This window comes from Chelon labrosus (genome assembly GCF_963514085.1).
Source record: "Chelon labrosus genome assembly, chromosome: 18".
NCBI classification, from domain to species: Eukaryota; Metazoa; Chordata; class Actinopteri; order Mugiliformes; family Mugilidae; genus Chelon; species Chelon labrosus.
The window spans coordinates 1,715,430-1,777,745 of record NC_140351.1 but is presented as its reverse complement, the minus strand read 5'-3'; the positions used below and the strand labels follow the sequence as shown (position 1 = coordinate 1,777,745).

At 43.4% G+C, this 62,316-nt stretch overlaps 1 protein-coding gene across 1 annotated transcript; it reads right to left on the bottom strand.

Moving 5' to 3' along the window:
* Positions 1-14,154: 14,154 nt before the first annotated feature.
* tgfbr1b (transforming growth factor, beta receptor 1 b) lies at positions 14,155-60,277 on the bottom strand. Its single transcript, XM_084565701.1, has 9 exons — positions 60,129-60,277; positions 37,782-38,030; positions 34,468-34,731; positions 30,876-31,106; positions 28,776-28,943; positions 28,521-28,677; positions 25,706-25,830; positions 25,435-25,565; positions 14,155-20,634 (listed from the first exon to the last, which is right to left on the bottom strand). Exons 1-9 carry the CDS (start codon positions 60,190-60,192, stop codon positions 20,509-20,511), a joined length of 1,515 nt encoding a protein of 504 aa, XP_084421827.1. The 5' UTR covers positions 60,193-60,277; the 3' UTR covers positions 14,155-20,508.
* Positions 60,278-62,316: the final 2,039 nt, after the last annotated feature.

The window sequence follows — 62,316 nt, the reverse complement described above, 5'->3', positions numbered from 1 at the left end:
CCTCGGAGACAGGCGACAGATACGTGTAAATGCTGCCATAAGGCCATGGATCTGTGGGACGTCCCGTCAGCTGCAGCAGCCTCTAAGCAGGGGATGGGGCACCACCGTACTGTAAATAAAAGTCTTAAACATTTAGCAGAAGGGAAAGTAGATGGAAAAAAAACTCTAGTTCCATGGAACCTATTATTCAGTGCATCCTTTTATTGATAAAACAAGAAAATCTCTACCCCCGCCCCCTCCATCTCCCCCGCCCCCCAGAGGAGACAGGCCGAGTGTTTGCAGCAGAAAAAAAAAGCACAAACTTAACAAGGAGTCTGTCTTTTCTTGATCACGGTACTGACAGGCGGCTGCATTCGTCTGGTGATTCTTGACTGTTTCTTGTCTTTGTTCCAAAGTAGGCCAATTAAAATCCAACCCAACTCTGGGGAAGGAGGGGAGGGGGGGGGCAAGGCATCAGCTGAGGAGAAATCCACCACAACAAGCAGAGAAGCTGCTTCTGAGCTGTCTTTTATTTTTATCCAATTATATTATTTCTTTAAAGCACAGTTGTGTTTTCAACATGAGTCAATAGACATTTTAAATTTACGCAGCAGTCTGCAGGAAACACGTAGCACTGCATGAGCCCCTTTTAGTTTAGAGAAGGGATGTCAAATATTATAGATCCAAAATGAAGTTTAATGTACAGAAGGTCAGTTCTACATGTGTTTGTTGCTTCAGCACCGTGGTCGTCTCAACATGCAGCAGTGAAGTCAGTTTCTGATTGGTCTTTGTTTCTTATAAACCATGTGTCCGTCCCTGCAGAGCCTGCAGACGGAGCAGGGACATTACTCTGGTGTTACGTTTCAAAATCAATGAGCCTCCATTTGTTTTGACTCCTCGTGCCAGGATCATCCTCACACAACAGATCACGGTCAAAATCACTCGAGATACGTCCACCGTGCCGACAGGAACCAACGGCACCGGTTAGTTTATGTGTAATCAGGGTTTTCTTAATGAAAGAGGAGCTGGAGTCATTCAGGGCTACTGGACAATGAAGGTGGATCCATTTCATTCAATGTTCAGTTTAATGGGCTGATACTGTATCTGTGTGTGACGTCCAGTTCCTGAGGTCTGGATTAGATTTGATTCAATATAAGTTCATTTAGAGATATTTCACTTTTTAGACAGTTTTCTTTATTTTATGTCTGCTGTGAAAAAGGTTTTAGAAAATAGAAAATTGTTCAAGTATCTTGTTTATTTGTAGAAACAGAAAAACAACAACGGAGCTGCTGTGGTTTGAGTCTGCACCTCAATATTTCTTAAACAACCATCACCACATTGTATTTGTTGTTGTTATAGTGGAAACATGAAGCTTAACTAAATAAGACAAAGACTAAAAGACGCTGGACTCACTAGAGGCAGAGGTGTCAGGGTTTCTTTGACCAATTGACGAATCCAGAGATATCTGACTGCTTTGTGAATTGCTCTATTCCTCTCTGGCCCCTGAGGGAAATGAGATCTATTCTCATTTGTTCTTCTCTTCCAATAGTTTCTCATTTCCATAACAATGTGCAGCTCGTTGCAGAGCGAAGGCCAGAACTGCTCCGCTCAGCTTTTTTCTCGTAGCTGTGAGTGGAGACTCTGACGATGCCTCATGCAGGTAGTCTCAAAGACTTTTCTCCTACAGCTCGACGTGATGTCGGTGAGACTTTGTGTTTTCACATCCAGCAGAATGTAGCTCAGGAAACAAAAAAAGATGCAGTGCAGACTTTTTCATTACCTCGCTTCGTTGGCGGCTAATTCATCAGCCTCCGAGGACAAAAACACACCAAGCCAACGTTTACACACACGAACCTGCGCATAGTCTTTCCTTTCTTCTTAAAGATGCACGTGTTCATTCATCCAGAAACAGAACCTTGTGTCTCCTGACTCCCAGGTGTCTGAGAGCATGAAACAAACTCAACAGAATGGAGTTCTTAGATGCTGATGAATTTAAATCCATTTTATTTGATTCATGCTCCACTAAGTTCTCTGGCCAGTTAAACACATTTTCATGCATTCATTCGTGGGTCTGTGTTGCAGTGACTAGAGAGGAAGAAGGTTCTGGGAGTGGAGTTTGCATGTTCTCCTGTGTCTGAGTGGGTTCCCTCAGCATGTCTGGTTCACTATATAATCACTGTAGGTGGGAGTGAGTGTGAATAGACGCTGGGGGAACCGGTCCAGGATGTAGCTCTGCTGTTATGGCCCAGGTAAGTAGAGAGTAAAGGGATATAACGTGAGAAAGAACCAGGTTATAGCTCCTGATTTGTGTTTGTTTGGTCTCGTTTTGGGTGTACAGGGTTAGAGGGGGAGACACCAGGTCCTACCGTCCTCTGTGGCTTCTCTTCTTTTAGTTATTTCGAGGGTTGCTTCATTTCAGATCATTCCACAGCCATGGGTCCCCTAAACGAGGACAGCCTGTCACCTTTTGTTTTCAGCCGAGCCCCTGGGACAGACCTCTGACCTCTGACCTCTGAGCATCTCACGGGACGTGTTAGCGATACAACCCGGGGCCATGAGGAGCTGATCAAACTCCAAACTTTATTTTGTTTGTGCCAGACCTCTTATCTGAGGATTAACTTTCTAACGACCAGCAGCAGCGTGATTGATCCCTTTAACTCTGATCTATCGGCGCTCCAGCCTCCGCCCCCTCAATAACTCTCAAACCTCCTCTTATATACGGCGCAGACACCGGAGACCGACAGCTCAGCCCGTCCAGAGCTCGGGGAGCTTTGGATGTTGTCTAGAGGATTACGCTCCAATAACCTTTCTGTCAGATGTGTGATCCAGGAAGCTTTGTTTCATACAGATGAGAACACTCAGTTTATGGCGGCGACCTTTGGCAGCGTTGAGCCACGAGGGTTAGAAAAGCTCCAGCTGACATTTACTGTTGTCATGGAGACGACATCACAGAGTAGACCAATAGATCCAGATGTGATAAAGAGATAACGCTGAAGTACAGTAAACTCTCCCCCAGCTCACCTGGCTCTGACACATCTATGTTACTGTCATGGTACTAACTCCTGAGACAAGACAAAATGAAAGTCTGAGTATTTCTGTAATTTTAGCGTAAACTGAGTCTGTTGGATCAATCAGAAAAACTAAAGCTCCCTCTGCTCCTGTCAGATTACCATCACCTGTGATACCACACATTTTAAATAAAAACGGAAGCAGCAGTAAGTCCCAGTGTCCACCACTGAGGACACAAGTGTTCTTCTCTATGCTATAGACTGGTTCCTCACAGGGAGACGTTGAGTCTTATGTCCTGAGGGACAAACGTCCTCCTCAACCTGTCCATGGAGCAGGACAGAGACAGCAGCCTGTCCCTGAACCAGCTCCTCTGACTATGGTGTCCTGTAGAGGGTGGTGGACATTGTTCATGATGGACCAGAGTTTGTTCAAGGTCCTTCCATCTACCTCTGATGTCAGGGACTCCAGCTCTGTCCCTACCACAGAGTCCTCCTTGTGGATCAGCTTGTCCAGCCGTGAGGTGTCCTTCTTCTTAGTGCTGTCTCCCCAGGACACCACAGCGTAGAAGAGGACACTGTTCAGCGATAGTCTGGTAGAACATGTCCAGCAGCTTCCTGCAGATATTAAACCACCTTAGCCTCCTGAGGAAACAGAGACGGCTCTGACCTTTGTTGTAGACTGAGTCTATGTTAGCCCACCAGTCCAGTTTGTGATCCAGATGTAGACCCAGGTACTTATAGGTCTGAACCACCTCTACGCACTCCCTGTTGATGGTTACAGGCTGCAGGTGGAGCCTGGACCTCCTGAGATCCACCACCACCTCCTTGGTTTTGATCAGAAGATAGTTCTCTGAGCACCATGAGACCAAGTTGTTCACCAGATTCTTGTCCTCCTGCTCCTGTCCATCCCTGAAACACCCCACCATTACAGAATCATCTGATCTGATCCTTCCTTTAACACCAGCTACCTTCTTTTAATCAGATTTATTTCTACATCTAATCAGTGAATTGAAACAGACTGAATCAGAGCTTTAATTGTATTGACTGAGCTATATGTCAATTTAAAACTTAGATAATTAGAACCAGAAGTAATCAACCGCTCCAAAGACTGATTCATCATTATGTTTGTTCCAGTATCACCTCCTCCTCCTCCTCCTCCTCCTCCTCCTCCTCCTCCTCTTTCTCCTCCTATATCAGGGTTTATGTACAAGAACAAAATGTCCTCAAATAAAATGTATATCAGACTAATGTAATGGTTATATGACCTCTGTTGGTGACCACATGGAAACGCAGCAACGTGAAGAGAGACCTCAGAGTGATAGATAGATAGATAGATAGATGGATAGATGGATAGATAGATAGATAGATAGATAGATAGATAGATAGATGGATAGATAGATAGATGGATAGATAGATAGATGGATAGATAGATGTTTTATTAATTTAATCCCCAACTAGGAAATTTCACAGTTGCAGTAGCAATGTACAGACACTCAACACCATACATAATATAAATAAAAAAAATTAAAAAATTAAATAAACAATAAAAAATAAGAAATAGAAAATAGAAAAACAAACATATAACAAAAAAAATCTATATACATAAAATAAGTAATAAATATTTAAATATATATATATATATTTCAATGAAATGAAATGAGTTTAATAAAAGTATTATTATTATTATTATTATTATTACTACTTCTAGTAGTAGTATTAGTGGTATAGTTCTTCCTCTTCTTCTTCTTCTTCTTCTTCTTCTTCAGGTCCTGACTTTGAGCTGAACCTCCTGAGCCTCAGTCCTGAAGACCAGATCTTGACCAGGGGGAATATTGTAGTATTTGGTTTTAAATATAAATTTACTGATAATGTTAAGTGATGTGAATGACAATAGCACCACCCAGTGGACACTTCATGTAACTACAATAAACCTGTCTTCTAATCAGCCTCATTAACAAAGTAGTTCAAGTCAAAACAATAAAGATTCATGTTTAATCTCCACATTTTATCCTTTGAGAACCTTTGACAGGTTCTATTTGTTCTGAGGAAACAGAACCAACAACAGGCTGAGACTGAAATGATATTAAATATATTAAATACTTAAATACACCTCAGACTTGTTTAATAACTGATTATTGTCTCATTGATAGTCTCGAGGCCTTAAGCTGCTTTTAGTTTAGTTTTTGGGTCTTTGAGTTATTGCTCCTTGAAGCAGCAGTAATATCTGAGGGTCACCAGAGGATGAGGATGAGGAGAGATAACAGACTGGATATCTGCTCTGTTTCTCTCCTGGTCAGCTATTAAATAATTAAAAACTTTACTGGAGAATAAAAAGATTCACTATATAATAAAACACCAGTCAAAGTTTAATAGGTCACAGACGGTTCTTTAATGTTCACGTTGCTTCGTTTTAAAACAGATGAATCCTTCTTTAGTGTGTTTACTAAACTCCACCTTTTTAATTGAACCTCTTTAACTTTAAGGATCTGTAGTTAAAGTTTAATTTCATCTCTGTGGTTCTGTTCATATAAACACAGCTGTTAACTCCTGTTTATTTAATTATCTGATGATCTAATTCAAATAACTTTAGCTTTAACGCTGCACTGATGATCAGCAGCAGAGGACCACGGCAGCATCTCCTCCTGCAGCAGTGACGGGCTCATCACACCTGGACAGGTGTCGTCTGGTCCAGATGAGTCCTCAGCAGAAACAGACGCTCTGTCCTGGTGGGACGAGATGGAGACAGGAAAGTTTTGACACTTTACCTCCAGTCAGTCACATGTCACCTCCGTCTAGCTGTTACCTCCAGCAGAATAATGCACCGGGAAACAAAAACTATTCTTGGAGCGACTTCATAAATGTGACAACATCTAAACTCAGCAGAAGAGAAATCTGCAGAAATGATGAAATTAATGATCAGGAAACAGAATCTTATTTTTAGGGAATTTTATCCAACAAAACCTGTCAGAATGTGCAGCAGGGAGGAAGAATCCAAATACATGAACATCATTGCTGTCATAGCTATGGGGTGGGGGTGCCTGGTCTGGTCTAGGTGGGTGCTACATGTCTAAATAACATCCACACCAATGAATGCCAGGTCCAGAAGTTTCCCAGCAGAACATTGAACTGTCACAAGATGGTTTAAATGTTATTCACTTCTCCTGTCAGTGGTCATAATGTTATGCCTGATCGATGCATATTGGGCATTTCCACTTTAAAGGTACTCACAGAGCTTTAATGTGCTTCATATTCACCCACTGACACACAGGAGGTGATTCGTTCCTTCAGGAACCAGAGCGACTACGAGCGGTGGAGACACGACGCAAGACTGAACAACCTATTAGAAGAAAAAAAAAGACTTGTGTTCACCTTTAATAAAGGTGATGAAGTGAAGCGTTAGTCAAAGGTCTGGATGCTGACTCTGCTAAAGTTCACACCACAATATTAAATCTTATTTTCTTCTATTCCAGGGTTCAGGAGTCTAAGAGGAGACAGGACTGAATGTTTGGGTAAAGTGCTGCTGAGTATTTTCAGTCCTCATTAACGTGATGGATTACACAACAGCAAGTTTCTGTCAATGCATTCCCATAGAAGTGTGAAAACGATTTGAAAGAAATAAAACAGGCAGCAGCTCTCTGACGTCACACTGACTCCATTAGTGAAGAAATAATCCCTCATTCTAAGATGATCATTAACGCATCAGCTGCACCAACACAACATAAACAGCCTGTTCAGTTTCCAGGGAGGAGACTCAGCTCTGCAGCTTTCCTGACAGATGCTGCACTCTGAGCGTTCAGGCCAACGTCCATACATCACTGTCAATCTGCTGAGAGCCTGTCGCACTATTCTTAGCCTCCACGCTCACAGGCCGAGCAGAAACACACACAGCACCACTCCCTGAACTCACAGCCGACACACTGAACCCCCCCCCCCCCACCCCTCATCCTGGTTAGCGTTGCAGTGCAGCGGAGGTGAAATATCATTTTACTAAAGTACGGTGAGGTGGAAGTCGTGCTCCTGGAGGATGAGTTTGGTGTCAGAGCTTTAATAAAACCTCTGGTGAGTGATTTACTGACGCTGCTGCAGCCTGGAGGAGAGAACGCATCGTCACGCGCTGCAAAGAAGAAGAAAGCCAGCGGCATGACACAGAAGATTCATGAAGAAGCCGCTGCAGCACAAAAAAAATCTGTCTGGTACAGAATATATGTGCAGCTCCATGTTGAACACGCCCCCCCGCCCAACTACTGCAGTCATCAGCTCAATGGGTCCTGGGCAGAACATGGTGCTGCAGAGTGCGGGGGTGCAGCAGCAGCAGCAGCAGCACTTTAACGATTCGCTGCATCGATCTCCTCATTTCGCTTTTGACCTTTTATTCCCAGCGTTTACTCTGAGTCGGTGACACACAATGGGACACACACAGAGAGACACTGTGATTTGTGTTGAGCTCTAATCTGATGCATGAACATGATCACGACGTGTAGAAATAACTGAAGACGCTGCAGGGATGAGAAGGTGATCAAACAAAACAAGAGTCCAACAAAAGAAAAGATGCAAAACAGAAATTAAGACAAACTGGAAAAAGACCACGACAAAAACCTGGAGACACAACCAGAGGAGACAGAGACAGGATTGTTGGACCTCCTGTATCTCTGATTCCAGCACACATTCTCCGTATCATTGTTTCTAGAATCTTCTCCAATGTCTCCAGATTTATTTCCATCCAGTGTTTCATTCATTTCTCACTAAGATCTTGTATTGATGATGGGAGAGTCTGACCACTGCACAAAGCCTTCTCCAGCACATCCCAAAGATTCTCAATGGGGTTCAGGTCTGGACTCTGTGGTGGCCAATCCATGTGTGAACATGATGTCTCATGCTCCCTGAACCACTCTTTCACAATCTGAGCCCCATGAATCCTGACATTGTCATCTTGGAATATGATCCATTGATGGAATAACCTGGTCATTCAGTATATTCAGGTAGTCAGCTGACCTCATTCTTTGGACACATAATGTTGCTGAACCTAGACCTGAGCAACTGCAGCAACCCCAGATCATAGCACTGCCCCCACAGGCTTGTACAGTAGACACTAGGCATGATGGGTGCATCACTTCATCTGCCTCTCTTCTTACCCTGATGCTTCTCCACTATCCTTCCAGTTTTTAATAATGCCTTGGACAGTTCTTAACCCAGTTTTAGTAGTTTCTACAATCTCCTTAGATGTTTTCTCTGCTTGATGCATGCCAATGATTTGACCCTTCTCAAACAGACGACCACAGGATGTGTCTTTAGACATGGTTGTTGAAGAAATGAGAAGCTGCTCATTGTGTTACAGCAGCAGACAGTTTAAAGGACAGTGTCTCCTGACAAGTCTCTTGAAGACGTCTCATCCAACAGAAAGACATCTCAGACTGGACAGAGAGGACCAGCCAAGAACGACCAGAGCAACGTAGACGATGGCGTTGAGTTCAGAGAGGACAGGACAGACTGGTCCTCATGTCCCGGCTCTTCAGGAAACAGTTCAGGTGTGCAGCTGCACTTGAAGGACTGAGGAGACTCCTTTAAAGACACCTACGTCCACATTTTATGTCCAGAGAGGACAGGTGGTTTGTAACAGAAGACAAAACTGAGATATAATCTGACATCTATCTACAGCAAAGTCTGAACATCTGTCAAAAAAAAAAGTTTCACCAACGATCTGTCGCCTCTTGACATGAACGGTTCATTAGAGAATCACTCAGACTTGATTAAAAAACTTTCCTCCACTTTCAGGACAAAGGACAAGGACGTCCACGTTTTAACCAGAGAAGAGACGGATGGTTGGACATCCTTATTTCAGCCTCAGCTCCTCCACCAGACTGAGAAACTGAAGACTTGGATGAAACGTCTTCAAGGAACTCTACGAGTCCAGACGTCTTTTTTGTTTGTCTAAACTCTGAGTCCAGTACAGAGAGATGTAAGAATTCAATTTACAGGAAGCGAATGTCATTCCTGCAGAGTCTCTAAAGTCCTTCAACAAACACAATAATAAGTTGTGAGCTCAGACTCGACTGTAAACACTTTTGTTAAACTCCTGCTGACTCTGGAGGACGTTCGCCGGCAAACGAGGAGCGCCGGAGAAAAACAAACTGATGAAAAGGAAAAATAGATTGACAGAAAACCTTCAGGGATCGTGTCCATTCACGGGAAATATGCAATCACTGCGAAATAAGAAATAAAAAGATTCCACATGTTGTCATGAATGTTGGTGAAGGAGCCAGGTTTATTCAGAGGAGGAGGAGGAGGAAGAGGAGGAGGAGAAGGAGGAGGAGGTGGAGGTGGAGGGGGGTTGATCACTCACAGCGTGTCCTCCATTCGTTATTCAATCCTTTCAAATCTGTTAATGAAGACACGGCTCCATGGAAACAGCTCCGTCCATGGATGGAGGACAGACGGAGACGAGTAGATGGAGAATTATTATTATTAAAACTAAAAAAGAAAAGAAATGTAAAAAAGGACAACAAGTCAGAAACTAACTAAAAAAATGGGTAGTCCAGGAAGTAGTCTCCGCGGTGACCACTGGTCCAGGTCTCTCTGGTCCAGGAAGTAGTCTCCATGGTGACCACTGGTCCAGGTCTCTCTGGTCCGGGAAGTAGTCTCCATGGTGACCACTGGTCCAGGTCTCTCTGGTCCAGGAAGTAGTCTCCGGGGGGACCACTGGTCCAGGTCTCTCTGGTCCAGGAAGTAGAAAAGATTTGAAATCACTGACTGATGAAAACTTCTTCTTCTTCTTCTGGTTTCTGGTTTAAGTTTAGACCAGTATAAACACAGAGACCACTTGCAGCACTAACACAGACCCAGACAAATCCAGTTTCCTCTCTGACTATATTCACATGGGTTTAACTGTGGCTTGTGTCTGACACACGATATAAAATATGAATGCAGTGATGCTACATCTATGAATTATTGAGCAGTGAGAACAACATCCTGTCACACTTCACGTCAGAATGAAGTTTAGAACTGGGATTGTTGGTGTGATTGTGTTCAGACAAGTTTCTTTTAGAGTTTTTTTATTTTACTTGAAAATATTCAAACGGCACAATCTGTCACAAAGATTCAATTAGTTTTTTTTTTGTGAAATGCTCAGCAAGAAAAAAACAGCAGTTTAGAGCAAACAATGAAATTCCAAACAACAACAGTGAATAAATAAAAGAAACACAAAACATACAAAGAATAAAATATCTATAAAAAACAAGGTGCCAGAAAGCCAAGGACTGATGGAACAATCATTACAAGAAACAAGAAAAAGAGCTGCAGAGAGAAAACTAGAAACAAGACTAAACTAAGAGAACAAGAGGAAAGATGACGAGGAGTTTATATCAACGAGACACAGGTGAGACTAATGAGGGCGGAGCTTACAGAGAGAAACCAACCAATCAACCAATCAGTGGAGGGGAAACACAGGAAGTAAAACATCAAGGAAGAAACAGGAAACACATAGAAAACCAAACAAAATGACAGAAAAATGTCGATACCGCCACAAACGTCTAAGATGAGAGTGTTGGACGATGACTAAAAGTTACAGAGTGAAACTGAGGAAGAGTTTTGTTTGGCTCTGCAGGAAAACTGATGTTTGTCCAGCTGTGGTCTGATGACATCACTTCATGATTATCAGTTTAACTGGTTGGAAAATGTGGAAAGAGGAAATAAACCGCTGGTCTGATGAGGCATCTGATAAACACCAGGCATGGAGGAGGCAGCATCACGCTACGCTGACACAAGTCCAGGTCTGTGAGACTCATGAGGTGATGTCCATCGACCGTCTGTCCTGTTTTTATATATCACTTGTTCAGCTGATATTTTCTGTGAGACTGAGATCAGTTAGAAGAACAAACATCTGAAGGCGACAGTTTAGTGCGTTTGATGAATCACAACGCTGGGATTTAAATTGTAATCTGACCCGAGGTTCAGACACTGATGGAAGATAAAAGACAGAACAATAGAAATAGAGACGAAGAGGATAAAAATAAAGCAGGAGTAAAAATAGACGATGTGGTTAAAACTGGAAACAGAGTTTTTAAGCCTTCAGAGAGCTGCTCAGATTCATCGTTCAGGTTTAGCTTGTGTATTACTTTCTCCTCCTGACCTGCTGAGATCCTCAGCTTCCTCTGGACTGATAGTGGCTGGAGGAGTCTGCTGGTCCAGACCTGCTGGTCCAGACCTGCTGGTCCAGACCTGCTTCAGATGAATCTGTGGTTCTCCATAAAAAGCATCGACGCTGTTTCACCACACTGAACTTTCCTCTTATTGATTGGTACCAGAGTTGACTTTGTGTGTGTGGTGAAGCTTGTAACCCAGAGTTTCTCCCGGCTGCTCTTAATGAGTCTCGTCCCTGACGGATCAGAATGAATCTCAGCACCACACCACTGAGTCGGGTCAGCATCACAACAACCTGCAGTCAATTCCAATCACAAACCACTAATTTGGTTCAGGTCAGAGTGAAAGGAATCGATGCTAACGCGTTGTTCTCTCACCACCTCTCCACCTCCTTTATATCCTGTTACTGTTCTCACAGGCATGGGCGAGGTAGTGGGGGGAAAAGGGGACCTGACTACCCAGGGCCCAAGTAGGGAGAGGGCCCATGAAAATCCTGATCATTTATTTATTTTTTTGAATAAACTGGTGTCATAATGTATTTCAAATATATTGATAACATCAACTGAGAGAATGAACTTTGTGTCACAGCCCTCTCAACATAGTGGACATTCTGGGGGCCCCCTCTTGGAGACGCAAAATGGTTTAGTCCGCCCATAGACAGCGGCCGGCAACAGGTACATCAGTGAGCGCAGACTGAATGACCTGGAGGCCAGATGTCATCATGCCGCCCAAAAAACAAATTGTGGTACCAGAAAAAGAAAGAGTGGAAAGAAAATAAATGGGGCAGAATGAGGGGAAGCAACTGTTAACTGCTTTCTTTCTGAAAGGTGAACCGAGTTTACTTGTTGTTTAACTGCATCCAGTTAACGTTAATGTTGTAATGTAAATTACATCCTGACATCTCGTGTAAGACTTTAGCAAGGCTTTATTTCTTTTTCTGCAAGCTGAAGAACAATTGTATTGAAAAACTAGATATTTGATTTGATTCTCTGTATACAGTTGTTGGCTCCTGTTCAAGAATAAATGTTTTTAAATCAAAATGTGTCATGGATCAAAACAACAAAGGTTCAAAAAAGGCAACTGGACTTGTAGAGTTTTCTGAGAAGACGTTTCATCACTCATCCGAGTAGCTTCTTCTTTACTTTTTTTTTTTTTTTTAAAGTAACGCAATAGTTACTTTCCCGGGTAACTACTAGTGGAGTAATTCAGTTACTAACTCAGTTACTTTTTGGGAGAAGTAACTAATAACTATAATTAATTACTTTTTAAAAGTAATGTGCCCAACACTGTCGATGACACATTTTGTACATTAGTACACAAACCAGATGTAGCCTAACGTTTACAGGTGTTTGAGCACAAGTAGGCCAAATGCATCAGTTCAGGTGGTGAATGAAAGAACCAGTCATCAATATAATCTGATCTGATTTTAGCTTAAAACCCGATTTATGCTTGTTTATTTATAAATAAAAGCCCCCAATTTATTTTATTTATTTATTTTTTTGCTCGCTTACTGGAATGGATAGTGGCCCACTGACATTAAGAGTGTATAGGGCCCAGAATTTGATGCTACGCCCCTGCTCACAGGTGAACCAACATAATGATGATAAAAGCTGTATTTCTGTTTGCAGCACGTTGTAGTATTCTTGTGTTTTCTGACTATATTTTTTCGTGTCATGATGTTGGTGGGTTTCCTCACATCAACTGCTTGCTTCAGGTCCTTCCACAACATTTCTATTGGATTAAGGTCAGGACTTTGACTTGGCCGTTCCTAAACTTCTTCTTCCTCTTATCCTCTCTCTTCTGTTTCTACCCTGCCAGCCTCAGGCAGTTAGGTTCCTCCATATGAGCTTAAGGTTCTGCTCCAGGTTTCTTCCTGTTAAAAGGGAGGTTTTCCTGCCACCGTCGCCTCCAGGCTGCTCTGGAGGTTTCAGGCTGGGTTTTGTAAAGCGTCTTGAGATGATTTGTATTGTTATTGATGCTATAGAAATAATTATCTTCTTTTTCTGGGGGGGCTGGAGTCTATCCCAGCTGTCATTGGTCTAGAGGGGGGGTCCACCCTGGACAGGTCTCCAGTCTATCCCAGCTGTCATTGGTCTAGAGGGGGGGTCCACCCTGGACAGGTCTCCAGTCTATCCCAGCTGTCATTGGTCTAGAGGGGGGTCCACCCTGGACAGGTCTCCAGTCTATCCCAGCTGTCATTGGTCTAGAGGGGGGTCCACCCTGGACAGGTCTCCAGTCTATCACAGCTGTCATTGGTCTAGAGGGGGGATCCACCCTGGACAGGTCTCCAGTCTATCCCAGCTGTCATTGGTCTAGAGGGGGGGGTCCACCCTGGACAGGTCTCCAGTCTATCACAGCTGTCATTGGTCTAGAGGGGGGGTCCACCCTGGACAGGTCTCCAGTCTATCCCAGGGCTAACACAGAGAGACACTCACACCTACGGCCAATTTAGAATCACCAATGAACCTAACCAGCATGTCTTTGGACGGTGGGAGGAAGCTGGAGAACCTGGAGAGAACCCACGCAGACACAGGGAGAACATGCAAACTACACACAGAAAGGAACCAGTCGACCTGGATTAGAACCCAGAACCTTCTGGCTGGGAGGCATCAGTGATGACCACCACACCACTGAGCTGCCTTGAATTAAAAATTGAATTATAATTATAGTTAATGTCAAGAACAAGATGAATGTTTAGGAACGGCCAAGTCAAAGTCCTGACCTTAATCCAATAGAAATGTTGTGGAAGGACCTGAAGCAAGCAGTTGATGTGAGGAAACCCACCAACATCTCAGAACTGAAGTGGTTCTGTTCTGAGGAATGGGCTAAGATTCCTCCAAGCTGCTGTAGACCACTGATCAGCAGTTACCAGAAACATTTAGTTGCTGGTAACTGCTGCACAAATGATTCATTTTCTTGAATAAAAAAAAAAAAAGTAAAATATTTTTGGATTCTGTTTGTGTAGTTTCAGGATCCCTGATAATAATAATAATAATAATAATAAGAAGAAATGAAGCCGACACAGATGTTGTAGTGAAACGTCTGTTTCTTTATTCACACCATTTTCTACTCCAGCTATGTTAGAAGTTAACATAAGTGTCAATCCTCTACTTCCTATGTTGATCTCTCATTCATCTGTACACACTATATAAAAAAAGTCAAGATTATAATATGTTTAGAAATCCAAGAGGGTTGTGAGGGAGGGAGGAGGGTCCGACTGTCGCCGAGGGGGTTTTTGCTTTTCAGTCCCTCCCCTCACTTCCAGCCTCCTCCACCACCTCCACTTTGACTCCTTTTTTTAAAGTTTTATTTATTTTTATTTAAACAAAAGAACATGTTGAACAAGGCATTTGTAACCAGAGCTCAGGTTTTTTTGGGGGGTGGGGGGTCTTGGACATTTGTAAAGCGCTTTTCACTGTACGGCTCACGCAGAACACAACCGACGGGTCATATACAGAGCATGGTAGAAGAGGAATAGTTATACTGCTTGGGCACAACACAAACACAATACAATGCCATCTGACAAAAAGGTACCGTTGAAAACAAGGAACAAATTATTGTCTTCAACTGTTTTTTTTCTTCTAAGCATTTCATAGAAATCAAAGAGAAAGATAAATTGCAAACTTGGAGTAAACAAAGCAAGAATAGATATTTACAGTGAGGTAAAACACATTGGTCTTTAAAAGGAGGTATTTTCTTTTCGATTAAGTGACCTTTTTAATATGTTAATTACTGTATGCTTCTTCTTTTTTATTTTTAAGATACTTCTCAGCTTTTGGATGACATCTATAAAGCAGGTAAATGCAGACGTCATCAACGTAGACACACAATCACATGCAGTCTTGTCATTCGAGGTGAAAAGTAAAAGAAGTCTTGTCAAACTTAGGCACCAAATAAAACACGGTAAAGCTTTTGTGCTACTCTCGTCGCCACAGGGGCCTCACTGCAGCATCGGACCCGAGAGGAGGACGCCCCGACCCGACCCGACGGAGACCCGACCCGACGGAGACCTCTGAGACGACGGAGGGCCGAGGGGAGAGGAGGCAACGTGACCTTTGACCTGACGCAGCCCTCGTCACAGTGTGTGGATCGTGCTAGCATAGATGGGTCAGTCAACCTGTGTGATCTGTGTGGGACTGAGTCGGCAGACACGAATCGAGCTTTGCATATCAAGACAGAACAGAGAGAGAGAGAGAGAGAGAGAGACGGTCCCGTGAGGTGGATATCTGCACAGATTTGCTTCCACGACCTTTTCTCTCTCTCTTTTTTTTTTTTGGAGATCTCAGGTTGTGCTGGGACTGACGGTCGATACATTCACAGCTGTGGGACTTTGTCAGTGCGTGGTTAGTGGTGGAGCTGCAGGCGCAGGTCGTGTTGCCGTCCCGTCCTTCAGACCCTCCAGCTCTCAGACCAGAACCTTCAATGCATGAAGAGCGGCTGCACGTCTGACTCCACCTACCGAACGCTGCTGCTTCCGTCTGTACACCTTCACGGCTATCAAGCGGCGGACTCAGGCTCTGACGTTGCACGGCTGATGCGTATCGTCAGCGGACCTCTTCCCCCGTTTACTCTGAGCTACAGAGAGAAAGGCCAAGGTAGGATGGTGAGAAAAGAGGTACGGCTGGTTTTATCTTTGTAGATTTTTAAAGAAATGTTTCACGGCCTCAGACATTGAGAGGTTAGAAGACTTTAGCTTCTACTTCTTTACGTTCCAAATGACTGTTTGAACCATTTCATGCAGCCACAGTCAGCTGATCAATGTACCTTCAACTTTAACGGAGGTAGGCTTTTAGAAGGTGTCTGGTCTCTTGTCTATAAATAATAAGACGTCCTGCGGCTGCTTGCTGAGCTACTAAACATGTGATCTATCCAAACTATGAAAGCTAAAAGCAAAGACGCCTGGACCCGTTGGGGCCTTTTCATTAAGGGAACACCTGTGGGTGGTGCTCAGCGTCTGTACGCCGTCGACGTAAAGCAAAGACGACCCTCGCTCGTCCTCGGAGGTCAAACTGAGTTTAGTTGTGGTCGGAGCTTCTCTGACTGGTTAAAGAGGAGGAATGGATGTGAGCCGGTTTACCCGTTATGGAGCTGTGGCGCCGGGGAGAATGCGGCTGCAGTGAGGCGTGGCCCTCGTAGCTAGACGGCGGCGTTAAAGTCGATTCGAGAACGTGGAATGACAAGACAGAAAGGCAAGGTAGAAAACATTTCTGTATAAAGAGAAAGAAAAAGAAAACACAGCTGGGTGCAAACGTCTTTTTACAGTTAAGTCGTCTTGGGTTTGAAAAGAAACGGTAAAGTACAAGGCTGCTGGTGACTTTAAGACAGAATGATGGTTGTCCTGGTAGAGGCGAACCAGAGGTGCTGTTGAGTTGAGCTTGTTGTTGTTGTTGTTGTTGTTGTTGCTTGATGTCCCAGAGAATGACGTTGCTAATGGATACACAAACACACGGGGGCTCCGCCGCCGGCCAGGGCTGACTTAAAGGGATTCTCTGACCTCCTGCAACACTGACCCCCCCCCCGCCTCATCCTGACCCCCTACACCCACATGGCTTAAACAGAAAGATATAAAACAGTGAAATAAATCCTCGGCCCAACCAGCTCCACCAGCTCCACACACGTTAATAACTCAGCATAGTACGTCACCCTTCTTCTCTCTACTTGAACATAGCAGCAGTATCCTCGCCTTGACTGACTTCAGGTATCAGGATAGCTTTCTTCTTCTGTTTCTTTCTTTCTTTTATATTTACAAGGCTTCAGACGCCACCTCCACACTACTAAAAATACTTCATTCACCACAACTCGTTCGCTTTGTGTCAAATTTGTTGACTTTTCTTAAAAAGACGAGAAAGGAACCTCAAAGACAAAAAGCCCGTAGCAACTGGTCATGTAGGTATGAGAAATAGTTTGTTTTCAGTTTCTGGTTCTTGGATGTTCTATATAATTAAATAGGTTTTCTTTTTCAGTTGGTTTAAAACCTGGACACGGACGCCTACACACCAGAAACCTGGGATAGAAGAAGAAATACAAAAATAAAAATAAAAATAAAAAGGCCATTTTCTGGAAGTGAAGCGCCGTTTGTGAAATTATTTCATTATCAGTTGCTACAAGAGCTTTTTGATGGAGCTTTCAGAGGGACGACGCCACTTTTCACTTTAACATACACTTGGGCTTTTAGCAGAGGAAAACGTTTCTCCACTCGTGTTGTCGTCTAAGTGGAGAGAACAAGCTGCTCCGAGGCCCAGCAGCAGATTGGCACTGTAATTTCCAACCGCAATCCACAGAGGCTGCAGCTCCTCTTTTTTTTTTTCTTCCATTTTAAGTGAACACCACAGGCACTCATTGAACTGATCAGCACTCTGAACCAGAAAGGAGGACTCCGTCAGAGGACCGAGCGGCGGCGGCGGGGTAATGGGGCGGGGGGATGGATTTGCATCGGAGCAACATGGCACAGAACGATCGGAGGATTATTTACATCCAAACGGCAGAACTCGCCTCGGCACGGGGGGGAGAGGAGCGAGGTGGACAACTGAGTAGCAGCGCATCAATACATTATGTGTTCAATAAAAAGAAAAAACATGAAGACACAACGGACTCTGACGCACAAAACTGCCATACAGGTAAACTCACCTGTGATAGAAGAAGAAGAAGAAGAAGAACTGCACTTATTGCTCAACAATCGAGGAACTCTCTTTGTGCAAAGATCCAATTTACATTTAAAGTTTTGCGTTTGCTGTAATTAAACCAATTCTCTACTTTGTCTTTGAACGTTTCATGGAACCAGGTGAGTTTAGATGTACGGCCTTTTGGCAACAGAACAAACACTTGTTAAATCAGGTGCTACATATATATAGATTTTTTTTTTGTCCTTTACACAGAATAATGACACTACCTTTATCATAGTAATCAATCATATATATTTATATATGTATATATTTATCTTCTTTTTCATTAAAAACAAAATAAAATAAGAGCAGATCATGACTCTTATGCGTTGGTCCCTTAAGGCTTTGCTAAGCTGAAATGACAGAAATGTCAATTTGAAGCATTTTTTGTTGTTTTTCATAAATGTACATTCTAGTAGAAAAGACCTTTCCACAAAAAAAAAGAAAAGGAATAATAATAATAATACACAACCTGGAAAACCTATGGCTTAGTAGATATCCATTTGCTATATTTAAATGAATGTACCTCACTGCTTCTTCTTTTTTCTCTTTTTGACGATTATCCAAGAAAAAAACAACGAAACGCTTGAAAGGTTGATTCACGCTGCTGCGCTGTCAACGGTGCAATGCATGAAAGACAAAATAACAACAGTTTGTATTTATAGGGCAACATCAGTAACGCTGAGAGCCACCGTCAAGTCTTTTTGTTTTTTTTCTTCGTTGTTGTCGTTGCTGAAGTGCTGGAGCTCAAGGTTTCCAGCAGACTCACGAGTCCACTGAGAGGAGCAAGCTGTACGATGAGTAGTTGCTGAGGTTGGTCGGGTGTGATGAGAATGGCACCAGAGTTGTCGGCTGGTCAGTCCCGACGTCGTGGATGTGCATAGTACGAGCTGCTGGCTGCACGCTCGGGCAGGGCTCCGGGACAGGAACAGACACGCTCCACGGCAGCCGACGCGAGAGGAGGTGGGGTTCTTTTTTTTTTTTTTTTTTAAAGCACTGGCACTTTCAGGTTAACAGCTGGCTTGGAAGGCATGGTGGCAGCTGATCGTTGCTGTTGGTGTTGTTGTTCTTGCCGTTTTGTGGTTTTAGCAGAGCAGAGTATAGAAAATAGACACGATTCACATCTGCTGTATATTGCATATGTTGCAGCATGTTCGCCAAAGAATGAATGAGGTCACCATGTCCAGGTTAGATTTGCAAAAAAAAAAAATAAAAAATTAGAAGAAGAAGAAGAAGAAGAAGAAGAAGAAGATCCCCTGCCACCAAAAAACAAAAACCAATAAATTAAAACTGACCTGTTCCGGCTCCTTGGACTATACAACGAGACACGGTGGGAAAAACAAAAAATAAAAAATACTGTTGCAGAGCTGAAAGTCTGCTCAGACCTCGACGAGACAATGAACAGATGAAGCGTTTGTGAGGACTCCTATCAGGCGACCTACAGACCCCAACGCCGCCGTGACACGACTCTAGAGCAGAGCTGCAGAACGACCACACATCAGGAACTGAAGAGACTCTCTCTGTGGACTCATCTCTACTTTCTGACTGTTCTAGAAGGAGACGAACTCGACCGTCTCCTCTCTGTTTCATATAAATAAGTTCTGTTGTGTTCAGATTATACATAAAGATCCAAAAATCATCCCTAGAGAACTGACAGTAGAGGTCGACACCAACTAGTCTCTCACTAATAAAACCCAGTAGAAACTAATAAATCTATATTGTTGACCTGAATCCATCTGCTGAGAACAGACTGCAGCTACATACTGTGAGCTGCAGATGTGTATAGCCTGTATAAAAACATGCAGTGGACCGTTCCTCTGCTAGCGTTAGCATTAGCATGTCTTTTTTGCAGTAGTACTTTAGTTGTATTTCAGGACTGACATGTCGCGGTAGTATGGGCTTCATCTTTACTGAAGTATTTCCACACACTTGATGAACCAACGACCCACTGGGCTCCTCACCTGTCTTCTAGGAGGCGGCCATGTTGGTATTGTCTCTAGTCCACATGATGCTTAAAGCCTCACGGTCAACAAACTGACTGGTCGGTACAACCCCCATCAGGAAATCCAACTGTTAAATTAATCATAATATAATATTTAGGTCACCATCATTTTGCCTCAGCTTGAAGTAGAGTCTAAATCTGAGTTAATTGACACTTGACTCGTTTTATAAGAACAGAAACACGTTCAGAATCCAGAGATGGTTCCACTTAGAGTCTGTGTCAAGAGAACAAGTCGTCTCCACATTCAGCGCCTGAATAGATTAATCAAAAATGTAAATGTGCCACGTGCAGCCCTACTGAAGAGACGCGTCACCCTCTCAGTTGGAGAATTTTAAATGCTAATGTACAGATGATGAGCAAAGAGGAGCTCCAGAGGCCTCCCGGGTGACTTCCAGCTGTCTGTCTGATGACGAACGACGTCAAAGGAGGTGGAGGACGATGAGTGGAGCTTCCTTTAATGCCTCCGTCATTCACGTCCAGCACAACCGTCCTTCATCAGAGCCATCCGTCTACCTCCTTTCAGGACACATCAGTTTGTTGATGAATGAAAGATGAAATAAAAAAAAAAAGAGCACAAGGGGAGGAAAAAAAAAGTCTTCCCTCCAAAAGGGAATCTTAATAAAGATAATAATGCTGTAATGCTAAGTGGATGCCAGTCAGAGGTGTGTGTGTGTTTGTGTGTGTGTGTGTGTGTGTGTGTGTGTGTGTTTGGTAGCTGTGTCTACATCTTGATTCCCTCCTGTTGGCTGAGCTGGGACAGTGTTTTCTTGATTCGGAGAGCGGTGAGCCGGGCGGCACCGTTGGCGTACCAACACTCCCTCATGATCTTTGCCATCACTCGCAACGCCTGTGGACAAGAGACAGAGACAGAGAGAGACACAGAGAGACAGAGAGAGACAGAGAGAGACAGAGAGAGACACAGAGAGACACAGAGAGACAGAGGACAAAGGTTAAGATCTGAGATAATGTGATAGAAGCTGGTGAGATGTACATGTAGTAGTCTAATGAAGATAAAGATTATGACAAGACCCCGTTCAGAGCTCGCATTAACATCAGATCACAAGTGTCCAGGTTAAACAGGTCCAGGTGTGAACACTGATCTGGTCTCTAGAGTCCAGGTTAAACAGGTCCAGGTGTGAACACTGATCTGGTCTCTAGTGTCCAGGTTAAACAGGTCCAGGTGTGAACACTGATCTGGTCTCTAGAGTCCAGGTTAAACAGGTCCAGGTGTGAACACTGATCTGGTCTCTAGCGTCCAGGTGTGAACACTGATCTGGTCTCTAGTGTCCAGGTTAAACAGGTCCAGGTGTGAACACTGATCTGGTCTCTAGTGTCCAGGTTAAACAGGTCCAGGTGTGAACACTGATCTGGTCTCTAGAGTCCAGGTTAAACAGGTCCAGGTGTGAACACTGATCTGGTCTCTAGAGTCCAGGTTAAACAGGTCCAGGTGTGAACACTGATCTGGTCTCTAGTGTCCAGGTTAAACAGGTCCAGGTGTGAACACTGGTCTGGTCTCTAGAGTCCAGGTAAGAGTCCAGGTGTGAACACTGATCTGGTCTCTAGAGTCCAGGTTAAACAGGTCCAGGTGTGAACACTGATCTGGTCTCCAGAGAGAATTTTAACACTGATTTCTGATCATAGTACTAAAGGAGAACTGTAGCTACCGTCCGTCTGGTAACATCTTACTCCTCTCAAGGGTTGTGAAACACATTTTCAGACTGAATCGTTGCTTGGTTTGAACTTTGTTGTTCCGTTTTCATTTTACTCTTGCCTCGGTCATTTGACTAGACATTAAAACTATGATTTCCAAGGAACTCTGTCCCGCATCCCTTGGTGGAGCAGTTACCGGCATCTGGTATGTATGAGTCACAGTTCTCATTAAAAGACAGCTAACACATTCCAGTCCAGTCCAGTCCAGTCCCCCCCCCCCCCCCCAACACACACTCTTCACAGTCCCACTACCAGCTTTAGCTTAGATAGCAGACGCTCAGTTACCATATAGGGTTTGTCAGACACGACTTCATTTACTGTAATCCTCATGGCGTGATTTACAGGATAAACTGTGAGCCGAAGGGAAACTAAATAGCCCTGCTGGGAATACAACTGTACAAGACTGAACTTCATCTATGAGAATCCAAGTGAGAAAACGTTGGTTGTTGGTGCTGAAAGGTACAAGTGGCTGCAGATACAATGGAACATAATGATACAGGAAGTATTTTGTTTTTTTCCAGATCTGCTTTTCATTTCTGCCTGTAAACTGATCCAGATTTATTATTTTTATTTACCATAGGACTCAAGAAGAATACTAGTCCTGACCCTATGCAGCATCCAAAACTAAACCTGCCGGCTGAATAGGTGCGACTATAAGTGAATCAGACTGAATGAGGAGCAGCTCTAGTTCCATGTTAACCCAGAATGAGACTCTGAATAAACTGTGTAGTTTTAGTTATCACCTGATTAACATCAACAACTTTAACCCTGGTTACATGAAACAAGCTGAACTCAACCATATGTGGTGGATCAGGTCTGTACAACATGACAACATGACGCAATGCAAATCCAGAATAAAGTGCAGTTGATAACGTGCAATATATTTTACAATTAAACTATTGCACAACAAATGTAATCCCAGAAACTGTGTTTTAAATCTCATTATTCCGTCATAGTGGAACTCATCCTGCTCAGTGACGTTCTCTCTTCATGAAATCAAGGTCTGGATGTTGCTGATCTGATCTTAAATAGATTATTGTTTGGGTGCAGCCTTTGACTGAGTGGACTCCATGGATTCTGTTTAGATGAGCAACTACTACCACCTCACCACACATCCACATTACACTAGTCACTGACTAACAGAGGACTGCCTTCATTTTACACAGCACACATGGTTAGACAAGTGATTCTGGTTCCTCTTCTTGTGTTTTTTGGCAGAAGAGCAGGATGATGTTTTGATGCTACAGGGACGTGGTTTTGGTTTGAAACTATAAAAGATCAGGTTTGGCTGAAGCCCGATACTAATCTGATCATTTCAGAAATGCCCGGACCCGTCCTGATACCAGTGGGGACATTTCTGACTTATTGTGTTTCACATGAGATTGTTAGCTAACCGCCAGCTAGAAATAAAAGGGCTATGTATGAGAGAAACATGTTAGTGCAGGCTTCCCAGGACCTGTTGAATAAAAACAACCTATGAGAGCTATCAGGGCTTTATGGAAGCAGAGTGAAGCAGGCAGGCCAACAGGGGTCCATGGAGCAGAGCGGTCCCTCAGTTAACCAAACACTGTAGTTGAATGTGGTTTGTTGTCTGAATGGTTGAAGGAACAACCACCTTGGTCTGGTAGTTCACTCTGTTCTGTATTAACATAACACCTCTGCTCATAATGATCTAAAGAAATTCAAGGCCAACTAATACTGACGGATTCTGTGGCTCTTCATCATTGTCAAATATTCAATGTGTTCATTCATTACTGTTGTTAATAATAAGTCAAGCTTGGTTTTCCTGTGAGTCTACATCTGCAGGTGCAGTCTAGTTTCAACTTGCTAAACCTGTTTTTCTGTCTGGATGGATATCATTACTGGTTCATTGTGCTTCACCGCCGTGTGGATATGAGCGGCTCTTATTGTGTCTTACTGTGAGTTCATCGAGACATGCCTGAGTTTGGCTCCAGACCAAACACTGAAACTAAGATCCCAGTGGTGTGTACAGTAGGTTTGGTCTGATGGTGGTAACAGCAGGGAAGAGGGTAGCGTCTTAAAAGACAATCTAACCAATCTGTTGGTTTGGTTTTTCTCTAGGAGGCTACAGGAGGTTTGACCTGGTGGAGCCAATCTACCCTTCTCCTTTTCAAAGGAAAAGTCAGAAAAGTCAGAAAATGCATAAGTCATGGCAATATGAGATTGTTCTAAAAAATAAAAATAGAGGGGGGTACCCAATAAATGCCATGTACAGCCCCTTGCAGATACTTTTCACTTAAGAATATGGACAGAAAATCACTGTAGTGTGAAAAGAAATGAGCAGAAACTAAGGGAAACAGATTCTTGGGAAACAAAAGCTAACCTGCACCACGAGTTCATCTCCATTTAGATGTCAAAGAGGTGCCATAAAGATGAATAAAGGCTGCTTTGGTTTATTTTAAAACACAAAGTTGTGATGTTGCTAAGCTCCCTGTAGAAAACTAACATGCTGTCTTTGTCTCAGAGGTCTTTACTAGCCCGTATTCACAGGTACATTTCTTCACATCTTCTTTATGGCAGACGCTGTTAATGTGAAAACCTTTTGGGGATTATAATACAAGGACACGTGCAAAATAAATCCCTAAAAAGAAAACGGGTACGTTCCAGATCACTATTATCAGATATCTGGACGCTCCCAGAAAAAAAAGTAGCTGAGCTGCTACGACTTGAGGTAAAAGTGTTCAGACAACAGCATCTGACACGACCTGACAACGATCTGTTCTGGCGTCTATATTCTGCGTAGAGGGCAGAGCTGTCGGCTTACCAGAGGCAGGAGTTTATAAAGACGTCTGGTATGAACAGCAGTGAGATTGAGACTGTGACTCAAAGCCAACTGGACTAAAGCTGCTTTGGATCTACTATCAGGCAACATGACGCATTTGTATCCCTCAGAATTTTATTCTTTTCTGCATAAGAAAAATATCTGTGGAAGTCCTGGAAACTGCTGATCAAACTGCAGATGTTTAGAAATGTTCTTCTTGGAGAGCAGTGTCTTTGTCCATCACACCATGGTTGTTCAGTGGATCCATCAACATTAACATCAGCCAATGAGAGAGAGGCCTTTAGCTGCTTAGAAGTTCCCCTGGGTTCCTTTGGGACCTCTCAGACTATGATGGAGTGATCTTTGTTGGTGGACCACTCCTGTGGAGGGGAACAGTCGTCTTCAATCTGTCTGACTGTGGATTATTTGTGGGTTCCAAACTCTTTAGAGATGGTTCTGGAACCTTTTCCAGCCTGATGAGCAACAACAACTCTTTTTGGGGGAACTGTGGACTAGTGGTTAGAGGTACAGCTTGGGACAGAGGGGTCCTGGTCCCAGGCTGAGGTGCCCTGAGCAAGCATCTAACCCCCAAAGTGCTCCCCGGGTGCAGTCCTTAGAGGCTGCTGCCCACTGCTCCAACCGTACACACTACTGTGTGGACGAACAGACAGGTCAAACTGCAATTTCTCCATTGCTGGACAATTAAAGGTTAAATTACTCATTATATTCTGAGCTCCTCAGAAAGCTCCTTTGTCCGTTGCCATCATACTTCCAGGACTGGATGTTTTGAGACATTTTTATGCAGAGATGTAGAAAATATCTGCAAATTCCTTTAAGTGGCTCTGTATATGCAGTGCTAACCAGACTGAATCTAAAAATATGCCTTTAGATTTGTCAGGGGAATGATTACATCTTTAGACAAATAGCAGTAATCAGGCGCTGAGTGTTTTAATGTACCCTAACTGCCTTCACGAGCTGCTTCACTGCAGATGCATATGCTGCTGACTAAGTGGGCTATAACAACGGGCTAAAACTACAATAACCAACGTCCTACTCCCTTTCCTCCTAAGTATCTTTGTCTCGTGTTAAAAGGAAATCACAGGAAACTAAACCTCTTGGTAACATGAGTTAGCCTCAGAACATCACGTGTCCTACCTCACAGCTCTGCCAGCGGTTGGGAATGTTGGGCCGAAGCTTCTGCTCACAAACCACCTTCCTCATCTCCTCCACAGATGGATCTGACTGGACCAGGTCGTAGTAGGGCAGCTGGTAGTCCTCGTGAATGCCTGACACAAACATATGAGGTTACACTACATGCACCGGCCTGTCTGCTCATGCTGTACGTCATCATTTCCATAATTAAGTCTTGTTAATTACGTCCCCTCATCCACCGTCCTGCTACAGTTTTATTCTGCTTGATTCTCACCTCCCATAGAGCAGCGGCTGGCGATCTCCCAGAAGACCAGGCCCATGGCGTAGATGTCCGCTCGCTTGAAAGACTCAAAATGTTTCATGTTAATGGAGTCGTCCAGGACTTCTGGAGCCATATACCTGAGGAGACACATCATTATCAGACTCGTTATCAAACCGTTATCTTGTTATTCAAGTCATTAACCAAGATGTGTGTCCAGTGATCATCTAATAGCAATGAAAGCGTTAACGACCTGCCACCTGGAACAATGAGCTAGTTACAGACAAGCAAAGTTGAATATGTCATTACTGCCTCCCTAGGATGTTAATCCTGTCTGAATGGGCCTGTTGACTTTTCACTGAAAGACAGGGATTTGTTCCACAAGAGCTCCTTAAGAATAAAATCACCCATAAAATCAATTTCTAAACCTTTTTACATTTAATAGGCACTGCCCAAAATCAATGTGACCTGGGCTGATTAAAAATGAACAAGCTATGAGAGAACAGAGCTGATCTCTGGAAACCAGCAGTTTGATTTTGAAGGGTAGTAATTTCATTTTATTTCCTGGTAGAATGAAAGTAAAGGATTTTTAGCCATTAAGGTCTGATTCATTTAGTTCTTCTAGCTGAAAAACAACATTTTAATATTCTATTAATTTTCTACATCTTGTATTCTTTGAATGTAAAGATGAATAAATTATTAACTAAGATAAAAACATCTTAAATCAAGGACATTTTTTTTGTGTGCGATTGACTCTGTTCCAGTGTTTAGCTCCTAAATGATCTTAATCATCTGTTCTAACTTGTTGTTGAGATGTTCTTCCTGGTTCTTAGTTCAGTTGAAGCTTCAAATGAGAACTAGCACAACTCTAAAGGTTTTAGATGAACACAGACGAGAGCAACAACTACTTTGTCAGAGTCAGAGTTTCTTCTTTCCAGCATCTGATCCTTTTCATGTGTGAACACGTTAAAAACAGATTCATTGATTCATTGTCAGTCTGACAACACAGCACAGCAACTAACATATGTCCAGAGATGAAATCCAGTCCAGAGCAATGACAGTACTGACTGGAAAGTAGAAACTATTGCTACTGACTAAACTGTTCTGGTCACATTCTCCTTGGATCAACACAAATCTACTTGGTTTTAGTCTGAGACTCTAGTTTGGACAAATCTGGGCCTTCTTGGAGGAGACACACATTTACTCTGTTTAATCAAATGCTCCTGTTCTAAAGGCAGATCATTTAGATTTTGAGTAATATGCTCCTCATTTTAAAACCTTTCTCTTGGCACTAACTCAAGGTTTCTTCTTGTTAAAAGTCAGTTTCTTTCTTGCTTCCTTGCACCTTAATGCTTACTCTGGCTTCTGAAAGCACCTGGAGATCATTTGTACCGATGCTGATGCAATATAAATATAAAATCCAGAAAGATAAAAATAAAAAAAAACATGCATAACACGGATTTGAGCCAAGGCCACTGACCCTCACTAAATCATTTAGTGGCATAGTACGTCTGCAGCATAAAAACACAGCAAGAAGGAGACAGGCTCCAACACAAAGCTATGCTGCTTCTATTGTGGATGTAGAACGTGTGCGGCTCAGTTTCCAAACCTACGGCCAGACAAGCCTATATAATGGAACAATACACGTTTAGAGAGATGCACAAAGGCCAAGAGAAAGTGAGCTGGAGAGAGAGAGAAAACCTAAAACACTTCAGAGGGAGGGAGAGAACTTGAAAGGCTGAGATTAATCTTTTATTCTGTAAATTATCTAACACTTTTAGAATTTGACAAAAACCCAGGCCCCAAAAAACTGCATTGTAGAGCTATGTGCCATTTGTTTTGAAGTATTTTTTTACTGAACGTCCTTGTGGTGCAAGGCTGCATCGTGTGTCTTCCAGGCACGTTAGCAGAGGATTCATTTCAAGGTCCATGACGTCCTGAGGCCCAGAGTATAAACTATGCAATCTCCATCTAGTTTCTCTGCTGGTGTGAGCAACGACAGAGCCTCCCTGCTCCCATCTATGTGAATGATAGGGCCAAAAATTACAAGAGGATTTAAGTGAAGCAGAGATTAGGCTGATGTGGGTCCCGTTCAGACCTCACATTAACATCCGTCCCTGGTGTCCAGCTGTAAGTCCAGGTGTGAACATACCCAGGACGCATAGATCTGATCTGAGACCACATGTGGAGGTGGTCTGGGACACATGTGACCTCCTTCCTTTGGTAGTGTGAACACACAATGAGTCCTGGGTCACATTAAAGACCACCTACTCATTCACAACCATACATGGAAGCTTCCAGGGCTGGAGTTAGAATCTGAGTTTAGTGCAGGTCTCTGACAAAACTAACATCAGGACGGAAATCAATACATAATAAATAATAAATTAATGTTCTTGGTTCTGAAACAGCAGTAGAGATCCGTTAGAGACAGTAGCTGTTAAAATATTCTACTGGAGTTTATTTACATCCAGAGAAACTGAGATCAGATGTGAAGAGCTGGATGGAGACACATGTTAATACCAGGTGTGAACACAGGTAATAAAAGATGGACACTAGTGATTGGACTGCCTTCTTTATTTACACCCCTATCTTGTTTTGAGGCTTGCAGGTGTGCTGTGAAACACCACAACAATCAGTCCCAGTGACAACATCACGCCACATGCAGAGAGCAGAGTCGAGTTTCTCCCAAAAACAGTGAAGCCATAAATGTCACAATGAAAGATGGCTGATAGGCACAGCGCCCGAGCCAGGCGGAGAGAACCACCGGAGGGTAGAAGAAGACGAGGGAGGACAGAAGGATGTCCTGATGTCTCATGCAGCATGCACTCACCTTTTGGTTCCCACTCTGTGGTTTGGAGCAATGTCGATGGTGTCGGTGGCGGAGTCGTGGCGGACGGCCAGACCCAGGTCAGCGATGCAGCAGGTCCCGTTCTTCTTCACCAGGATGTTCTTTGACTTCAGGTCTCTGTGGGCGATTGCTGGCTTTCCTGGACGACAGAAAGTCATACATTCAGTGACAGCCCTGGTTTGTGTGGAGAACAAGGATTCATTTAGAGTCCGTGTTAGTTTTTGTCAGGTGTCTCACCTTGTGTGCCCACTATCTCCATGTGGAGGTGGGCGAGGCCGCTGGCCGTGGACAGGGACAGCTTGATCATGCCCTCCACGGTGACGGTGTAACGGTTCAGGTAGTCAAACAGAGAGCCGTGCTCGTGGTAGTCGGACACCAGCCACAGCTGAGTCCACGTCCCGTTATCTACAGACAGGAAGACAGGCGGAGAGACGATGAGGGGCTAGAGCTAAGGACAAGGTTTTCATTTTGTCTGGGGAACTGATTCCACTCTGGCAAAAGATCTGACTGCCAATCAGATCGTTTGGGGGCGGGGCTTAATGTGGCGATGCGGTCAGAAGAGTAACGGTCGTCATACATGTCATCTGAACGTCATAGAGTTTAAATAGTTTACAATAAAATGTCTCTGACTGGTTAAAGGACTAAGTATTTTTCTCTCATAGTGAAATCCACATCTGAAACTTCAATATATTAAATACGTATGAAGTTTTAAAATCGTATTTTGTCACATGAGTATAAAATAAGTGTTCTTTCATTTGGTAGCCACAAAACTGGAATAACTATCTGATAATATGGAAAATCTGAAGAAAATAAAAGCTAAACAAAGTATGAGAAGATAAAAACTACTGGCTAACTGTGATTGGTCTAATAACATATATAAATAGAGCAGGGGCAGTATATAATGACACCTTAGTGGTTAACACAGAGCACAGACGTCAGGTTAGAAGTTAGGAGCATCCTTTCATTCTAATATTATTTTTACCACACGCTATAGTCTCTACACGCCTCATGATTTCAGATAAATAATGATTTTTAAATACACTTTTGTAACCAAATTCTAGCATTAAGCGCCGCAGACTGGAAAAATAAAAGTGTCTGGAGGAAAGGAGACATAATTAAAGGTAGTAATTATTGACCGACTAAAACTGAAGCAGACACAAAGCAGCGACGAGCCTGAGAAAGTCCGTTTTATTATATATTTTTTTTTCTGCTGTGAGGTAAAACTCTCCATCCAGCCAGACTGTAGCTGCACAGATGAAAAATACATGTCTGGAAACAGTGACTTCCATGACTAATGCAGTTCCTTTCAGTAAGCCACGGATTTAAAACAAGGTCGAGGGGAAGGGGCCACTGGGTGTGGAAAAACAAAATAAAGTTTTATTTTCTGTTTCTGTTTTTCTTCCTACGAAGGCTCCAATCAGACTTTAGGGAGATGAAAACAGAGACCGTAGCATTGTTTGGCTTAAAGCTGCTTTTCTTTATGTTTCTGGCAGATCTGCACAATAACAAGTCATGTTGCATTAGATGTGTGCACCTCCTGTCTTTACTGATAGTGAAGAGAAGATGCAGCGATCGCCTAGATTAACGCTGATACTGAAGAAAACGACTACACGTCATGATGGGGATGTCGCAATCAAGTTTCTTTGCCCTCTCATCCAAACCCGACCTTTTAATATTCAGTACTGGCTGATTTGAGTCCTGACCTGGTCATAAATACTTGTCTTCTCCTAGAGTCGACTGGATTCAGTCCAATAAATCTTTCTGTCTTAGTTAACGTAGTGTGCAGAGGGTAGCTGGTACCTGGCTCCAGAAAACCAAGGTGTTTAATCAAGTTGGTAGCAGCAGCTGTGACGCAAGCCAGCCGCCAACAAAACAGAAGAAGACGACAACAAAAGAAGGAATAAGAAGAAAGTAGAAAGAAGAAGTAGTAGTAGTAGTTTTGGTTTTGATGCTACAGCGGTTAAATAACTACTAAAGCTGAGGCTTGGCTGGAGCCAGATACTGATCTGACCGGCCCTTATACCGATCAGGACATCCCACCCACGTCAGTCAAGACGGCCACCATGACTACATCATATGCTTCCTCTTCTGATCTGTCTCGCAGACACTCAGCCTCCTATATCTGCATGTGTGTGAGCTGGCAGAGCTGTTAAACTGTGAACTATTACTCCCCCACACTGTCTACCAGCCTGTCTGCTCACAGCTAAGGCTTGTTTCCACTATCTCCACTGATAGCTGAGCTGATTCTACTGCTTCTCTGCTAAAGATAAACGCCCGCCATCATTTACAGATGATAAGTGTTGGAGTAAAGACCGTGTTTCTCGTTGGGTTCCTCACCTTTATTGTCGGCAGCAATGAAGCCCAGGATATTCTCGTGCCTGAGCATCACAGTCTGGTAGATCTCAGCCTCCCGGAACCAGGAGCGCTCCTCGCGGGAGGAGAAGATCTTCACGGCCACCTCCTCGCCGCGCCATTTACCCCGCCACACCTCGCCAAAACGCCCCTTCCCAATGCTCTCCTGGAGGATGATGGTTCTGGCGATGGTCCTCTGCACCAGCAGCGGCAGACCTGGAGGAAAAGAGAAGGAAAAAGATGGAAATAAATATTTAAAAAGCCGACGGTCAAGAGTTTTAGGAAGGAAATAAAGAGGTTCCAAGGAGTGTTAGAGTCGAAATACTTTATTTAATTCAACTCTAATGATAAAGAACATGACTCAACTTGTCAACTGATAATTAGTCAAGTGAAAATGATAGTAATTTAATTATTCATTAGAGACAATGCCGAGAAACAACTTATTATCTCTGAGTCTGGAGAAGAACCAGGTTTATTTAGAGCTGAACACGACGATCCATGGACCAGAGAGACCTGGACCACAGAGACCTGGACCAGTGGTCACAGTGGAGACTACTTCCTGGACCAGAGAGACCTGGACCAGTGGTCACCACGGAGACTACTTCCTGGACCAGAGAGACCTGGACCAGAGAGACCTGGACCAGTGGTCACAGTGGAGACTACTTCCTGGACCAGAGAGACCTGGACCAGTGGTCACCACGGAGACTACTTCCTGGACCAGAGAGACCTGGACCAGAGAGACCTGGACCAGTGGTCACAGTGGAGACTACTTCCTGGACCAGAGAGACCTGGACCAGTGGTCACAGTGGAGACTACTTCCTGGACCAGAGAGACCTGGACCAGTGGTCACCATGGAGACTACTTCCTGGACCAGAGACCTGGACCAGTGGTCACCATGGAGACTACTTCCTGGACCAGAGAGACCTGGACCAGAGGTCACCACAGAGACTACGAGTAGTCAATTAAGTCTAATATTAACTTTCGCTTTTTTGAGGTTTCTTTTTTACCAGTTTTCATTTCTGGCTTTTAAAGGTTTTTTTAAACTTGAAATACCAAATAAATGCCACGGACCATAAATACAGCATCTCCTCACTTCTTGAAACTACATTTAATGGACTTTAAGACTTTTAATAAGAGCTGGGTTGACCCAAGTGGTTTCTTCTTCTTTCTTTACTTTATTTGAGTAATAGTTCAAACTGCAAAAATACTTAGTTTACAAAGTTCCTGAGGTTTTCTCTCATCTTTAGATTCTACATTTATCAAGTGCAAACAAGCAGAAACATGACTTAATGTATATTTGGATTTTTATCTGAACAGACAAAGAAGCAGCCGGGGGATACCGACTCTAGACGGCTAAGCCTCAACTGGAAGCGATCCAAGATGGGATAAAACGTTTGGGACAAAACTTTGCCCCGAACACCGACTAGTTCTGCCCCAAACCAAAACCACATCCCTGAAGCTTCAAATCGTCGTCTTCTTCTTTGTTGTAACAGTAGCTGGCTGGCGGCAAAAATGCCAAAAACTCATGTCTGTTAGGACTTTAGGACATTTAAGATCGGACTGGGACTGGGACCGGTTGATACTGATTATTACAAGATTGGGATGGATCGCTATCGGGCGCCAAAACAACCTGATCGGAGGTTCAATTATAGACCTGACGGTGTCGATCATCTTGTGTTTACTCACTAAAAGCCCTCAGCAACAATCTATTTATCTCTACAGGCCCCTTGGACACGCCATCCTCCAGGAGCTGGGTCTAAATTTATAAAAATATATTTAATTCATACTTTAAATAAACAAAAAATTGTGAGTGTCCAAAAATAGATATATATTTAATATAAAAACAGTTAACGTGTAATGCAAACAAACCATGTGGACGTATCTTCTTTGATTTTCTGTGCACATTTAGTTTTATATTAACTTTGTTATAAACTACACATCAATTTTACATTTACAGGAAACTATAAATGTACATCAACTAGTCACAAAGAGACATTTATTCCATTTATTGTACACACTCAGGATGATGGCAATTTTTTGTACGAAGGTGAAAAGCGTAATGCTGTGTCATCTTTTATTAGTTGGTACTTCATTCTCTGAGTTCTGAAAAGCATCTTGAGAGTATCTGGATGTTACTGCGTAAATAAAACTGAACTGACCTGAATAAAAAGTGGTCCAGTGTGTAGCTAAAATGAAAAAGTGAATTCTTCATCTCCCACCTTGCCCCACGGTATTTACTTATTTTTTACAATCACTCAACCTGCCAACGATAGAAACACTCGTAAGGAGTGAGTCTGCATGTGTCGGTAGAAAAACAGAAAACTGAAGTTTTGATTGAATCCGAATGCAGCCAATCAGGTAGCTTCCTTTACTTCAGAGCAGCTAGTCTCTATTTTTCATGTATATTTGTTAACTCACTACTTTCACTCATTTTCAACAGACACTACACACATGAGGTGCCAGTCTCCACGGAAATGTGCTAATTTATAACTAGCATGAAGGACGGCGTACGCCAGGCAGCAGTGTGTGAATCTGGGACATCGGGGTTATTGTAATAGACTTCTACTTTTAAAAACAGGTACAGCTGGAGGGTGTTTCTGCTGCACAGGCAATCACACACCAGACTAGTTCATGTTCTCCTTAGAACTCTAATATGTGGTTAAATACAAACACAAAAAGGCACAGATGTGGCACTGAAAATGTGTTTGACACCAACAACGACAGGCACCTGATTAGCCACTAACTCATGAGTAGATACGGTTAAAAAAAACAGCAATTTGCACGGAATAAAAAGAAGCACTGACACCGGGTCAGGTTTTTAAAAGAGACCACTTTCCTATTCAAACTGATCTTCATTTGAAAGATCCGATAGCGATGTGCCATTCACTGCGTCCCCTCGTTAGACATCCAGCTCAACGGGACAAGTCTAGTCCAATTATTGGGAGAAGGTTTTTAATTCAAAGGTTTGAAGATAAATAGATAAAAATGTGCCGTGCAATCATTTTCAATCATAGTTCCCTTATTTTCAGGGTCCCACACTTAACTACAAAAAAATAAAATTACATTAGTCGTCCTGAGTTGATGTTTGAGGGAGCAGTGTCAGACCTGAAAGCTGACTGGATTTAAAAAGTAAGAAGAGCTGCACGAAAGTAAAGATGAATAACTAGAAGGAAAATATCAAAATGTGGAAATACCACAAACCTCTTGAACATTAGTTTGATGAAAATCTCTTTCAAAACAAAGTAAAAATAGAAATGAAAATATCTCTTAATGAAATGATACTGAAATTGAAGAAATAAGCAGCGACTGAATTAGGTGAATTACAGCGAAGGTAACATAACAATACAACCTAGAACAGATTCTGTGTCGTAGATCTGCAGCTCAACACCTATGACCTATCATTCTGTTTATTTTATCTGATGGAAGTTGGAGCCTGACTCACTACTAAGCTGCACTTATCAGAACAATCGTAGTTTCACTTGTAAATGAGTCTTTGTGCTGAAAGACAAGAGAGGCCTCATCAAGTAGAATGTGTAGCCCTCAGAAAGAGAACAAAGTGTCCTCTGGTGTGTCTTACCTGATCCAGAGCCCGAGGTGGTCATGTCGTAGATGAGGTCCTTCAGCGTCGTCCCCACCGTGATGAAGGGGTGGTCCATGGAGGGGTCTTCTTCGTTGGGCACGCGGTGGTGGTGGTGATGGTGGGCCCCGGCACCTCCGGCGCCTCGGTGGCTGTGGCAGATGTAGAACGCCAGGACCAGCAGCAGGCAGAGCACGCACACCGGGACAGCGATCACCGCAGCGAGGGCCACGGGGCCGAGTGGAGGAGTCTTATCGTCGGGTACTGAAAGACAGAAAGAGAAGAACACCACTCAAAGACGTACTTATTTAAATATTTATCTTCTTATTTCTTCAGATTAAGGGAAGATGAGGGCGACTGAGCGAGTTGCAGGTTGGCTTTGAACATACTGATGGCTGGGAAATGGCAGCGCTAGCTAATGAGCTAAGAAGCCAGACAGGCCAAGTGGTGCTGGGACGCGTTCCATCTGCTCGGCTGATAGCAGATCTGGCCTGTAACTGACACACACATAAGAACGGCTGCATTTCCCTCGTCAGAACTAAAAGTTATATTTAACTCCGTCTGAACGCTGCAACAATCATCCTGCGTCTTCATCCACCTACTGGATTGTCATCTGAGAAACTGGAAGACAGAGAGGATTAGGGACGGAGGAAACCTGAATCATCCAGCGACATAATTCAGACGCCTTCATCAAAACATTTAGGGAGAGGTCTCTGAGTTGTATCTGGTGCTGCCGGTCCCCAGACTGACCCTGTCAGCGTTTTAACTCTAAAAATGGTCTGAGACATCTCTTCTCTTGCTTCACATCCTCCCTTATAAAACCTATATGCACATCACACCCATCGCTGCAGATGATAATCGCTTGAAACTGGGGCAGATCTAACATTTGCATCAGGAAGATAAAAATAAATTAAAACTAGTTATGTCAAATGAACATGTTATGGCTATATCAATGCATCATTTATGTTAACTTCTTATGTACATAATGATTTTCAGGATTTGGGCTGGGTGCATATTTTTGACGGTGATTATATCTCACTGTGAAGGTTAAAGTTTCATTTTATAGTTTTTAGTGTGACTGAACTTTTCCCTAAAATCATAATGTAGAGAGAATATAGAATAAACTGAATATAGCGTCTGAAAAGGACACACGTTGTGATAAATAGTACAGATTAAAAGGTTGCTGCGCCCTCAGATGTTTTACATTTCTGCATAAAAATGACTTCTGCACATTTTCACACCAGTCCTGAAAGTAGAGAAAGAGAACCAGATCAAACTAATGAAACAGAAATATTACAAACACATAATATAAAGGGCCCTGTACCTACATCAGTAGATGTGACTACTGTCAGATGGTTCGCCATGCCGCACAGATCTAATATTTCACCTTTACAGTCTCTGTTTTTTATCAAAGTGTCTATTTATTATTAATTATGAGTCACATCAGATCCAGGTCTCTGTATGGACGTTTATACAGGCTGCAGGATTAGACTAGACTGGATTAGAGACTGTAAATGGATTCTGTGACGTTTTCAAACTGTCATGTAACATCATCAGTTTGTATCATCAGATTCCACATGTACACTTTAGTCAGATACGTGTATCTATGACAGATGGATGTTTATCTTGCTGTTCTCTTCTCTCTTTCTTCCGTCTGTACCCGGCTGGCCTCAGGCAGATGGGTCCTCCATATGAGCTGGGTTCTGGTTCTGGTTCTGGTTCTGCTCCACGTCTCCTTCAGGCTGCTCTGGAGCTTTCAGGTCTGGTTTTGTAAAGCGTCTTGAGACGATTTGTTTTGTTATTGACGCTATAGAAATAAAACTGAATTGAATTGAACTAGGCTCAGGTACGATAGCTGATGTAATAGTTGTTCTTCCCTTTAACATAAATAAGTTCCTCAGCCACTATGTTCCACTTCAGGCCTAACTTACTGCATGTATTAAACTGCACACCCTAAATAAGATTTTCTCTGCACAGTCTATATTTTAATTTACCTTCCTACCAAAAAACGATATCTGACAACTCAGATGTCAATATATAAAAACATTCACAATAATTAGATTTAAATCTTCTGGCCAGTCGAGGAAACACACAGTTCCTCTCTTTGATATGAATTCTCTTCCGACGCTAGAAGCCACTCGTGTAAAGTTGTTGACGTTTCATTCTCTCTTCACAGACACTTATTAACTCGTACGGGTGATTCAGTTCCTCAGAGCCTAAGTGCAGCCGAGTGCCGTAGCAGCAGGACAAACTGTTTTTAAAAAGGTTTTTCTGCAGAGTCGCTGCTGCTGGTAGACGCCATTAATGACGGCGCAAATAAAAGGCAGTGAAGAAGATGTGGGTGAGGGCCTTTTCAATTCAAGGACATGTTGCCACAAGGAAAAAAATATATGGCAGCAAAGAAAACAGGTATTAAAGGTATTAAGAAGTTTTACCTGGGGGGCTCTAGTACTTTGTAATAATGTCAGTGGTCGTCTCCTCCGTGTGTGGCAGCAGATTTAGAGAAGCTGGAGTTTATGTAGTCTCATCACGTCATGTTTTAATTTTAATAATATATTTTTGTCATCAGTCCCATTGATCCCCTTTAAGTCACATCCACCTTTACTGATGTGATGAACGACTAAATTAAAGTCCAGCATCTAGATCCGTCTCATCATCCTTCATGATTTCTTTCTTCTGATGTTTATCAGCTCTTTATCTCTAAGTGTGTCTGCATGCTAAGCAACGACATCTTTGGCTTTGCATCCAAACATCTGTCCAAACTTTGATTTATAACACAACCTTTATAATTATTAAGTGAAAAGAGACTAAAAATAAGTTAATTAATAAAAAAGGAAACCCCAAATAACAGCTGATTTGCACTGGATTAGTTCTGACAGGACCTCTGTGTTAGAAGAACTAGAGTAGGTCATTTCTGTTGTGATTCTTACTTTACAAATTACAGACGTGGCCGATTCGTACGGGATTAAGATCACAGAAGACCTCAGAGATTATTATAAATTACCAGAGGTCCTCAGGTAAAACCAGTCCTGAGAACATTGGGAGTTGTTGGAAGTAGAACTGCTGCAAACTGCGCTGGCAGCAAACTGAAGGAGCTATATCGACGTCTTCCAAACCACCAGACTCCATTAACAAAATGGATTAATTTGGACCTGAGCACCAAACGTGACTGTGCTGGTCATCGTTATTTTATGCTGCCTCTTCCATCTGACAAACGTTTCACCGATCATCGGTTAAAGCTGGCGTGGCTGAGCCATGGATGACCCCGCCTCTTTTCTCAGACCCTCATAAGAATAAATAAAACAAAGGTTTACCAGGGAAGTTGTATTCAGGGTTTTTGTTGCAGTAGTCCACGGTGCAGCACACCGGGTAAATGCCGCTGTCTTGTTTGGCGGACTGGGCACAAATGAAGGGCCGGTCTCGTGGGATCAGCTCATTTTCATGGACGCACTGGCGCTGCTCGATGGTCTGCTTGCTGCCCAACTTGCGGACGGCGACGAAGCAGACGCCGTCCGTCGTGCAGCTGGAGTTGGCACTGCAGCGGTCACAGTGGCACCGGAGGGCTGGAGGAAGAGGAAGAGACAGAGGAAGAGGCTTGAGTGTTTTATGCAAATGCAAAAATGTATTCTGTACTACAGTCTAGTAAAAGGTCACACTGCAAAACAACATTTATTTGGCGTCACTTTGTCCCATTTATTTACAGACTTTAAACATCTAAGGCGTCTACATGTGTCCCAACGAGCACAAATAATATCAGGACTCTGCTACTGTGGCTCAGCTCTTATTTATTGTAAATACTTGAAATTCAACAATTCTCCAAGTTCACATGTGTTTTATTCTCCACTAAACATCTCCATGTATACACAGAGTTACATTTACTCTTTGGTCCCGTTCAGACCTCACATGAACATCTACCCTGGAGAATCTGAAGACCAGGGACCATCTCAGAGTCCAGGTTAAACAGGTCCAGGTGTGAACACTGATCTGGTCTCTAGAGTCCAGGTTAAACAGTTCCAGGTGTGAACACTGATCTGGTCTCTAGTGTCCAGGTTAAACAGGTCCAGGTGTGAACACTGATCTGGTCTCTAGTGTCCAGGTGTGAACACTGATCTGGTCTCTAGAGTCCAGGTGTGAACACTGATCTGGTCTCTAGAGTCCAGGTTAAACAGGTCCAGGTGTGAACACCGACCTGGTCTCTAGAGTCCAGGTTAAACAGGTCCAGGTGTGAACACTGATCTGGTCTCTAGTGTCCAGGTTAAACAGGTCCAGGTGTGAACACTGATCTGGTCTCTAGAGTCCAGGTTAAACAGGTCCAGGTGTGAACACTGATCTGGTGTCAGTCCACATGTGGAGGTGGTCTGGGACACATGTGACCTCCTTCCTTTGGTAGTGTGAACACACAATGAGTCCTGGGTCACATTAAAGACCACCTACTCAACAGGGCTGATCTGAGGAAGAGGAGTTTAACTCCTTCATTCAACCACTAGTAGAAATGATCACATGAATCAGTGATGTCTCATCATGTGGTTTCCCAGGACAGATGTTAATGTGAGGTCTGGGGGGTTTTTACAAACCAATGAACCTGAAGCTCAGTCGACCTGATAATGAACGGATCATTTAACCTTTAACCTTTGCTGCTGCCTCCTCTGTGGACTGTGTGGGTAACTGGGAAAGAACTGATTGAAGTAAAGTGAGACACTGCTTCACTCCACTCAGACTTTGTACACAAACACATGCTGACTCATAGCCCACAAACGGTGCGTTGCACTGGTGACACACACACACACACACACACACACACACACACACACACACAGCTGTAGTAGAGCTAGACAGCACATGGCCGATGTCAATAAAGGACACGGATCTGATTTTGTCATTTTGCCGTCCTGCAATATTTGGACAGGGACACAATGTCCATAATTTTGTCTCTCGATGCCAAAACAAGATGGAACTGAAGTGATTTTTAACTTAAAACCAGACACGATAATCTAACACTTACTATTAAACTGGGTCCGTGCGTGGAGTAAACGTAATTTCAAAATTAAAAGTCGTATTCTCTTTGAATGAAGCAGGAGGTAGTCTCCATGGTGACCACTGGTCCAGATTCAGAGATAAAGTCAGATGACCAGATACCTTGAGTCAGAAAGTCTAAACTACATCTGAATATTGTCCCAGAGTCATGTCCGTGCTCCGTTCAGACCAACAGAATCAAACAACCAGTGTTTTCTCCTTTTAGTTTCTCTTCCTTGTTTCTTTTTTCATTTACTGAAGGACGACCTTGTCCAACTTATTTATTTTAATCCGTCCAGAACACAGAGCCCTACCCACACATATGGGACGTTTAATGTCTCTGAGCGTTGGAGCTAAAGGTCAGGTCATCTTTAAACACTTCTGAACACTAGAGAAGCAGCAGGTCAGACGCGAACGGGGAAAGAAATGTGTTTAACGTAAAGGGAGTCTGCTCAGCAATCCCTCGGGCTTCAGGGAGCTATGAATAAACCAGGTCTGGAGCCGAGCGTCTGGTATCAGCATGCAGCTCAGAATCACATCACGTACGGCTGAACAGGTTAAAGCAACACAACACGGTCCGCAGCTGAATAATTAACAGGGCAGGTGCACAGTTTGTGGCGTAAAGGCGCCGACGGGCAGACGGGTTTATCAGTAGGAAGTCTGCCCTACGGTGCAACAACCTCACCAGAGTAACGCAGAGAGTTGGGTTATAAATAATGAAGTAAACGGCAGCAGAAACGGTGGATTAGTAGGGATGCCCCCGATCCAGTACCAGTACTTACTGAAACCTTTCTCTTCTTTTAAACACAGCGTTCAGTGTTTGTTTGGATTCTGGTTAGTGATTTTATTGGAGCTGTTGAATCAAGGCTGTAGTAGCAGCTCTGACACCAGCACCAGCCAGGTGTCACTAAAACAGGCTGAGGCCCGGGACCGACCAGGACATCTGTAGCTACTAGAGACAAACACACAACCAGTCTGAGAACGTTACAGGACTTTTACGCAACAGGCTTCCTTCCTCACTCATTCATGGAATTTGTGGAATTGTCTGGTGGAGAAATCCAGACAGAAAAACTCAGGGAGGAGAATAAATTACAGCAGCAAACAACAGCAACTGTGTGTGTGTGTGTGTGTGTGTGTGTGTGTGTGTGTGTGTGTGTGTGTGTGTGTGTGTGTGTCACAAGACGACGGAAAAGACGACAGATCAAACATATGCCCGACCGGAGACAGCTAAATAAAAACCAGCTGACGCCTGTCTCCTCTGACTCAACCTCAGCTCAGATAAGTCCAGTCTGTCAGAGCAGCACACACACACACACACACACACACACACACACACAGTACCATGTTAGAGACAGGTATGTCTAAAATGAAACGCTCCGTGAGCTAAAGGACTCCCACCAGGATTTATTTCTGCTTTATTTTGTTTTGAGCAGACCGTAATAAAAACTGGAATCATTACTCTCTCACTGTGTGTGTCTGCCAGCAGGTCACAACTCTGTAGTGAAGAGGAAATATAATAAACACACTGAGGCAATTTGTTGATTTGTAATGTAGATATATATATATGTACCCCAACCAGCCACAACATTATGACCGCTGAAACTTCTGGACCTGGCGTTCATTGGTGTGGATGTTACTTAGACATGTAGCACCCACCTAGACCAGACACTGCCATTCTGCTGGGGATGGCTGCTGCCAGGCACCTCCACCATGGGGTGGGGGTGCCTGGCAGCAGCCATCCCCAGCAGGATGCAGCCTGACACAGACACACACACAAAAACACTTTAGGAAGAACAGCACAAGGTGTTGACCTGGCCTCCAAATTCACTAGATCCCAAACTGATCAAGTATCTGTGGGATGATCCACAGAGGACCCTCCCCTCACAGGACACCCTCAGAAGGCCCACGTCCATTCTCTGATGAGTCACCTGCACCATATTAGGAAGGAGGTCATTATGCCTACACGCCAGTCTCCTTTAAAACGTTAGAGGAAGACGTTCTGATGCTCCAGGGACGTGGTTTTGGTTCATGGCAGAACTAAAACACATAACAACAACAAACACCAGGCTTGTCTGAAGCCCAGTACTGATCCCATCAGTCTTGGTGCAAATCATGAATCTGTCAGTGAGTGAAAAACAAACAACAAAATAAAACACAACAGCTGACTAGAAGGACGATCTCCAGATGCAGACGGCAGGTTGTTGGATGAGTCAGCAACAGACGCAGAGCGCAAACTAAATTATTTTATCAATACATGAACATTTAAAACCGACCTTGTTTTCCTCTTGCGTCGCCTGCAGAGACTTTAAATTACCAAACTCTCTTTGTGAAACCACTGAACAATGATCTGAATCTGCCCGTGAAGCGTCTGCAGACAACTCTGCACAAACCCGAAAGAACACTGGAGGAAAACAAACATCCTTCTAGACGTGATAAGTAAAACTCAGCTGTGTGAGAGGACGCCTGTGAGTGCATGGAACAAATGACACGGTGATAATCAGAGCTTGGGGTAAAGGGCACGTTAATTACCCACGACGCCAGATAAATAATCCAGCAGAATGAACATGAGTAGGTTTTAGAAACAAACCAACTGCACTTTCACTTTCACAATCTCTTTTCACTACGTGCAGCAGCAGCAGCACTGTTGATCACTGTTGATTCATGTGGTTCCAGGATGTGACGCTTGTTTCAGATACGTGCTGATGTCTGGTTCAACATGTGTTAGAAAAACAAACACACAAGGTAATCTGAGGTTTTCATGGAGGCGACTTCTTTTGATCAAAGCAGCTAAAGGTTGTGTAAAGGTTTGTTTCTGAATAGAGATGTTATTCTGATATCGCTGATGTGCTATAACTTCAGACATTTTTAAGAAATGGTGCAAGACTTTGGTTCCTTTCACTTCTTCTCTGCTTTAAATTCCCACAAGTGGAATATCTTACAGCAGATGCCATCTTGGAAAACTGCGACGGTGCATTTCCAGAATTTTCTTTACATTTCAATGAGCACAGTCTAAGATTAAAGAGGATTAAAATAAATAGCATCGTTGACGTTCAGACGAAACAAATCAACCTCTCTACAGATTTACATTACTGTTATATAGGGCTGGGCGATAAAACGATATATATCGCAATAGACACGTGATCGATATCAATAAAAAATACGTATATAGAATAGAAAAAAATAGGAAGAAAAGCCCGAGCCAGAACTGCAAGTCATTCTGGGGGATGTAGGCAGAGGAAGGGCTTTAGCCTCTCGACCTATCACGGCCCAGCTAAGCCAGGTTGGGGGCATCAACAACAACAAAAACAAAAATAACGGCGAGGAGTGAAAGGAGAATATGAGAGCGACAGCGCGAGAGGAACTTGTAGATAAAAAAGGAAAGGTCACGTCACCAGTTTGATAATATTTTGGTTATTTTAAAGTCAGACGAGAGTCAGACCGATGTTGTCTGCTAACTTGGTGGCGAGTGAGAATATTAACTGGCTCTTGTCTCTTGATTAGTAGTCGGTTAAGCTTCGTTTATCTGCCGCTGAGTGAGTGGCTGCTGACTCAGTTAATCGGATCCACAGCAGCGGTTATGAGTCGGTTAAGTTTGTTTCTCTGCGTATTGTGTGTCAGTGAGCGAGTGTCTGAGTGCCTTAGTTCGCCGGTTATATGAGACGAATCTTTTTTTCCACCGCTACTGAATATTAATTAAAAATGAGTGAAAATTAAATGCTATTAAATGTGTCATTGTTATCATTTTAAAAAAAAAGTTAAAGTGACGGGTAAAAATGTGTTATGACGGGATTTTTATGACCCTGTCAGTCGAATCAATAATTATCGATATCGACTGATATGAAACACTGATATGGTGATACATGTTTCAGCCACATCGCCCAGCCCTACTGTTATAACAGCGTTAGTATAATGGGACGTGCTTTAATAAGCCTCAGCTCTTAAAACAGGAACCAACCTTCCTTCCACGGCTGAACATCTGCTTTGAGGACGGCGTGTTTCTAATTAAGAGCATTTAATCCTAAAAGATTCTGACCGTGAGTGCAGCATAAGTGTGTCTGTTATAATGAGGACAGTTGGAGATAAAATGAGCACTGGGACCCGCGCAGGCACAAAGTGTGTCCTGATATGATAGACTCATTATGAGAGGCAGAGAGACAGACGCAAGGACACGCTCTGACAATGTGGTCAGACAGGATGTAGCTGCAGACAGCCAGACTAAACACACACACACACACACACACACACACACACACACACACACACACACACACACACACACACACACACACACACACACAGCGTGGACCAATGGCAAGCCTCGCTGCTCTGGCCCAGTGTTGTGTTGTGAAATGTAACTGTGATGTGTACGACTGGTTGCATGAAGACGACAAACGCTAACGAATGGACGGTTGCCCGGGGCAGCCATAGACATATATAGATAGACGCGTCATTGAGCGCTGCCGTCTACTGGAGCGGCGTGCCTACAGGGCGGCCATCTTGGAACAGGGCCACTCGCTCCTACAGTGCATTACATCTATGGAGGAATGGGGTTCCTACACAATAAAAGTGATCATAAATCGCTCAGTTGAAGTCCGGCATCTTTTCTTTACAGTCAGAAGCTAGTCTGCTGATAACATTAAGTAAAAATTGTATTTGGGTAGTAAAACCATATTTTTATCATAGCTACATGTGTGACGTTTTTAACAGTTCAATACGTTTTGAAATCGGTCCAAAATTCAGCGAATAATTCTACTTTGAGATTGAGGAGTACCTCTTTCCTTCGTATGTTCATGCACCGCTGCCTCTGGGAGCCCTGTACCAAGATGGCGGCGCTTTAGGCACGTCCCTCCACAGTCCATGACGCGTCTATCTATATATGTCTATGGGGGCAGCGCCATAACGTCAGCTGTTACCAAATGTTTTCATTTATCTGACAGCGTCACGTCAGGAGAAATAATACGAAGGTGTGACGGCACCAGAGCGATCAGAGCTGGTGTCGACTGCCACCTTTTAATATTCAGCATCAGCCCAGTCAGGTAAATAAACTACAAAAGAAGATGGCTGAAGCCCGACGCCGATCTGAAGCCCGACGCCGATCTGATCCGATCCTTTTAGACATGAATCAGCACCGACACCGTTGGGGAGCGACTCTAAATTAAAAAGATACCCCTATAGTGATTATATTATCCCTCATACATTAGAAGAAGACATGAAATATGTGTTTATTTCACACTGTAAAATAATATGTCACTATTTGATTGTAAACAAAATGAATGTGATTTCTGCTGTTGACTGAGCGTGTTAAATGCAAACATTTTATGCATCATGAAAGCTTGTTGTTCTACAGCCCAGGAAATATAGAGAAATATATCTATTATGATTTTATAAAAGTGTTTCATTAAGAACAATACTTAAAGTTCAGCTGGCAGCAGCGTACTAGCTGCGTACGTCAGCGCTGCTCCACATCGTATATTTCTGGCCAGGCAGCAGAGGAACAATACATTATAAAGCCGTCTGTCACAGGAGTTAGATATTAGACCACATTCATCCCTCCATCCAGCCTCCCTCCTCTTCCTCACCCAGTGCTCTCTCCATAATTACATCCTCCCCTCCTGTGACACATCCATTTTTCTTTTAACCTCCCCTCCCTCCCTCCCCTCCCTCCCTCCGTCTCCTACTTTACAACAGCAGCGAGTCAAGTGTCAAGAACAAATAAAATAAAAGGAATTTCACAAGTTGTGGATGGTCCGTATTCAGAGTTCAGGCATGAAATCAGCTCAGTGGAATCTGTTTGGCTCTGGTTGTGTTGAATGTGCGTTATTGAAACTGCGTGTGTTTGCAGAGACGGGGTAAAGAGATTATTCTGGAGGCCCGGGGTAAATCACCCTCTGCTGTGGCTGAACGCACTGTAGTAGAAGAGAGGAGATGTATGTGTTGGTGCACAAATAAATGACTAGAACCTGAGTTAGGGCGATGGGGCGTTGTTACCGTACCGTTAAGACATTTAGATATTTCTCATATTTATAGCTGCTCTGTTATGACAAACACAAGTAACTGCAGATTTCTGTTCAACACAGATTTCTCTCTGAGGCAAAGCACTGATTCACTACTGCCTACACCACCACTAACAGTTTGTGTAGCTTCGACTGTTGCAGGGCAGTTAAAGGATGGAAAAATATACGAGTTAGAAACCAGAACAATTTAGTTTTGTTTTATTATAAAAGCAAGCAGCATGTGATTACGACTGCTCCTCATTCAAGACGATCATATTTACTGGTTTAAACATATAAACACTTTAACAAGCAAGAAAACAACAACAGTGAATAATGGATATCTCAATAGTCAATTATGTTCATTGAATACAATCATTCGTCTCGTCCTTAAGACACAAACAGGCTTTATTCTGACAAAGAAACCTCTTCCTACTGCTTCCTGCTCTTACAGGAGAGCTGTGTCATTTCTACTCTGAAATCTGAAGCAGCAGAAGGACCAACAGGAACTATTCACTATAGTCAGGTTGGAGTATTTGGACACAGAAATCAGTTTGAGAACCACGTCGTCATACTTCAGTTTTCACATTCCCTCCCACGTGATCAGTTCCTCTATACGACGCCACACTCTGCAGGCTTCACAAGAAATCACAGAGAGGAAGAAGAGGCCGTAGTTTATTTGGTTTATTTTCAGTAAACGAGACGAAAGTTTTTCCGTCATCAATCAGTGCACGTGTGATTTCACGTGAGCCTGTTTCCCCATCGACTGCCTCAGCAGCCCACGTAGCTCCTAACAGATCAGTGTTACACGTCTCAATCAACATAAATAATGGTGTGCAACCAGGTTGTGTTCTGACAGATGATAAAACCAGCTGACTACATCATTGAAAGTTTTCTATCTTGGAGCATCTGTTGCCGTTATCAGAAGATCAAAATTCAGATTCCAGAGGAACCTTTAGGAAATGGAAATAAAAAGCTCAGATGTGATGGGATAAGACTCCAAAATTCATAAAGTGACAACAAATTTTGCTCAATACTGTTCAGTTGCTTCTTTTCCCACTTGCCTCTGTGTTTAACTTTAAAATGTTCAAACTGCATTAAAAGGAAGGAAGGAATCATCTGACAACTTTAAACGCCCGTTATGAAAGCGTCATTCAGAGAGCAGCCACTGAAGGAGAGATCAATCTCAGGGCCGCTGGTTGTAAAGGCTGAACTCTTTAAAGACGTACATCCATATCATCACATCCTGAGCTTTCAGGATCTAAAACATGACATTTAAAAAGTAAAATTACTCTCCGGTACCTAAGATCAATGTGTTTAGATGCAGCGAGATCCTGATCAGATTAAAACACGTCACGCTCTGCTGCCGCGGAGGAAACAAGTGTCTATTCAGGAAAAACTAAAGAGTGTCGACAGAAGTTAGAAGTTATGATTAATATTCTGACACACACACACAAACAAAGGTCCAGTGTTAAAACGCCGCCAGCGTAGTTTAAATTCAGAAACAAATGTACTGATTGTATCAGAAGACAGAAATTAAATAAAAAAAGGTTTTAATTAGAAAAGAGAACAAAATGCTCAGATACGACACACAGGAACAAAGTGACAGAAAACATTCAGATAATGAAACTCCACACGGAGGAAGGTGGAAGTGTTTCAGAGCAGAGTCAACGCAATAAACTGTCGGCAGGTTAGGCAGGTGGTCATAATGTTATGCCTGATCGGTGTGTATATTACAGTCATTATTAGTCTTTTTATATATAATTGTGTTTTTTGTATTTTTATACTGTATCTGTGATGAACACAATTTCCCTCCATCGTCTCATCTTCTTTTGTTTTATCTTTATTTCTTTCTTTCTTTATTTTCATCAGCATGTTAACTCTACAATCACCTGTTAACCCCAGGTGTAAATGGAGCCAGGCCACACCAGGTCCGTACAGGTCCTGGGACTCATGCAGCCCCCTAACGGTACCTGAGCATGTGCAGTTCCCTTCTGAATGAAATCGATCCGGACAACCTGATTAAGGCCTAAACACGATTCATTTAGCATCGCCGGGAGAAAGATGAGGGCAGAACAAAGTGGAGGAAAGAAAGACAGATTGCCATGACCGAGCTTTAAGTGGCTGCAGCAGCGGCAGCACGGAGGAAGCCCCAGGAGACGCTCCAAATGAAAAGAGAGGATAAAGTTTAATCTGCTCCGCTGGCTGAGAGAGAGAGAGAGAGAGAGAGAGAGGAACAGCAGAAGACAACGGCTTCATAATCTGCAAATCAATAACAATTCAATTCCGCTACCCCTACGCAAAAAACCATAAAGTCACACATACCCAGTGAAACACACACACACACACACACACACACATTCAGCCTTGAGATGTCGCCCTGAGGCTGTAATTCAGTTATCTAGTATTCAGTGTTCAGTCGCTATGCAGAAAGGAGAAGAACAGTTTAACTTTCCAGCTTTATTCATCCTAACTCTGGTTATTCACGACCATCACGATGCTCTAGCCTCCTGTTTTCATCACCAACGTCTCACTAGTGTGATGCATCAGACCCAGAGACGTCCTCGTTAAAACAAAACACACAAAGCTAAATGTTATGAAGACGGTTTTGATATTATTGACCGGTGTGAAACAAAACCACTGATCCCAACTGAGACCCAGTTACTGAGACCGTCAGTCACAACAGACTTCCACACTGTTCTAAGAAGATGAGCAATAAATCCCTTTGTAGTGATTAGGAATAATAATAATAATCCACCTTAGCTGGTGACCACTACAGCTGCATGCTCTGTCTTTCTGTTAGCAGACACCCAGTCCTAGAGCACGCTGGTCAGGTCTAGCCATCTGCTTTTTAAAATAAGAAATAACAATAATAAAACTTACTTTTGCCTGTTAAGTAAATTATTAATGGATCAGGCAGCAAATAATCAATGTGAACAGTAGGTTTTAACAACCGTACGACAGAAGCTCCTGCTGTAAATAACCTGCAGAGGAAGTTTACACCTTTTCTGTCTCTACAGATTTCAGGCAAATAAACTTTATTCTTGGAATAAACTTGTTTCTGACAAATAGTTTCCTGGAATCCTCGTGTTCACAGCTACAGCACAAAATTACATTTTTTGAAAGTTGCTTCATCTCTGACATTTCTGAAGCTACACTTGGAGTTTCTGTTTTTCTAACTAAATCAAGGAGCTCTGCTTTGAGGCGGCATACCAACCGTTCTCTACCTGGGTGGTAAACTGTGACGACGGCTGACTGAAGCACAATAGCCGGCGTCTTATATGACTCATAACTACAAGGGATGGCATGTTTGTCAGACTGAACACACAAGCTGTGAACTGTTGGACTACTATGTTGTGTTAATGTAGTGTGGAGAGGGAGAGGGTAGCTGGTACCTTGTGTTCTCTACTCCAGAAATGTTCTGGTCATCCAACGCTGCCATAAACTCCCTAACCCTCTCTGGAAGATGTTTCTCCTTGACGCTGTCTCCAGGAAACTTTCTCCTCTTCTTTTAAACGTTCAGTGTTTGTTGTTGTTTCGTTGCAGCCTTTGTCATATTCTTGTCTGACGGACTTCATTTTCCAGAGTAAAGTTCTTCCACACATGTCTAGCCACATGATTCTACTTCTTCCTTTTTGTTTTTTGGCAGCTCTGATGCGTTTGGACGCTACAGGGACGTGGTTTTGGTTCGACGCTGATCATTTTAAAAACACCATCCTGATTAAGACTCATCTGAAGAAATGTACTTTATCTTTTAATCCAAAGGTATTTTGATTAATGCGCATTGTTAAGATTCATCATGAACAACAAAAGACCAGATGCAGTTACTCATGTACCCGACACTCAGGTTCCTTCCTTCATTCTTAATCTGATCCATATTCTACCAGTCTTTCTTTCTGTAAAGTCTCCGTTCATCATGCGTCCACTTCCTCACACCAACACTAAAGCTTAGCAGAGATAATAAACAGATACCGACGCGGAAGGCAAGAAGTCCTTCAGTCCTATTTTCAAGCTCCACAGACATAAAAGTCCTGGTTTGACATGAGCCACTCTGAAAGCGAATCTAAAATGTTCAGCACTGTGTTGTCCCTGGGAACTGTTCAGACCGCCCAAGAGCCTGAACCGTCACATCGTTCACATCAGAGCCTCGCCATCATCCACAACAAAACCGCCTCAGAAGTTGACAAATCCTTTGAGGAACACGTCTCCCCTGTAGATGAAGCTGCTGTCAAGTAAGTCTACCAACAAGAAGAAGAAGAAAAAGAAATAACACCACAGTCATAAAACCTCTGAATACAGAAATAAAACATCAATGTGGCTGGCACACAAAGGAACTGTATCATGTGTATAGCTCATTGATTGGTCGGCTCAGTCCTTTCAGACGTCTCTGACTGCGTCTGTAATAACAGTTTGTGTTCTTACAGCAGCTGAAGCCCATTACTACAGAACAGCACAGTGCCAGTGCTCGTCCAGTACCACACAGTCTGAGCTGGGGCTGGTGTTTATACTTCTGTTCATGCAGTCGAGCCACAGTTTCCTCATCTTTTCTTTGTCGAACTTTGAATGTTTCTGACAGATTTTCACATATTTTAAAACCTGAAATAGTTTCAAAGTGGATTCTTTCAGAATATCTTTACTTTTGTGTTTCTGAAGTTTCTCTATAATTAACTGGGCTGCAGCAACAACTCCTGAACTATTTAAACTATTCCCAACCGTAGCCGAGCTCCTGAACTGTGCAGTGAATTCAGTCCAGTTGTTTTTGAGAAGTGATGCTAATGGAGGTGCTAACTGTTAGCATAGCAGCTCTGCTTTCCAGCCCAGTCACAAGTTGTAAGCAACCTGTTTCTGCTCATATGAACATATTAAACTAAACCACGTAGATTCCCAGGACCGCTCTGCTGTAAGTGGTTGTTAGCCGGCGTTAGCAGTGGTTAGCATCACAACATGAAGGTTGTGGGTTCTAACCCGGGGGCTGGCTGGCTGGGGTCTTTCCTTTACGGGATCATACAGACGCATTTACAATGACGATCAGCACAAGTCACTGAAGTTAAAACTCAATGTTTGGTAATTAATGACAGAATATAATAAAACCATCTTAATTAATTAATTTCATTCATAGATTTCATCTTCAAACGTTATATTTTAGTGGTTAACCCAAAGATGAATCAACGACTCATAAAACAGTCGTTGTAGACGTGATACTCATCTGAGGAGGAAGCAGATCATGTGATATTTAGCCACAGACACGAGTTAAAGACAATTATCACGCTGCATCAATGTTCACCAACATTTTATTAATGTTTAACGTCAAATATAATTTAAAACATACATCCTAATATGCCACCACGCCACACACCACATGTTGCCCCTTCCCCCACTCTGAGCATGTACCTTTCAGCCCCCAGAGTAATTTCCATAGGTCACGGCCCCACCCTTAACGTCCACCCCACCCCACCCACCCCTCCAGCTCCATTATGGCTGGCCCTTTGTCCATACCAGATGTGATCTCTGTCTCTATGTGTGTGTGTGTGTTGGGAAGGGGGCCCCCGTTGCCCCAGACTCAAATAAACCTTCCCCCTCCTCCCACAGACCAGAACGGCCACTATCTGCCCCGCTGCTGGATTGTTTGCCCTCACAGGTCGGAGCCGGAGCCAAAGCGTTGTGGTGCAAACAAACCAAACAGCGGCTCAAACTACAACAAACACAATCCACCGTCCTTGACACTGGACAAAACTGGAGACGAGTCAATTTAGGGCAGGAAGTGGAGCCTAACGGGGCAGTAGAGCAAAACACCTAAATCTATATTAATTCCTTTTATGTGTGAGCACGCATCGATTATCTGGCTGAAACAGGTCAACGGTGAAAAGAAAAGACGTCGGCTGGAGACACGTTTGGTCCATTTGTCCACGTTTCTACATTCTGGCCCATTTGGACATAAGGACCTTTGGCTAACAGCTTCCACTCAGCCGATGGGACGAACACATTAATGCATCACTAAATAAAATCTAACACATCTAAATCTGCTGCCACGCAAGTCATTCATCTCATCATCCTTCACAATTTCCTTCTTCTGATGGTTTTGAGCGGCGACATTTTGACTTTGGGTGCAAACATCAGTCCAGACTTCAATTCATAAGGTAAAACAGGTAAAACTAGTCCTGTTCAAATATGACAGAAACAATAAAGCTGGATGTTTATCAGTGAGGCTGAAGTAAAGCTGAGGCCGCCTCCTGTTTTCACAAAAAGGAAGATGTGGACGACTAAATCGACCGACAATGAGACGGGTAGAGAAGGCAGAACATCTGTCAGAGCCACTCGTCTAATAAATATGCAGCAGCCTGATCTAAAGGTTAGACATGTCAGCCCCCCCCACCCTCGGCAGCTGCTCCCACCCAGACACAGAGTGCGTCATTAACGACGATTGAAGGTAAATCACTCGCTCAACGAGTCCGACACAATAATTATCATCTTTGGGTTTTTCTAAAAGAGATGATTGCACTAAGCAGCGTTTGTTGTCTGAGGAGTAAACCAGCGAGAGAAAGTAAAGCTCGTCTTGTTATTGCTTCAGTTCAGGTAGAAAGGATTCTCCACAAAGAGGAGCGTCTAATTCATACGTATGTAGAAAGTATTTAATCTTATGACATGGAGACAAATGTGTTATTTTTACTCAGTACTGAGGCTTTACTCTTCCTCCCCTCAGTAGTCACCTAGCGTTACCGTCAGTGGGGTCACAGCCTTCCTTTACTGGGACGAGGGTTTGGAAATGTCTGACACAGGAACTCTGACTGACCCTAACTATGTCTGGATCTGATTTTATTGCACTTCTGGTGACAGCGCAAACATATATATTTTTATTTTTTACCAGTAACAGAGACAGAATCAGTATCGGGGCCGATCCAGGAATATTATAAAAATGATCGGAACAACAGATCTTTGGTAGTTATTTATTTTAGGTCACTGTAGCGTCACAACGTCTTCTTCTCCTGATTTAGTCGCCAAAGCTGCCAGAAGAACAACAAAGAAGAAGAAGAATACTACACCTTCTTCTTCTTCTTCTTCTGTTTTGGTGGCGGTTGGCTAGCGTCAGTTACCAAAAACCAAAGAAGAAGAAGAAAAAACACGTGACCAAACATGTATTTTACTCTGGAAAATTAAGTCCATCAGACAAAAATATGTCAAAGGCTGCAACGAAACAACAACAAACACTGAACGTTTAAAAGAAAAGTTTCCTGGAGAATCTGAGTTTATGTCGGTGTTGGACGACCAGAACATGAAGACTAGAAAAGCCTTTAGGAATTTATTTAAGATCAGATCAGGGCTCGGGACTAAAAGATTGGTATCGGATCGGCGAGTAGGAAAATCATCTCTAATAGGTGTGTGTTAATTTAGTTTGTCCACCTCCATCAGACAGTTCAACAGAGAGTCAATCTGAAATAACAGAGTGTGTCACTTCCCCACAAACACAGTTGTGTGTGTGTGTGTGTAACGCAGGGACAGGGGGACGAGACGGGGGTGGAGACAAGCAGAGATAGTTAATGGAGGCCAGAGAGGGGAACACTGTTTGAAGCAGCTGACTCACAGCTCAGACTCAGGCTGGCCGTCTGATTGGCTGCTGCAGTGCCAGGCCTCCCCATCCTACATCTGCAACAGGGTCGGTTACATTACAGCGCCGCTAAAGGACCGGGACCGGCGCTGCATCCAGGACGCCGTGGTCGGTTACAGCGCTGCATCCAGGACGCCGTGGTCGGTTACAACGCTGCTAAAGGACCAGCGCTGCATCCAGGACGCCATGGTCGGTTACAACGCTGCTGAAGGACTGGGACCAGCGCTGCATCCAGGACGCCGTGGTCGGTTACAGCGCTGCATCCAGGACGCCGTGGTCGGTTACAACGCTGCTAAAGGACCAGCGCTGCATCCAGGACGCCGTGGTCGGTTACAACGCTGCTAAAGGACCGGCGCTGCATCCAGGACGCCGTGGTCGGTTACAACGCTGCTAAAGGACCGGCGCTGCATCCAGGACGCCGTGGTCGGTTACAACGCTGCTAAAGGACCGGCGCTGCATCCAGGACGCCGTGGTCGGTTACAACGCTGCTAAAGGACCGGCGCTGCATCCAGGACGCCGTGGTCGGTTACAACGCTGCTAAAGGACCGGCGCTGCATCCAGGACGCCGTGGTCGGTTACAGCGCCGCTAAAGGACCAGCGCTGCATCCAGGACGCCGTGGTCGGTTACAGCGCTGCATCCAGGACGCCATGGTCGGTTACAACGCCGCATCCAGGACGCGTGGTCGGTTACAACGCTGCTAAAGGACCAGCGCTGCATCCAGGACGCCGTGGTCGGTTACAACGCTGCTAAAGGACCAGCGCTGCATCCAGGACGCCATGGTCGGTTACAACGCTGCTAAAGGACCAGCGCTGCATCCAGGACGCCGTGGTCGGTTACAACGCTGCTAAAGGACCAGCGCTGCATCCAGGACGCCGTGGTCGGTTACAACGCTGCTAAAGGACCAGCGCTGCATCCAGGACGCCGTGGTCGGTTACAGCGCTGCATCCAGGACGCTGTGGAAAACTGATTTACAACACGTCTCTTAATCAGTGTGATTCTGAACAACCACCTTAAAATGATCCAGTGGGACGGAGATAAAACACAGATTAAAGTAGGACATGATCTACACAATAAAAAACACATGAGCAACATTTCTTCTCGTCTTCTTTATGGAAGAACAAGTAGTAGTAGTAGTAGTAGTAGTAGTAGTAGTACTACTGTTCTACTGTTGACAATAAACGATACACTAAATGTTGAAATAAATAAAATACCAGGACAGATGGAGTAAACCTTACTGGAAATCTTAATTAAAATAACAAAGTATTTAAAGCAGGAAACCAGGTGCAGTCTTAAATAACCTGTGATGCCTCTGACCTCTTCTCAACAATCCAGATTCTTATTTGTTCTCTATAAATAATCTTAACTCCTGATGTACGCTACATGATGAACTGACTAGTCTGTCGTGGTACAGATGCTGGAAACAGCTGCTGAGCTGGAACAGATGCCCTCGCACCGGCTCCATCAGCCCAGGAAATCTGTCAGTGTTTACTCTTAGAGCAGGAAGCATCGCTGACGTGCTTCATCGTGCTCTTCATCATGCTTCATCGTGCTTCACAGTTTGTTTTATAGAAGCATGTCAACAGATCCATGTCAACTTCTGCAGCATTAGCATCATACTCAGCTCCCTGTGTTAGCATCTGTCTTTTATTGTTTAAACCACATCAGTAGAAAGAAAATCATTTATAATGTGAACTTTATATTTTTCGTTCTTTTGTTTTTTTTGGGGGATTTTAAAAATAATAATTAGGGATGCACTGAAATGAAAATTCTTGGCCGAAACCAAAAACCGAATATGGAGGCACCACTAGATTGAGAATATTTGTTTTTATTTTTATTTAGAAAAATAGCGCTGTCCCTTTAAGAAAGACGGTCGTCTTGATTGAAGCTGTGCACGGCCGCTGAACGGGCACGTCACATTAAAAAGTTTGTCTTGCTGTTTGTTCTGTAAGAGCAGCAGATAAATGGTTAGACTGTTTTTCCACCAATGGCGTGACGCGATCGACCCACACTGTCTTCACGATCTACTGGTCAAACGTGATCGACGTAATGGACACCTGCACCATCACTGGGAAACTTCCTCACTTGGATGTTTGGATTTCAGGTGATAAATTAAACCCGACTGCAGATGAACGCCTCTTGAAATTTCAGCATCACACGTTTTGCAAATCGCTATCAGTGGGTCTTTATATAATATTTATATAATACTTTACAAACTGAAATACGTCCACACAGCAGACATGCCCGTGGCCTTATATCCGGTGCATCCCTAATAATAATAATAATAATAATCTAATAACAGACACGTCTCCTTCGCTGCTGCTTCTTGTCCAGACTCAACGCGAACGCAGCCTCGAGACATTTTAATAATCAGAGCATTTGGACAGACACAGCTCTAGTGGGACATCACACTGTGACCATGTGTCTGGATTACAAATAACCAACTGTTTGGATGTGGGAGACGTCCCACTGAGACGTAGTAGCTGCATAAATAGTCACTGATCATCACCGAGTCCCAGGCCACGTAGGACAACAAGCTACTAACACTCACTAACAATCACAGAAGAAACACCGACACCGTCTATCTGCCCTCAGAGGGCTTTCCTTTCCTCGTCACAGTCATCTTCAGTACGTTAATAAAGCCTTATAGTGATATTCAGTGAAAGACGCTGCAGTTATGTTGAACAAGCAGGAACAAGTGAAACTGTCTCCTCTCAAAAACAGAACCAGCATGAGGGTTGTGGTTCCCTGGCATTATTCACGAAGGAGACCAGCGCCAGGGCAGTTTGGAGGGGGGGTATGGGGGGGTGGGGTATGGGGGGGTTCATTAACGCATTGGTGCCTTTGAATCTGATGGCCACTGGCACGGCTGAAACCTCTCAAATTAGTCGTGGTTCCCTGCGCCGGGACAACGGGCGTCCAGGGTCACCCGCATGCCTGGCATTCCACCGCCGCTAGTACTCACAGGGGCAGATGAATAACAGCCCCGCTGCAGATGAAAGACGGGGCAGAACGTCAACTGAGGCCGGTCTCTGTGAGATTTTATCTGTAGCAAGGTTTTTCTTTAAAGCATTTCTGTTGAGCCCCGAAGAAAAGAGGAAACAGAAAAGAGGCCTTGATGAAAAGTCCCGTGACAAACGTCTTTATTGGGACATTTCCCTTCATGGTTGAGTTGTTCTAAAGAACACGCTGGCTACCCTCTGACTGTAAACCATCACATGAAACACCAACGTCCTGAAGTCAGGGACAGGAAAGGGTTTCATATTTAGACCATCAGGGAGATTCCTAAAGTCTGTCCTCGTCTTCCTTGTCTTCTCCTAGAGGTGGTCTCCTGTAGCTTCCTAAAGTCTGTCCTCGTCTTCCTTGTCTTCTCCTAGAGGTGGTCTCCTGTAGCTTCCTAAAGTCTGTCCTTGTCTTCCTTGTCTTCCCCTAGAGGTGGTCTCCTTTAGCTTCCTAAAGTCTGTCCTTGTCTTCCTTGTCTTCTCCTAGAGTTGGTCTCCTGTAGCTTCCTAAAGTCTGTCCTTGTCTTCTCCTAGAGTTGGTCTCCTGTGTCTTCCTAAAGTCTGTCCTTGTCTTCCTTGTCTTCTCCTAGAGTTGGTCTCCTGTAGCGTCCTAAAGTCTGTCCTTGTCTTCCTTGTCTTCTCCTAGAGTTGGTCTCCTGTAGCTTCCTAAAGTCTGTCCTTGTCTTCTCCTAGAGTTGGTCTCCTGTGTCTTCCTAAAGTCTGTCCTTGTCTTCCTTGTCTTCTCCTAGAGTTGGTCTCCTGTAGCTTCCTAAAGTCTGTCCTTGTCTTCCTTGTCTTCTCCTAGAGTTGGTCTCCTGTGTCTTCCTAAAGTCTGTCCTTGTCTTCTCCTAGAGTTGGTCTCCTGTGTCTTCCTAAAGTCTGTCCTTGTCTTCCTTGTCTTCTCCTAGAGTTGGTCTCCTGTAGCTTCCTAAAGTCTGTCCTTGTCTTCTCCTAGAGTTGGTCTCCTGTAGCTTCCTAAAGTCTGTCCTTGTCTTCTCCTAGAGTTGGTCTCCTGTGTCTTCCTAAAGTCTGTCCTTGTCTTCCTTGTCTTCTCCTAGAGTTGGTCTCCTGTAGCTTCCTAAAGTCTGTCCTTGTCTTCCTTGTCTTCTCCTAGAGTTGGTCTCCTGTGTCTTCCTAAAGTCTGTCGTTGTCTTCCTTGTCTTCTCCTAGAGTTGGTCTCCTGTAGCTTCCTAAAGTCTGTCCTTGTCTTCCTTGTCTTCTCCTAGAGTTGGTCTCCTGTGTCTTCCTAAAGTCTGTCCTTGTCCTCCTTGTCTTCTCCTAGAAGTTTTCTCACACCGCAGACATGATTAGTCATGTGATTTTACTTCTCTGATTTTGCGCTTTTGCTTTGACGCTAGCCAACCACCACTAGAACAGAAGAGGAAGAAGACGTTTGAGGAGCGTGACACAAAATAAATGATTGCAAAAGATCCGACACCGATCCGATCGTTTTAAATAATGTATTTTTTTTGCCTGGAACCAGCACGGACCAGACGCCGACTGACAGAAGCAGATAACTGATTACACCTATCATGGTTGCCCAAATAGCAAAAGGTTGTCAACGTGAGTGTTGACTAGAACTATACATGAAGCGGTCTGTTCATGCTTCAACAGATTCGCTTGCAATACATCGACAAACCGCGGGGAGTTTTACTGTTAATGTCTCGCTTTCAAATGTGGAAACATGTTCCTGACACACAATAAACATGTGAGTTTATTGTGTGTCAGGAATTTCGTTCAAGACCAGAAAATAAACTTGACCAATCACCACGTCCTCCACAGTCAGGACTGATTCTGACTTATTCCTTGAGACAACACGGGAGGAACAAGACTAAAACCAGACAAATGAAAGTAGAAGGTCGTTGGGGAAGAAGAGACAAAGTGACAGCCCGTTAACGCTGAAGACAGCAGCGGCCGGTCGGATGAGGTGAGCACTCGTGACGCCACATAATTTAGTCCACGGCCGGCCGACGTGTGTCCGGGCGCTGCTGAAGCGAACGTGTGAGCTGCAGGGGTGTGGTGCAGAACGCTGAACAGCAACGTGGCGTTTAACGGTGGCCTCTGGTTCAATCACGTCCTTCTGTGAATGTGTAGAAATCTAATATAACGCCTGATATCCACTCACATCACATCACAGGGCTACCTCCACTGAGGGCGAGATTATCTGCATCTAAAATATTAAATCATTTTCTGATGTAAATGATGCAGCTCCCGGCGCGGACACCACGCCATGACAATCCCATTGCCGGGACAAAGAAAGAAGCGGAATTCCCGTCCCCCTTTTTTTTTTTTTTTTGTGTGTGTGTGTGTGTGTGTGTGTCTCCGCGAGCCAACATATCAATTTAATATCCAGCCTGCATCTGAAGCAGCAGTGGGGTATGTGAGGACACGGGGGGAGGATATCCAATGAGATCCCGTCCACTGGTGATGAGGCTCTCTCTGCCCCTCTCCCTCTACACATACACAAAGGAATGCCACACAAAGGAAACGCGAGTCTGGGAATCAGTAGGAAAACACACGATCAACTGGTCATCCGCTACCGAGAAAAACACCCTCGCTTTTTTTGCAATCACGCTCTAACATTTGAAACATGCAAAGATTTAAAAAACGACCACAGTTCCGCTGCAAAATAAAAATGTCAGCACAAAGAGAGCATCATCGCTAGCAGCAGCAGCAGGAGGAGGATCAGGATCAGGATCAGGATCAGCGCTGGTGGCTGGAGTCATCTGTGCCGTGCTCTAATGAGGTGGTGTAAACGCAGAAGAAGCCGATTCACAGATCTTGCAGAGGGGTAATTCAATCCTGCTCGTCCGTTAACCACAAACAAACCCCGTTACACGTGACCCCAAGACTCTGATGCAGTCAACTAAACTGCTGGTACAGCTGCAAAACCTGGTTCCACCCCCTGCCGAAAAAATATCTGTGAAATGCTGTGATGTTCATGTATTTATAAGACAAACTCCAACAAATCCTGCAAGACTTTTTGACCAGACGAAGCACATTAAAATGCAACTCCTGTGTATATTTTTTTAGAGTAACACTCCTGTAGGAGCTTCTTCATTATATCCCTGAATGTCAAACTTGTATTTTCAGCCACAACCACTTGAGCTTATATTTAACTCAGGCTGTTCTTACTTAAAAACTTGTAGTTTGCACCTTTAATATACACATATACATCCATTATCTTATTCTTCTCTGTATCTAACGTGTCATTGTCCACTGTCTTGCCGCTGTAACACCTAACTGTCCAGCGAACTCTTATCTTTTCTTAAATTGCTCAATTTTTGAATGGAGTCTGGCGTAGCACTCGTAAGTTAGCGATCGAGCAGGAGAATGAAGGCGACAGGACGCTGAAGTTCACATTAATAAATAAATATATAAAACCCGCGGATGTGACTCATAACACGCCAGACACTAAATCTACGTTAAAGTAAAACTAAAACTTTAAAATAAATAAATAAACCTAGCAGTTTAAGCTAGCCGTTAAACGCGACCGTTGGATTAACCGTTAAATTGAGGGGGTGAGGAGAATTACTCCATCCTCGGGGTAAATGAACAACTATTACTAGAAAAAAACAAACAAAAATAAATAAAACAAAGTAAACATCCTGTCTGTGGTGCTGCCAACTTTGTTATTTGCTAAACTGAGAGGACTGTTCCTCTTCGGACGGACTCCGGGGCTCTTTGTTGGGGCAAAAGAGGAATCCAGTAAAAAGCTTGAAGCCGAAGCGAGAGAGAGGCTAGCTCCGGAGCTAACGGGACTCAGCCCTCTTTTAATCCCTGTGTGACTTTCTACAGCTCTCTCCCTCTCCCTCTCTTCTTTCTCTTTTTTCTCTCAGACAATAAACATTCCTCAGACAGGCAGCAGCGGCAGCAGCAGCAGCAGCAGCCTGGCCCCAGACCCTGCGCCATCTTAGACACACTCTTCTTCTTCGGGGCTTCTTGAACAAAGGCGGCTTTTTCTAACGGAACCCGCCGGAGCCGAGAGCCGTAACTTTTAAATAAACACACACAGAAAAACACACACACACACGCGCGCGTGGAGGTTCACTCACCGGTATTTTCTTGTATCCTTGTCCCAAACATGAGGACGAGCAGAAAGCATGGTATTGCATCCATCGTGGCTACGGACCAGACTGGCACCCGACTGCTAACTTCTCTCTGTGCTCCGAGGAAGCTGGACGCTGATTGGTTGGGGGAATAAACAGGCGCCGCCCCGACGAGCGACGGGCGACGGTGATTGGATGACGGGCCTGATACACCCCGCCCCACTGGAGCGATTGTACCGCTCATGTAAACAAATACTTGTTATAACTATGAATTTATCATCTATTATTTACAATACTCTTATAGATCACATATTTTATATATCTCAGATACTTTATACAGTATTTATATATAGTTTCACACATATACTTACCTCTATATATTTGTATATTGTATATAACTTGCTATAACTCATATATTACTTTACTATTATACTTTAATATATTTTCATCTTATGAAGAAAACCAACAGCAAAATTGTAAATCCACCCATTTCTACATATGTTATATATCTCAGATACTTTACAGTATTTATGTATAGCTTTATACTCATTTATTTACCTCAATGTATTTCTTATATTTCTATATTTTATCTACATATACACACAGTTTATCTCATGTCCATATATTGTATATTTACACTTTGAAATCTTTGCGTCCTTACCCTATATTCTATTTATCTTTATATCTATACTGCGTACAACGTTTATACATCTTATATTACCACACATTACCACATATTTATATATAAATGTAAAGACACATTGACTGTCTACCTGTCTATCATCTAGTCTTTGATACCTCTGATAGATAGATAGATAGATATGCAGCAATATACATAATCAATAATGGAACAGAAATCTATATTCAAAATATTTACATTAAAAATACAATCACTGAATATTAAAAATGAAATGAAATTGCCCTAACCAAAAACTGGTTGGAGTCTCTTGAGTCTCAGAGTTACCTTCAGCGACCGTGGAGGACGGAGAGGAAGGTGACGCCGGTCGTTTTGTCAGACAGACGGAACAGGACATGTCACGGTGGCTCCGACGGAGGGAACACGGCAAAATAATATCATCAGCAAACAGAAATAACATTCCTGTTGCTTCCACCCTTCGTGATAAGATATCCTCAATGACATGCTGTGGCTAGGCCAGTGTGCCTCGTTCATATGTCAGTCATGGGTCACACACACACACACACACACATCCCTCGTTCATTGTTCTAAACCCGGTAACCCATTTATTTTTTTGCATTTCCTCCACTTCTTGCATAGACACACATGCACTTGACCTGGTCCCCATCCCCCTCCAACACTTTCACTCACCAGTCCCCAGAGAGTGTGACAGAGATTGATGACGGCCTATTATTTGATGTCCAACTGAGCCCTGCCCCGCACACACACACACACACACACACACACACATGCAACAGTCACCCACTCACAACCTCAGTAGACCCTTGAACATCTATTCGTAAAAGATGGGGGAAAACAAACAGATGAAGAATCGTATAAATTGATGAATCATGCAAAAGACAAACACATGTTGATGATTTTCAGTCTTAAACACTTAATTAACTTAAACAGATGTTAAAGAGAGAAGCCCGTGCAACACCCCATCCCCCCGACACACAAACACACAAAGACACCACCTGCTCTCAGCGCTAATCGAACGCTGCTCAAGTTTTAGTGCTTTCACCTTTCTTATTTGCATTTACAATTTTGGCATTTGACTCGCAGCGACACACACGGCTTTTATTTTTAATGACAAAATTACTAACGAAGCGTAGCTGTTAGTCTAAAGGTCAGGGACAACATTGTTATGGACGACGAATGAGTGGTGCACCATTTAAAGCTTCGCAAATGACTGGTGGAAGGTTTCTATTTTTTTTCTTTGCAGGAAAATAATTTTTATTGTTGTTTTTTTAAAGATTAACTTTGTTTTTTTCTTTGTTTGCTAATCTCTGCCACAGTAAACATAATTTTAAATGTGAGCGTTTTACAGTGAGCACAGCTGTGATTTATAACAAGGCTCTAAATCTTCGTTAGAGCACAACTGAACGAAAAAAAGTGGGAGTTGTTTAAATATATTTAGTTTGTTTTTAACAAAAAAAATGGTGAAAAGATTAAAACTAATTATGATACGTAGGAATTAAACTGTTTAATTGCTCTGACTGTGGACTGCTAAATGTA

Excerpts from the sequence above, each read along its gene's own strand:
- tgfbr1b (XM_084565701.1), bottom strand. The coding sequence starts at position 60,192 with ATGGATGCAATACCATGCTTTCTGCTCGTCCTCATGTTTGGGACAAGG. Across the intron at positions 25,831-28,520 it reads CACAGAGTGGGAACCAAAAG|GTATATGGCTCCAGAAGTCC; the intron begins GTGAGTGCATGC and ends GTGTCTCCTCAG. Across the intron at positions 25,566-25,705 it reads CAGCCGCTGCTCTATGGGAG|GCATTCACGAGGACTACCAG; the intron begins GTGAGAATCAAG and ends TGTTTGTGTCAG.